Source organism: Procambarus clarkii, chromosome 35 (genome assembly GCF_040958095.1).
Source record: "Procambarus clarkii isolate CNS0578487 chromosome 35, FALCON_Pclarkii_2.0, whole genome shotgun sequence".
Lineage (NCBI taxonomy): Eukaryota > Metazoa > Arthropoda > Malacostraca > Decapoda > Cambaridae > Procambarus > Procambarus clarkii.
In genome coordinates, this window is record NC_091184.1 from 23,830,317 (window position 1) to 23,902,405 (window position 72,089).

Here is a 72,089-nt window from a genome sequence, read left to right on the forward strand (position 1 = left end):
TGTGAGTGTTGCAACACAGCAACAACGTGTTGTGAGTGTTGCAACACAGCAACAACGTGTTGTGAGTGTTGCAACACAGCAACAACGTGTTGTGAGTGTTGCAACACAACAACAACGTGTTGCAACAACGTGTTGTGAGTGTTGTAACAACGTGTTGTGAGTGTTGCAACACAACAACAACGTGTTGTGAGTGTTGCAACAACGTGTTGTGAGTGTTGTAACAACGTGTTGTGAGTGTTGCAACACAGCAACAACGTGTTGTGAGTGTTGCAACACAACAACAACGTGTTGTGAGTGTTGCAACACAACAACAACGTGTTGTGAGTGTTGCAACACAGCAACAACGTGTTGTGAGTGTTGCAACACAACAACAACGTGTTGTGAGTGTTGCAACACAGCAACAACGTGTTGTGAGTGTTGTAACACAACAACAACGTGTTGTGAGTGTTGCAACACAACAACAACGTGTTGTGAGTGTTGTAACAACGTGTTGTGAGTGTTGCAACACAGCAACAACGTGTTGTGAGTGTTGCAACACAACAACAACGTGTTGTGAGTGTTGCAACACAACAACAACGTGTTGTGAGTGTTGCAACACAACAACAACGTGTTGTGAGTGTTGCAACACAACAACAACGTAGTGTGAGTGTTGCAACACAGCAACAACGTGTTGTGAGTGTTGCGACAACGTGTTGTGAGTGTTGCAACACAACAACAACGTAGTGTGAGTGTTGCAACACAGCAACAACGTGTTGTGAGTGTTGCAACACAACAACAACGTGTTGTGAGTGTTGCAACACAACAACAACGTGTTGTGAGTGTTGCAACACAGCAACAACGTGTTGTGAGTGTTGCAACACAACAACAACGTGTTGTGAGTGTTGCAACACAACAACAACGTGTTGTGAGTGTTGCAACACAGCAACAACGTGTTGTGAGTGTTGCAACACAACAACAACGTGTTGTGAGTGTTGCAACACAACAACAACGTGTTGTGAGTGTTGCAACACAGCAACAACGTGTTGTGAGTGTTGCAACACAACAACGTGTTGTGAGTGTTGCAACACAGCAACAACGTGTTGTGAGTGTTGCAACACAACAACAACGTGTTGTGAGTGTTGCAACACAGCAACAACGTGTTGTGAGTGTTGCAACACAGCAACAACGTGTTGTGAGTGTTGCAACACAGCAACAACGTGTTGTGAGTGTTGCAACACAACAACAACGTGTTGTGAGTGTTGCAACACATCAACAACGTGTTGTGAGTGTTGCAACACAGCAACAACGTGTTGTGAGTGTTGCAACACAACAACAACGTGTTGCAACAACGTGTTGTGAGTGTTGTAACAACGTGTTGTGAGTGTTGCAACAACGTGTTGTGAGTGTTGCAACAACGTGTTGTGAGTGTTGTAACAACGTGTTGTGAGTGTTGCAACACAGCAACAACGTGTTGTGAGTGTTGCAACACAACAACAACGTGTTGTGAGTGTTGCAACACAACAACAACGTGTTGTGAGTGTTGCAACACAGCAACAACGTGTTGTGAGTGTTGCAACACAACAACAACGTGTTGTGAGTGTTGCAACACAGCAACAACGTGTTGTGAGTGTTGTAACACAACAACAACGTGTTGTGAGTGTTGCAACACAACAACAACGTGTTGTGAGTGTTGTAACAACGTGTTGTGAGTGTTGCAACACAGCAACAACGTGTTGTGAGTGTTGCAACACAACAACAACGTGTTGTGAGTGTTGCAACACAACAACAACGTGTTGTGAGTGTTGCAACACAACAACAACGTGTTGTGAGTGTTGCAACACAACAACAACGTAGTGTGAGTGTTGCAACACAGCAACAACGTGTTGTGAGTGTTGCGACAACGTGTTGTGAGTGTTGCAACACAACAACAACGTGTTGTGAGTGTTGCAACAACGTGTTGTGAGTGTTGTAACAACGTGTTGTGAGTGTTGCAACACAGCAACAACGTGTTGTGAGTGTTGCAACACAACAACAACGTGTTGTGAGTGTTGCAACACAACAACAACGTGTTGTGAGTGTTGCAACACAGCAACAACGTGTTGTGAGTGTTGCAACACAACAACAACGTGTTGTGAGTGTTGCAACACAGCAACAACGTGTTGTGAGTGTTGTAACACAACAACAACGTGTTGTGAGTGTTGCAACACAACAACAACGTGTTGTGAGTGTTGTAACAACGTGTTGTGAGTGTTGCAACACAGCAACAACGTGTTGTGAGTGTTGCAACACAACAACAACGTGTTGTGAGTGTTGCAACACAACAACAACGTGTTGTGAGTGTTGCAACACAACAACAACGTGTTGTGAGTGTTGCAACACAACAACAACGTAGTGTGAGTGTTGCAACACAGCAACAACGTGTTGTGAGTGTTGCGACAACGTGTTGTGAGTGTTGCAACACAACAACAACGTAGTGTGAGTGTTGCAACACAGCAACAACGTGTTGTGAGTGTTGCAACACAACAACAACGTGTTGTGAGTGTTGCAACACAACAACAACGTGTTGTGAGTGTTGCAACACAGCAACAACGTGTTGTGAGTGTTGCAACACATCAACAACGTGTTGTGAGTGTTGCAACACAACAACAACGTGTTGTGAGTGTTGCAACACAGCAACAACGTGTTGTGAGTGTTGCAACACAACAACAACGTGTTGTGAGTGTTGCAACACAACAACAACGTGTTGTGAGTGTTGCAACACAGCAACAACGTGTTGTGAGTGTTGCAACACAACAACGTGTTGTGAGTGTTGCAACACAGCAACAACGTGTTGTGAGTGTTGCAACACAACAACAACGTGTTGTGAGTGTTGCAACACAGCAACAACGTGTTGTGAGTGTTGCAACACAGCAACAACGTGTTGTGAGTGTTGCAACACAGCAACAACGTGTTGTGAGTGTTGCAACACAACAACAACGTGTTGTGAGTGTTGCAACACATCAACAACGTGTTGTGAGTGTTGCAACACAGCAACAACGTGTTGTGAGTGTTGCAACACAACAACAACGTGTTGCAACAACGTGTTGTGAGTGTTGTAACAACGTGTTGTGAGTGTTGCAACACAACAACAACGTGTTGTGAGTGTTGCAACAACGTGTTGTGAGTGTTGTAACAACGTGTTGTGAGTGTTGCAACACAGCAACAACGTGTTGTGAGTGTTGCAACACAACAACAACGTGTTGTGAGTGTTGCAACACAACAACAACGTGTTGTGAGTGTTGCAACACAGCAACAACGTGTTGTGAGTGTTGCAACACAACAACAACGTGTTGTGAGTGTTGCAACACAGCAACAACGTGTTGTGAGTGTTGTAACACAACAACAACGTGTTGTGAGTGTTGCAACACAACAACAACGTGTTGTGAGTGTTGTAACAACGTGTTGTGAGTGTTGCAACACAGCAACAACGTGTTGTGAGTGTTGCAACACAACAACAACGTGTTGTGAGTGTTGCAACACAACAACAACGTGTTGTGAGTGTTGCAACACAACAACAACGTGTTGTGAGTGTTGCAACACAACAACAACGTAGTGTGAGTGTTGCAACACAGCAACAACGTGTTGTGAGTGTTGCGACAACGTGTTGTGAGTGTTGCAACACAACAACAACGTAGTGTGAGTGTTGCAACACAGCAACAACGTGTTGTGAGTGTTGCAACACAACAACAACGTGTTGTGAGTGTTGCAACACAACAACAACGTGTTGTGAGTGTTGCAACAGAGCAACAACGTGTTGTGAGTGTTGCAACACAACAACAACGTGTTGTGAGTGTTGCAACACAACAACAACGTGTTGTGAGTGTTGCAACACAGCAACAACGTGTTGTGAGTGTTGCAACACAACAACAACGTGTTGTGAGTGTTGCAACACAACAACAACGTGTTGTGAGTGTTGCAACACAGCAACAACGTGTTGTGAGTGTTGCAACACAACAACAACGTGTTGTGAGTGTTGCAACACAACAACAACGTAGTGTGAGTGTTGCAACACAGCAACAACGTGTTGTGAGTGTTGCGACAACGTGTTGTGAGTGTTGCAACAACGTAGTGTGAGTGTTGCAACACAACAACAACGTAGTGTGAGTGTTGCAACACAGCAACAACGTGTTGTGAGTGTTGCAACAACGTGTTGTGAGTGTTGCAACAACGTAGTGTGAGTGTTGCAACACAACAACAACGTAGTGTGAGTGTTGCAACACAACAACAACGTAGTGTGAGTGTTGCAACACAGCAACAACGTGTTGTGAGTGTTGCAACAACGTGTTTTGAGTGTTGCGACAACGTGTTGTGAGTGTTGCAACAACGTGTTGTGAGTGTTGCCACAACGTAGTGTGAGTGTTGTAACAGCAACACAACAACAACGTAGTGTGAGTGTTGCAACACAACAACAACGTAGTGTGAGTGTTGCAACACAGCAACAACGTGTTGTGAGTGTTGCGACAACGTGTTGTGAGTGTTGCAACACAACAACAACGTAGTGTGAGTGTTGCAACACAGCAACAACGTGTTGTGAGTGTTGCAACAACGTGTTGTGAGTGTTGCAACAACGTAGTGTGAGTGTTGCAACACAACAACAACGTGTTGTGAGTGTTGCAACAACGTGTTTTGAGTGTTGCAACAACGTAGTGTGAGTGTTGCAACACAGCAACAACGTGTTGTGAGTGTTGCAACAACGTGTTTTGAGTGTTGCGACAACGTGTTGTGAGTGTTGCAACAACGTGTTGTGAGTGTTGCAACAACGTAGTGTGAGTGTTGTAACAGCAACACAACAACAACGTAGTGTGAGTGTTGCAACACAACAACAACGTGTTGTGAGTGTTGCAACACAACAACAACGTAGTGTGAGTGTTGCAACACAACAACAACGTAGTGTGAGTGTTGCAACACAGCAACAACGTGTTGTGAGTGTTGCAACAACGTGTTTTGAGTGTTGCGACAACGTGTTGTGAGTGTTGCAACAACGTGTTGTGAGTGGTGCAACAACGTAGTGTGAGTGTTGTAACAGCAACACAACAACAACGTAGTGTGAGTGTTGCAACACAACAACAACGTGTTGTGAGTGTTGCAACACAGCAACAACGTAGTGTGAGTATTGCAACACAACAACAACGTAGTGTGAGTGTTGCAACACAACAACAACGTGTTGTGAGTGTTGCAACACAGTAACAACGTAGTGTGAGTGTTGCAACACAGTAACAACGTAGTGTGAGTGTTGCAACACAGCAACAACGTGTTGTGAGTGTTGCAACAACGTGTTGTGAGTGTTGCAACAACGTAGTGTGAGTGTTGCAACACAACAACAACGTAGTGTGAGTGTTGCAACACAACAACAACGTGTTGTGAGTGTTGCGACAACGTGTTGTGAGTGTTGCAACACAGTAACAACGTAGTGTGTGTTGCAACAACGTAGTGTGAGTGTTGCAACACAACAACAACGTAGTGTGAGTGTTGCAACACAGCAACAACGTGTTGTGAGTGTTGCGACAACGTGTTGTGAGTGTTGCAACACAGTAACAACGTAGTGTGAGTGTTGCAACACAGTAACAACGTAGTGTGAGTGTTGCAACACAGTAACAACGAAGTGTGAGTGTTGCAACACAGCAACAACGTGTTGTGAGTGTTGCAACAACGTGTTGTGAGTGTTGCAACAACGTAGTGTGAGTGTTGCAACACAACAACAACGTAGTGTGAGTGTTGCAACACAACAACAACGTAGTGTGAGTGTTGCAACACAACAACAACGTGTTGTGAGTGTTGCGACAACGTGTTGTGAGTGTTGCAACACAGCAACAACGTAGTGTGAGTGTTGCAACACAGCAACAACGTAGTGTGAGTGTTGCAACACAGCAACAACGTAGTGTGAGTGTTGCAACACAACAACAACGTAGTGTGAGTGTTGCAACACAACAACAACGTGTTGTGAGTGTTGCGACAACGTGTTGTGAGTGTTGCAACACAGCAACAACGTAGTGTGAGTGTTGCAACACAACAACAACGTAGTGTGAGTGTTGCAACACAACAACAACGTGTTGTGAGTGTTGCAACACAGTAACAACGTAGTGTGAGTGTTGCAACACAGCAACAACGTGTTGTGAGTGTTGCAACAACGTGTTGTGAGTGTTGCAACAACGTAGTGTGAGTGTTGCAACACAACAACAACGTAGTGTGAGTGTTGCAACACAACAACAACGTGTTGTGAGTGTTGCGACAACGTGTTGTGAGTGTTACAACACAGTAACAACGTAGTGTGTGTTGCAACAACGTAGTGTGAGTGTTGCAACACAACAACAACGTAGTGTGAGTGTTGCAACACAGCAACAACGTGTTGTGAGTGTTGCGACAACGTGTTGTGAGTGTTGCAACACAGTAACAACGTAGTGTGAGTGTTGCAACACAGTAACAACGTAGTGTGAGTGTTGCAACACAGTAACAACGAAGTGTGAGTGTTGCAACACAGCAACAACGTGTTGTGAGTGTTGCAACAACGTGTTGTGAGTGTTGCAACAACGTAGTGTGAGTGTTGCAACACAACAACAACGTAGTGTGAGTGTTGCAACACAACAACAACGTAGTGTGAGTGTTGCAACACAACAACAACGTGTTGTGAGTGTTGCGACAACGTGTTGTGAGTGTTGCAACACAGCAACAACGTAGTGTGAGTGTTGCAACACAGCAACAACGTAGTGTGAGTGTTGCAACACAGCAACAACGTAGTGTGAGTGTTGCAACACAACAACAACGTAGTGTGAGTGTTGCAACACAACAACAACGTGTTGTGAGTGTTGCGACAACGTGTTGTGAGTGTTGCAACACAGCAACAACGTAGTGTGAGTGTTGCAACACAGCAACAACGTAGTGTGAGTGTTGCAACACAACAACAACGTAGTGTGAGTGTTGCAACACAACAACAACGTGTTGTGAGTGTTGCAACACAGTAACAACGTAGTGTGAGTGTTGCAACACAGCAACAACGTGTTGTGAGTGTTGCAACAACGTGTTGTGAGTGTTGCAACAACGTAGTGTGAGTGTTGCAACACAACAACAACGTAGTGTGAGTGTTGCAACACAACAACAACGTGTTGTGAGTGTTGCGACAACGTGTTGTGAGTGTTGCAACACAGTAACAACGTAGTGTGTGTTGCAACAACGTAGTGTGAGTGTTGCAACACAACAACAACGTAGTGTGAGTGTTGCAACACAGCAACAACGTGTTGTGAGTGTTGCGACAACGTGTTGTGAGTGTTGCAACACAGTAACAACGTAGTGTGAGTGTTGCAACACAGTAACAACGTAGTGTGAGTGTTGCAACACAGCAACAACGTGTTGTGAGTGTTGCAACACAACAACAACGTAGTGTGAGTGTTGCAACACAGCAACAACGTGTTGTGAGTGTTGCAACAACGTGTTGTGAGTGTTACAACAACGTGTTGTGAGTGTTGCGGCAACGTGTTGTGAGTGTTGCGACAACGTGTTGTGAGTGTTGCAACAACGTGTTGTGAGTGTTGCGACAACGTGTTGTGAGTGTTGTAACAACGTGTTGTGAGTGTTGCAACACAGCAACAACGTGTTGTGAGTGTTGCGACAACGTGTTGTGAGTGTTGCAACACAACAACAACGTAGTGTGAGTGTTGCAACACAGCAACAACGTGTTGTGAGTGTTGCAACAACGTGTTGTGAGTGTTGCAACAACGTAGTGTGAGTGTTGCAACACAACAACAACGTAGTGTGAGTGTTGCAACACAGCAACAACGTGTTGTGAGTGTTGCAACAACGTGTTTTGAGTGTTGCGACAACGTGTTGTGAGTGTTGCAACAACGTGTCGTGAGTGTTGCAACAACGTAGTGTGAGTGTTGCAACACAACAACAACGTAGTGTGAGTGTTGCAACACAACAACAACGTGTTGTGAGTGTTGCAACACAGTAACAACGTAGTGTGAGTGTTGCAACACAGTAACAACGTAGTGTGAGTGTTGCAACACAGTAACAACGTAGTGTGAGTGTTGCAACACAGTAACAACGTAGTGTGAGTGTTGCAACACAGCAACAACGTGTTGTGAGTGTTGCAACAACGTGTTGTGAGTGTTGCAACAACGTAGTGTGAGTGTTGCAACACAACAACAACGTAGTGTGAGTGTTGCAACACAACAACAACGTGTTGTGAGTGTTGCGACAACGTGTTGTGAGTGTTGCAACACAACAACAACGTGTTGTGAGTGTTGCGACAACGTGTTGTGAGTGTTGCAACACAGTAACAACGTAGTGTGTGTTGCAACAACGTAGTGTGAGTGTTGCAACACAACAACAACGTAGTGTGAGTGTTGCAACACAGCAACAACGTGTTGTGAGTGTTGCGACAACGTGTTGTGAGTGTTGCAACACAGTAACAACGTAGTGTGAGTGTTGCAACACAGTATCAACGTAGTGTGAGTGTTGCAACACAGTAACAACGTAGTGTGAGTGTTGCAACACAGCAACAACGTGTTGTGAGTGTTGCAACAACGTGTTGTGAGTGTTGCAACAACGTAGTGTGAGTGTTGCAACACAACAACAACGTAGTGTGAGTGTTGCAACACAACAACAACGTGTTGTGAGTGTTGCGACAACGTGTTGTGAGTGTTGCAACACAGTAACAACGTAGTGTGTGTTGCAACAACGTAGTGTGAGTGTTGCAACACAACAACAACGTAGTGTGAGTGTTGCAACACAGCAACAACGTGTTGTGAGTGTTGCGACAACGTGTTGTGAGTGTTGCAACACAGTAACAACGTAGTGTGAGTGTTGCAACACAGCAACAACGTGTTGTGAGTGTTGCAACACAGCAACAACGTGTTGTGAGTGTTGCAACACAGCAACAACGTAGTGTGAGTGTTGCAACACAGTAACAACGTAGTGTGAGTGTTGCAACACAGTAACAACGTAGTGTGAGTGTTGCAACACAGCAACAACGTGTTGTGAGTGTTGCAACAACGTGTTGTGAGTGTTGCAACACAACAACAACGTAGTGTGAGTGTTGCATCACAGCAACAACGTGTTGTGAGTGTTGCAACAACGTGTTGTGAGTGTTGCAACAACGTGTTGTGAGTGTTGCGACAACGTGTTGTGAGTGTTGCGACAACGTGTTGTGAGTGTTGCAACAACATGTTGTGAGTGTTGCGACAACGTGTTGTGAGTGTTGTAACAACGTGTTGTGAGTGTTGCAACACAGCAACAACGTGTTGTGAGTGTTGCAACACAACAACAACGTGTTGTGAGTGTTGCAACACAACAACAACGTGTTGTGAGTGTTGCAACACAACAACAACGTAGTGTGAGTGTTGCAACACAACAACAACGTGTTGTGAGTGTTGCAACACAGCAACAACGTGTTGTGAGTGTTGCAACACAGCAACAACGTAGTGTGAGTGTTGCAACACAGCAACAACGTGTTTTGAGTGTTGCAACAACGTGTTGTGAGTGTTGTAACAACGTGTTGTGAGTGTTGCAACACAGCAACAACGTGTTGTGAGTGTTGCAACACAGCAACAACGTGTTGTGAGTGTTGCAACACAGCAACAACGTGTTGTGAGTGTTGCAACACAGCAACAACGTGTTGTGAGTGTTGCAACACAGCAACAACGTGTTGTGAGTGTTGCAACACAGCAACAACGTGTTGTGAGTGTTGCAACACAGCAACAACGTAGTGTGAGTGTTGCAACACAGCAACAACGTAGTGTGAGTGTTGCAACACAGCAACAACGTGTTGTGAGTGTTGCAACACAGCAACAACGTAGTGTGAGTGTTGCAACACAGCAACAACGTGTTGTGAGTGTTGCAACACAACAACAACGTAGTGTGAGTGTTGCAACACAGCAACAACGTGTTGTGAGTGTTGCAACACAACAACACCGTGTTGTGAGTGTTGCAACACAGCAACGTGTTGTGAGTGTTGTGAAATAATGTGTTGTGAGTATTTGAGGGTAGTAATATTGTATTGTGAGTACTGCAACATATTAATACGTGTTGTAGGTATTGTAATGTTGCAACACAAAAATTACGTAATGTGAGTGTTGCACTGGTCACGAATAACTTAATGCAACATATAATTACCGTGTTAAGACTGAGTGTTCCAACATGTTTTTGTTCTGTCTTTCAACTCTCGCAACACATCAGTCCTGTGAAGTAACACTCACAACACCTCATTCCTGTGTTGCAACACTCACAAAACGCTATTCCTATACATTGCAAAACTCACAACACGTGTGTATGCATTCATGTTATGAACAAATGCTCATGGGCGGTAATGAGGGTTCGAACCTACGCAGGAGTTGTTCCCAGATGCGCCTTAGACAACTGTGCCACGACATGGTATAGTAATTGCAGCCTGGAGTGCTGCTGTCCTCACGAGGATTCCGAAGCTTCTCCGAAGCACAATCGGGGTTTCACACAGTCCCCCCCCCTCCATGCACTCTGGCTCTGTCAACCAGGTACTCCACCTCTACGCCCGTACTTCAATACACACAGGAATCACAACAGTGGAGTTGTTCATATGATATATCACGCTATAAGGATGTCTGTGTACATTCGTGTTATGTCTGTGTAGTTCTTGTTCCTCTATATGTAGACTATTATTTTAATTATGTTTGTCATCCAAAATTCTTTTCTCTCTAGAATCTAAAAATAATTAAAATAATATTATGTTGAAAGGAATTTACCATAATTACCTTAACTATTGCTATAATATTACCATAATTACCTGAACTATTACTATAATATTACCATAATTACCTGAACTATTACTATAATATTACCATAATTACCTGAACTATTACTATAATATTACCATAATTACCTGAACTATTACTATAATATTACCATAATTACCTGAACTATTACTATAATATTACCATAATTACCTGAACTATTACTATAATATTACCATAATTACCTGAACTATTACTATAATATTACCATAATTACCTGAACTATTACTATAATATTACCATAATTACCTGAACTATTACTATAATATTACCATAATTTCTTTAATTATTACTATAATTTTACAAAAATTCCCTAATTATTACTATAATATTAACATGATTGTCTTTATTAGTACTATAATTTTGCCATAATTACCTTAACTAGAAGTAGGCATCGGTCAACCCCGTGCGGGTTATGGAGTTGTGCCCTGGGTGTCTAGTTGTTATAGTGTAGTTGGATGCTGCGCCTGCTGTGGCTGTGAAGGTCAACCCCGTGCGGGTTATGGAGTTGTGCCCTGGGTGTCTAGTTGTTATAGTGTAGTTGGATGCTGCGCCTGCTGTGGCTGTGAAGGTCAACCCCGTGCGGGTTATGGAGTTGTGCCCTGGGTGTCTAGTTGTTATAGTGTAGTTGGATGCAGCGCCTGCTGTGGCTGTGAAGGCCAACCCGAGAATGACAGTCCCAACTGCAGCGAGTGCAGGTAAACGCCGAAGCGGGTGCGTCTGACAGTGGTCGAGACCTCCTCTGTTGATGTTGATGTTCATCTGCTTGAGGTCGCGTTTGCAGCCGTCTTTGAAACGCAGCTGAGGTCTTCCGGTGGGTCTCCTTCCTGATGCCAGTTCTCCATACAAGAGGTCCTTTGGTTTGCGGCCATCTTCCATATGTGTGACATGTGCCAGTCATCGCAAGTGTCTGTTTCAGGAGAGTGAACATTGAAGAGACTCTTGTTCCCTCGAGTCCTGTATTCTTGGTGACGTGGTCTTTCCACGTGATGTCAAGGATGCGTCTCAGGTTCCGCATGTGAAAGGTATTGAGCCGTCTCTCCTGGCGAGAGCGCACGGTCCAGGATTCCAAGCCGTAGAGAAGTGTACTCACCACACATGCCATGAAGACTTGTGCCTTGGTGTGCACTGTCAGTTTGGCATTTTCCCAAACACGCTTTGTGAGCCTGGCCAGTGTTGTTGCGGCCTTCCCGATACGCCTGTTGAGCTCAATGTCCAGGGAAAGGGTGTCTGAGATTGTGGAGCCCAGGTACACAAACTTGTGAACTGCCTCCAGCACATAGTCTGCTATGTTTATACAGGGTAGCTCATTGACGTCTTGTCCTATCACCTTGTGTCTTCTTCAGGCTGATTGTCAAGCTGAATGCGGAACAGGCTGCGGCAAAGCGGTTGCTGCAGGCCTTCTGCTGTGTGTATGATCGCTTCGTCGTCGGCGAAGAGGAACTCCCTGAGGATTCGCATCTGTACTTTTGTCTTTGCTCGGAGTCTGGATAGATTATAGAGCTTTCCATCAGATCTTGTACGGAGATAGATGCCCTCTGTGGTTGTTCCAAAGGCATGCTTGACGAGGATCGCGAAGATGCCAAACAGGGTTGGAGCAAGAACTCACCACTGTTTAACACCACTCTTGATGTTGAATGGTTCAGAAGTTGAGCCGTCGTACACGACCGTGCCCTTCATGTCCTTATGGAACGATTGTATCATGCTGAGTAGGGTGGGTGGGCAGCCAATTTTGGCCAAGATCTTGAAGAGTCCGTCCCTACTCACGAGGTCGAAGGCCATTGTAAGGTCAATGAAGGCAATGTACAAGGTTTTTCTCTGCCTCCTGCACTTTTCTTGAAGCTGTCTCAGGATGAACACCATGTCAGTGGTCGACCTCTGCTCGGAAACCACACTATGACTCAGGGTACACTCTTTCAGCAAGAATCTGAAGCCTGACCAAGACGACCCTGGCGAAGAGTTTGCTGACGACGCTGAGGAGGGAGATGCTACGATTGTTGTTGACATCGCTTCTGTCACCTTTATTTTTGTAGAGAGTGATGATGTTTGCATCTCTCATGTCTTGTGGCACCGAGCTCTCCCTCCAGCACTGGCACAGAAGTTCATGAAGCTCAGTTTTAAGTGTTCCACGAGCGCACTTGAGAACTTCAGGCGGAATCCCGTCGTCTCCTGGGGCCTTCCCTGAGGAAAGTGAATCCAATGCTTTCTCAACTTCTTCCACAGTCGGTTCAAGGTCAAGTTCTTCCATGATGGGCAGGCACTTGATTGCATCCAAAGCCTCTACGCTGACCAAGTTCTTTCTGGAGTAGAGTTCGGAGTAATGCTCTACCCAGCGATTCATCTGTTGATCACGGTCTTTAATGATCTCTCCAGTGGCTGACTTAAGAGGAGCCGTCCTGTTTTGTGTAGGGCCTGTTGCCTGTTTGATCCCTTCGTACATGCCTCCTATGTTGCCAACAGTGGCCGCAGTCTGGATGCTGGAACAGAGTCGGAGCCAGTAATCGTTAGCACAGCACCTCACAGTTTGTTGAACTCTACTGCGGGCAGTACGGAGGGCCTGTAGGTTCCTTTCTGAGGGCAGGTTTTTGTAGGATGAGAGAGCTCCTCTCTTTTCCTCTACAAGGGGTAAGAGTTCCTCTGCAATGGCCTCGAACCAATCTGCTGACTTGTTCTGCCTCTTACCGAAGGTGGATATGGCAGTTGTAACACGGGACGGTATTGGCTCTACTCTGTCCTTTACCCTGTCCGTGACTATGCTTACTGAAACTTAAACCGAATTCCAAAGGACCCCAGAGTATGCTCTATAGCCGAGTCCCACGCCACTTGGTCTTAGCTGTTTGACCGGCTAAGCTTCTATAGCCACGTGACGTCTTACTAGGTTTTCTAGCAAACTCAAGGGATCGTCAAGACACCCTTGGTTTGGTTGCAGGTAGAGAGTTTAAGAGAACACCAACTCCTACTCAGGTTAAACGCCTCCTAGACAAAAGTACTCAGGACACACGGAACAAAGTTGCTTATGTTGTCCAAGTGTTTAACGAGCTTAAATGTTACCTTAATTCCCTTGACACTTAACCATGGCTCATCAAACAAAAACAGTTAAGTTTCTTTCTTGGAATATTCGAAGTGTTAATCTTCGGATAAATGACGTAATCTTGTATGCTAAAATGAGAGACGTGGATGTGATTTGTTTACAAGAACCATATACGTCCTCAACTATCAAGAAGGTCCCACCCAGGATACCTGGGTATATAGCATACAACAACAATATTGGAACTGGTTTACTAACGTATATTAAGAGTGGATTAATCTGTAAACTAATTAAAAATCACAGGAGTGATAGTATACATTATCAAAAATTCAAATTACAAACTGCAAATAGCCATTTCCTACTGTATAACATATATGGACGATGTAGTGTACTTAAAGCAGACCTGCTACCGACACCTACAGGTAACACAGCTATGTTATGTATGGGTGACTTTAATGCTCGTCACACTGCTCTTGGTTACGTTCAGTGTAACAATAATGGAAGGGTCTTCTTGAAATACCTTAATGATCATAATATTACTGTGTATGATACTGATAAACAGACCCATTTATTGGGGGGTAGACTGGATTATGTGATTGGCTACAGCCTAGTAGATAGCAACGTTAACGTTAAGCTCATCCCAGAACTAGTAAGTGATCATTTTGCAATATATTGTGAATACAATGTGGCGGATATTAGGTCCAGTCCTCATTCTAGAGTTAAAATTAACATTCCAGACAATCTTAAACAGCACTTTAAGGCTTATGTACATAAGTGGTACACTGGGTATACACCTGTATCTGTGGACCACTTTTACAATGATCTTGTCAGTATCATTACCAGTTATTATGATACCTGGGTTAAATCAAGGAAAAAAAAGAACACTCGTTCTTCCTCATGGACAGAGGATCCTATTATTATTGCGGAGCTAAAGTGCTTCAGCTGCTGGCTGTTATAAACGAGACAAAACAGCTGACAATTTACTTGCATTCCTTAATGCCAACAGAGATTTTCGCGAGCTTAAGGGTCAAGTTAAGGACCCATATTGGGAACAATTCCTACAAAGTATCAATAGAACTACAACATTATCAGAAATGTGGAACACAATTAAAAACATTACCAAACTTTCAGCCCCAGTTCAACTTCATCATACTCCTGCAGAATATGCTGACATGCTCCTAGCTCAATGGTCTAGTGTCTCACAAATTTCTTCCTTACCCCCAGATATACAGCAGCATTTAAGACATACCAACATTAACATAAACTTTTAATATTGAAATAGCACGCTCCTCACCAGATTTAACAGATCAGTTTGCTATAACCCCCTTTGAATTAACATCAGCATTAGGAAAACCTAGGCAAACTGCCCCTGGTGAGGATGGTATAACTTATAACACCTTGAGCTTACTGAATGATGTCCCTAGCCATCCTCTGCTTGACCTCTATCAAATGAGTCTCTCACAAGGTATCTTGCCAAAGAAATGGACACAAAGTCTCATAATACCAGTTCCTAAACCTAACTCTCAAAAATTCAGGCCCATTTCCCTTACATCTTGCATGTGTAAAGTCTTGGAGAGAATTGTTCTCAATCGTGTCATGTTTCAGGTCAAAGAAAAACTGGCCCCAAACCTATATGGGTTCATGCCCAAGTGTAGCACACAAACATGCTTTGCTGAATATTTTGTACACTCCCAGGATGGGACACAGGCAACCTTTATTGACCTAAAGTCAGCTTTCGATGTAGCGAATGGCAAAATAATATTAGAGCAACTTGCTGAATTTGGAATCAAAGGTAATCTTCCGAGTTGGATAAAGAGCTACCTATCCAACAGGCGTGCTAGTATCCTATTTAAAGGAGTTAAAAGTACAAGAACAGATGCATTCGAACTAGGCACACCTCAAGGTGGTGTCCTAAGCCCTATGCTCTTCAATATACTTATGCACAAACTTATCCATGACATACCTGTACAAACTACTGAAACTGTTATATGTTATGCTGATGATATTTGTATTATGGCACACAGTAAACCAAGGCTACAAGTGTTACTTGATGCATTCTCCAAGAAAGTAGTAGAATGTGGCCTCATAATCTCTGTTGATAAAACAAGGGTTCTTATTCCCCATTCTCTTCATGTTAACTATACTATTAATGGAATGCCCGTGGAAACTTGTGAGTCTTATAAATATCTTGGAGTCGAGGTTAATGATACAAATCTCGTCAGCAACCTGGGCAAAAAACTAGTTGAGCGTCTTAAACCTCTCAAAACTCTTGTTGGCAAAGGATTTGGCATTAACATAAAATATGCTCGTAGTTTTCATATTGCCTTTACACGATCTGTTGTTGATTATTATGCCTTGCATCTTCTTAATTTTTCTCCTAAACAATTACAAGGCCTAGATGTAGTACAGAATGATGCCATGCGCATCATCCTGGGTTGTCCTAGAACTGTCAGAATTGTTAACATGAGAAAGGAACTAAACTTACCTTCCATTTACGAAAGAATAGTTCTACTTAGTACTATGTTTTGCGCCAAAACTTTGAAAAATAATGGTCCCCCCAGCTCTATTCAAATTAAATTGAGATCCATTCTAAACAATTCTGACTGTTCCCTCAATCCGCCGCAAAAAGCTCCCTACAGTGTGTGGCTCAGTTGTTGTGCCTATAATCTTCAGAAACTGAATGTGTCTCTTAACCCTGATAAAACTGTTCACTATATTCCCCCTTGGAAAGATGTGGAGGTCTCTCTGCATTATACTCCCATCAGTGTAAAACAAATGTATAACACTGACATTTTGAGATGTATAACATTAGAAGCTATTGACAGTCATCTTCAAATTCTCAAACCGACTGAATCCTATGCCTTTACTGATGGCTCTGTGCAGTTAGGCACTGGTAGAACAGGTTGTGCATGTGCAGTGTATAAAGGGAATGAAATGATCATGACTAGTACACAGAGATTGAACAACTGGGCAAGCACGACACAGACCGAGCTATTGGGTATTTATCTAGCCACTGAATACCTTAAGCTCAATGGTGGTGGAGTTATTTTCTGTGACTCTAAAAGTGCTCTGCAGTCCTTAAATAACCCATCACAATGTATGTCTGAAGTAGCTTGTAATATTAAATGGAATGTAATTTTTGCCAATGATAATAACTCTTGTATAAAATTTGTGTGGATCCCATCCCATGTTGGAGTTGGAAAACATGACTTTGTAGATCGATTGGCCAATGAGGCTCGCAGGAAAGAAAACATTGATTATGACTTTGGACTATGTAATGCAATTATTAATAACATACAAATTAAAGAAATTACTTCAGATTTAGAAGAACTAAGAAATGCCCAGAGCCCTGAAAGCTGCAGTATTCAAAGTTATGACAAGTTTTGTAATAATAGGTATTTGAATGGTCAGCACAGTAACCGAATCAGGCAGTGTGATGTAGTCATTGCGCGAATTCGCCTTGGCTATAGACACATCTGGCAGGTTAGTGAGGCTGAGCCACTACCAGAATACTCAGATTGTAAATTCTGTGATAAACCTTTAATGCATTCACTAGAACACTATATTGTTGAATGTGAAACCGTAAAGGACTTTAGACCTCCTGGCCTCTTGTACCACCAACTGTTTAACTATTTCATTGACTCAGGTGTTCTGGACGACATCCTAACAATTTATCCAAAATTTGCTTGTCCATTTTAAAGAATGAAGAACAATTTTTATTTATATCACTTCTAAGCTGCATCACTTATGAACCATCCCTGCTCTTGTGTGGCAGTGCACAATAGAAAGTTGTTTTCACATATCCATACATTAAAACATTGATTGTAACCATTATATATATGTGCTTCAGCCTACAGTTTAGACCTATTGTCTTATGTATGACCCTCTGTCCTGCGTGACAGTGAATACCAGCATTATCCTCACTTTAATAAGACTTTATCAAAATCCTCAGATTAGGCAAAATTGTAATTATTTTTGTCAATAAAGATGTTAATAATAATAATCGACTGAGAAAATCAAAGAGTGACCGCCCAGAGCCATGCTGGCCGGGAGCGACACTGTATCCACCTCTATGAGTCAGCTGACGCCTCTCTTTCAAATATCTCAAGCTCATATACAGACATATCTCGATCAAGAACTTCTAATTCATATATCAACAAAATAAAGACTATAATACACAACCTTACATATCAATAATTCAGTACATTAAAGATTATATAATGATATAAAAATATGTGAACAAAGAATTCATATTAGCAAGACATGGTAACACTGGCGGGAGAGGGGAGGAGGGGTTAAGGGAGGATTTCAAGACGTCTGTCAGCCAGCCATTATACATAAGTATACATGAATACAATATAAAGTATATATATATAAAACATGTGTATCAAAACCATGTTTATGTGGTATACATCTCACAGTGCCAAATTATAATTTAATGTTAGAGGACAATGTAATGAACAATAATGAAAGGAAATTACACAGTATACATGACAGTAATACATCCGAGACCTAAATTTATACATTCTCCATCATATTTCACATAATATTTCCTATACAGCATTATGTAGCATTCCATAATATAAGTATATACGGATGTTTTTCGAGCTACATGACATTAGGCTACTGCTATTCACTAGACTTCTAATATATATCCACAAATACATGGCAAGGACTTATAGTACAGATATATAATATACATAGATATATATGGAATACATTGGCAATACACATTTAATACTAGTGTGTTGTCGAAAAAAGAATAACTACATAAATTAATATTCATGACACTAGGCTAATCAGCCAAGACATTACTATACAGTTTGAGCACATCATACACCAGCTACAGTATGATCATACTGGTGTATGTGTGGTCATAACACCACCTCACACCCATATGGTAATATCACAACACACTATGGACCAGTATGGTAATATCACAACACACCATGGTCCAGTATGGTAATATCACAACACACCATGGACCAGTATGGTAATATCACAACACACTATGGTCCAGTATGGTAATATCACAACACACCATGGTCCAGTATGGTAATATCACAACACACCATGGACCAGTATGGTAATATCACAACACACCATGGTCCAGTATGGTAATATCACAACACACCATGGACCAGTATGGTAATATCACAACACATCATGGTCCAGTATGGTAATATCACAACACACCATGGACCAGTATGGTAATATCACAACACATCATGGTCCAGTATGGTAATATCACAACACACCATGGACCAGTATGGTAATATCACAACACACCATGGACCAGTATGGTAATATCACAACACACCATGGACCAGTATGGTAATATCACAACACACCATGGTCCAGTATGGTAATACCAAAACACACCCGAGTGATAGTGAAATAGCAGTGATAGTGAAGTGATGGTAGTATAGCAGTGATACTGAGGTGATGGTGATATGACAGTGATGGTGAGGTAGTGGTGCTGTAGCAGTGAAAGTGCTATAACAGTGAATGTAAGGAGGAAATCTATTAGTGTAAGGTGATAATGCGGTGAAAGTGAAATGATGTTGGTGTAGCAGTGATAGTGTTATGTGATAGTGAGCTGTTGGTGATATAACAGTGACAACAGCTGTCATATAGTGACACCAACAATTTGTTACTTAACATGGTCAGTATATGACCCCAAGTGTGGGCACTAAGGTGATGGTGATATATAGAGGTGATAGTGAAGCTATAGTGATACAGCAATGATAGGTTACAGTATTGAGAAGATATAGCATTGATGGTGATACAGCCGTGATTGTCAGGTATATGATACCAAAGTATAAATACCAAAGATAGTGAAGTTATGATGATAGAGTGATAAAGGTGTGTGCTTAAATTACATTGGCATCAAAACACGCAGTCCATGGTGATGCAGGAGTGATGGTGGTGGTACAGTGAACTAGAGTGGCAGCACAACACCACAGTAGTGATGATGGTGGTACAGTGAACTAGAGTGGTAGCACAACACCACAGTAGTGATGGTGGTGGTACAGTGAACTAGAGTGGCAGCACAAAACCACAGTAGTGATGGTGATGGTACAGTGAACTAAAGTGGCAGCACAACACCACAGTAGTGATGGTGGTGGTACAGTGAACTAGAGTGGCAGCACAACACCACAGTAGTGATGGTGGTGGTACAGTGAACTAGAGTGGTAGCACAACACCACAGTAGTGATGGTGGTGGTACAGTGAACTAGAGTGGCAGCACAAAACCACAGTAGTGATGGTGATGGTTCAGTGAACTAGAGTGGCAGCACAACACCACAGTAGTGATGGTGGTGGTACAGTGAACTAGAGTGGCAGCACAACACCACAGTAGTGATAGTGGTGGTACAGTGAACTAGAGTGGCAGCACAACACCACAGTAGTGATGGTACAGTGAACTAGAGTGGTAGCACAACACCACAGTAGTGATGGTGATGGTACAGTGAACTAGAGTGGCAGCACAACACCACAGTAGTGATGGTGGTGGTACAGTGAACTGTAGTGGCAGCACAACACCACAGTAGTGATGGTGATGGTACAGTGAACTAGAGTGGCAGCACAACACCACAGTAGTGATGGTACAGTGAACTAGAGTGGCAGCACAACACCACAGTGATGATGGTGATGGTACAGTGAACTAGAGTGGCAGCACAACACCACAGTAGTGATGGTGGTGGTACAGTGAACTAGAGTGGCAGCACAACACCACAGTAGTGATGGTGGTGGTACAGTGAACTAGAGTGGCAGCACAACACCACAGTAGTGATGGTGATGGTACAGTGAACTAGAGTGGCAGCACAACACCACAGTAGTGATGGTGATGGTACAGTGAACTAGAGTGGCAGCACAACACCACAGTAGTGATGGTGGTGGTACAGTGAACTAGAGTGGCAGCACAACACCACAGTAGTGATGGTGATGGTACAGTGAACTAGAGTGGCAGCACAACACCACAGTAGTGATGGTGGTGGTACAGTGAACTAGAGTGGCAGCACAACACCACAGTAGTGATGGTGGTGGTACAGTGAACTAGAGTGGCAGCACAACACCACAGTAGTGATAGTGATGGTACAGTGAACTAGAGTGGCAGCACAACACCACAGTAGTGATGGTGATGGTACAGTGAACTAGAGTGGCAGCACAACACCACAGTAGTGATGGTGGTGGTACAGTGAACTAGAGTGGCAGCACAACACCACAGTAGTGATGGTGATGGTACAGTGAACTAGAGTGGCAGCACAACACCACAGTAGTGATGGTGGTGGTACAGTGAACTAGAGTGGCAGCACAACACCACAGTAGTGATGGTGGTGGTACAGTGAACTAGAGTGGCAGCACAACACCACAGTAGTGATGGTGGTGGTACAGTGAACTAGAGTGGCAGCACAACACCACAGTAGTGATGGTGGTGGTACAGTGAACTAGAGTGGCAGCACAACACCACAGTCCACCACAGTCACCTCCCTAATGTCACTGTGGTTGACTGCTGCCCTCACCACATCCAGGCCGCTCACCACATCACCGAAGGCATATGGCCACTGGTCATCATCCGGGAGGTCCCTGGTGGTGATGGCGAACTGGGCACACCTGGGATTCCCCGGCCTACCCCTGGCCAACACAGCTCCTGCCTGGCGTGACTCCCGGTACTGCCCCTGGAGGTCAGGCAGCAGTGGGGCTCCTCCCTCACCATCATTACTCTCGTAGTCTCCGCCCTCCACCCACTCCCCCGGCTGACCCTTGTCCCACACCTCCAACAGTTTAGTGTTGCGGTAGGTGTGGCCCCGCTGGCCCGTACACAACAACACAAACTGTCTGGCCAGCGGAGTGTCAGGGGTCAGCCGGATGGTGACCCGCCCTCTTGTTGACCCCGCCCACCCGAGGTCAAGGAACGCCAGGGTGCAGGAGGGCTCCAGCACGCCCACAACCTCACTCTCCTGCAGGAAATGAAATAAATCATGCTGATAACTGTATAACAAAATGTTATCATACTAGTTATCAAAACTCAGTAAGTCAGTAATGTCAGTAAGACTAGTGAGTGTAATAAAGTAACCTGGAGGGTGTGGGCGTGGGCGGGCGTGGGCTGACGCAGGAGTGGGTGGAGGTACAGCTGTCCGTCTTGTAGAGTTATCCTGGCGGAGCGGCGGCCATCTTGGTCTTCCTGGACGGCCAACACCCGGCCAGCCTCCACCAGCCTCTTGACGGGCTCCCTCATCCTGTGGAGGTCCTCAACCTGTGGACAGTGTCAGCCCCATTATCACCTGTGGTCAGTGTCAGCCCCATTATCACCTGTGGTCAGTGTCAGACCCATTATAACCTGTGGTCAGTGTCAGTCCCGTTATTTTAGACCTGTAGCTCCAGCCCCCCCTCTACTGGAAGCGGGTTGGTGCTGGACCTGAAGCTCGAGCCCCCTCTACTGGCAGGGGGTTGGTGTTGGACCTGTAGCTCCAGCCCCACTCTAATGGCAGGGGGTTGGTGTTGGACCTGTAGCTCCAGCCCCCTCTACTGGCAGGGGGTTGGTGTTGGACCTGTAGCTCCAGCCCCCTCTACTGGCAGGGGGTTGGTGTTGGACCTGTAGCTCCAGCCCCACTCTACTGGCAGGGGGTTGGTGTTGGACCTGTAGCTCCAGCCCCCTCTACTGGCAGGGGGTTGGTGTTGGACCTGTAGCTCCAGCCCCACTCTACTGGCAGGGGGTTGGTGTTGGACCTGTAGCTCCAGCCCCCTCTACTGGCAGGGGGTTGGTGTTGGACCTGCAGCTCCAGTTCCACTCTACTGGCAGGGGTTGGTGTTGGACCTGTAGCTCCAGCCCCCCTCTTCTGGCAGGGGGTTGGTGCTGGACCTGTAGCTCCAGCCCCCCCTCTACTGGCAGGGGGTTGGTGCTGGACCTATAGCTCCAGCCCCACACTACTGGCCGAAGGGTTCGTGCTGGACCGGTAGCTCCAGCCCCCCTCTACTGGCAGGGGGATGGTGATGGACCTGTAGCTCCAGCCCACCTCTACTGGCAGGTGGTTGGAGCTGGACCTATAACTCCAGCCCCCCCCCCCTCTACAGGCAGCGGGTTGGTGCTGGACCTGTAGCTCTAGCCTCCCTCTACTGGCAGGGGGTTGGTGCTGGACCTTTAGCTCCAGCCCCCCACTAGTGGCAGGGAGTTGGTGCTGGACCTGTAGCTCCAGCCCCCCTCTACTGGCAGGGGGTTCTTTCAGGACCAGTCGCTCCAGCCTCCCTCTACTGGAAGGGGGTTGGTGCTGGACCTGTAGCTCCAGCCCCCTTCAACTGGCATGGGGTTGGTGCTGGACCTGTAGCTCCAGCCCCCCCTCTACTGGCAGGGGGTTGCTGCTGGAAATGTAGCTCCAGCCCCCCTCTACTGGCAGGAGAGTTGGTGCTGGACCTGTAGCTCCAGCCCCCTCTACAGGCATGGGAGTTGGTGCTGGACCTGTATCTCCAGCCCCCTTCTACTGGCAGGGGGTTGGTGCTGGACCTGTATCTCCAGCCCCCTTCTACTGGCAGGGGGATGGTGCTGGACCTGTATCTCCAGCCCCCCCTCTACTGGCAGGGGGTTGGTGCTGGACCTGTATCTCCAGCCCCCCCTCTACTGGCAGGGGGTTGGTGCTGGACCTGTAGCTCCAGGCCGCCTCTAATGGCAGGGGGTTGGTGCTGGACCAGTAGCTCCAGCCCCCCTCTACTGGCAGGGGGTTGGTGCTGGACCTGTATCTCCAGCCCCCCCTCTACTGGCAGGGGGTTGGTGCTGGACCTGTAGCTCCAGGCCGCCTCTACTGGCAGGGGGTTGATGCTGGACCTGTAGCTCCAGCCCCCCTCTACTGGCTGGTGGTTGGTGCTAGACCTGTAGCTCCTGCCCCCCCCCCTCTACTGGCATTGGGGGTTGGTGCTGGATATGTAGCTCCAGCCCCCCTCTACTGGCAGGGGGTTGGTGCTGGACCTGTAGCTCCAGCCTCCATCTACTGGCAGGGGGTTGGTGCTGGACCAGTAGCTCCAGCCCCCCTCTACTGGCAGGGGGTTGGTGCTGGACCAGTAGCTCCAGCCCCCCTCTACTGGCTGGGGGTTGGTGCTGGACCTGTAGCTCCAGCCCCCCTCTACTGGCAGGGGGTTGGTTCTGGACCTGTAGCTCCAGCACCCCCTCTACTGGCTGGGGGTTGGTGCTAGACCTGTAGCTCCTGCCCCCCCCCCCTCTACTGGCATGGGGGGTTGGTGCTGGATATGTAGCTCCTGCACCCCTCTACTGCCAGGGGGTTGGTGCTAGACCTGTAGCTCCAGCCCCCCCCCTCTACTGGAAAGGGGTTGGTGCTGGACCTTTAGCTCCAGCCCCTCCTCTACTGGCAGGGGGTTGGTGCTGGACCTGTAGCTCCAGCCCCCTTTTACTTGCAGGGAGTTGGTGCTGGACCTGTAGCTCCAGCCCCCCCTCAACTGGCAGGGGGGTTGGTGCTGGACCTGTAGCTCCATCCCCCCCACCTCTATTGGCAAGGGGTTGGTGCTGGGCCTGTAGCTCCAGCCCCCCCCTCTACTGGCATGGGGGGTTGGTGCTGGACCTGTAGCTCCAGCCCCCCTCTACTGGCAGGGGGATGGTGCTGGACCTATAGCTTCAGCCCCCCTCTACTGGCAGGGGGTTGGTGCTGGACCTGTAGCTCTAGCCCCCCTCTACTGGCAGGGGGTTGATGCTGGACCTATAGCTCCAGCCCCCCTCTACTGGCAGGGGGTTGGTGTTAGCCCTATATCTCCAGGCCCCCCCCCCCTCTGCTGACAGGGGGTTGGTGCTGGGCCTGTAGCTCCAGCCCCCCCTCTACTGGCATGGGGGGTTGGTGCTAGACCTGTAGCTTCAGCCCCCCTCTACTGGCAGGTGATTGGTGCTGGACCTGTAGCTGCAGCCCCCCCCTCTACTGGCAGGGGGTTGGTGCTGGACCAGTAGCTCCAGCCCCCCTCTACTGGCAGGGGGTTGGTGTTAGCCCTATATCTCCAGGCCCCCCCCCCCTCTGCTGACAGGGGGTTGGTGCTGGACCTGTAGCTCCAGGCCGCCTCTCCTGGCAGGGGGTTGATGCTGGACTTGTAACTCCAGCCCCCCTCTACTGGCAGGGGGTTGGTTCTGGACCTGTAGCTCTAGCCCCCCCTCTACTGGCATGGGGGGTTGGTGCTAGACCTGTAGCTCCAGCCCCCCTCTACTGGCAGGGGGATGGTGCTGGACCTGTAGCTTCAGCCCCCCTCTACTGGCAGGGGATTGGTGCTGGACCTGTAGCTCTAGCCCCCCTCTACTGGCAGGGGGTTGATACTTGACCTATAGCTCCAGCCCCCCCTCTACTGGCCGAAGGGTTGGTGCTGGGCCTGTAGCTCCAGCCCCCCTCTACTGGCATGGGGGGTTGGGGCTAGACTTGTAGCTCCAGCCCCCCTCTACTGGCAGGGGGTTGGTGCTGGACCTGTAGCTTCAGCCCCCCTCTACTGGCAGGGGGTTGGTGCTGGACCTGTAGCTCTAGCCCCCCTCTACTGGCAGGGGGTTGGTGCTGGACCAGTAGCTCCAGCCCCCCTCTACTGGCAGGGGGTTGGTGTTAGCCCTATATCTCCAGGCCCCCCCCCCCCTCTGCTGACAGGGGGTTGGTGTTAGCCCTATAGCTTCAGCCCCCCTCTGCTGATCGGGGGTTGGTGTTAGCCCTATAGCTTCAGCCCCCCTCTACTGGCAGGGGGATGGTGCTGGACCTGTAGCTCCAGCCCCCCCTCTACTGGCAGGGGTTTGGTGCTGGACCTGTAGCTCCAGCCCCCCCCCCCTCTACTGGAAAGGGGTTGGTGCTGGGCCTGTAGCTCCAGCCCCCTTCTACTGGCAGAGGGGTTGGTGCTAGACGTGTAGCTCCTGCCCCCCTCTACTGTCAGGAGATTAGTGCTGAACCTGTAGCTCCAGGCCCCCTCTACTGGCAGGGGGATGGGGCTGGACCAGTATCTCCAGCCCCCCTCTACTGGCAGAGGGTTGGTGCTAGACCGGTAGCTCCAGCCTTCCTTTACTGGAAGGGGGTTGGTGCTGAACCTGAAGCTCCAACCCTCCCCTCTACTGGCATGGGGTTGGTGCTGGATCTGTATCTCCAGCCCCCCCCCCCCTCTACTGGCAGGTGATTGGTGCTGGACCTGTAGCTGCAGCCCCCCCCCCTCTACTGGCAGGGGGTTGGTGCTGTACCTGTAGCTCCAGCCCAACACCCTCTACTGTCAAGGGGTTGGTCCTGAACCTGAAGCACCAACCCTCCCCTGAACTGGCCGGGGGTTGGTGTTAGCCCTATAGCTCCAGCCCCCCCCCCTCTGCTGACAGGGGGTTGGTGTTAGCCCTATAGCTTCAGCCCCCCCTCTGCTGACCGGGGGTTGGTGCTGGACCTGTAGCTCCAGCCCCCTCTACTGGCAGGGGGTTGGTGCTGGACCTGTAGCTCCAGCCCCCCCCCCTCGCTACTGGAAAGGGGTTGGTGCTGGACCTTTAGCTCCAGCCCCTCCTCTAATGGCAGAGGGGTTGGTGCTGGACCTGTAGCTCCTGCCCCCCTCTACTGTCAGGGGATTAGTGCTGAACCTGTAGCTCCAGGCCCCCTCTACTGGCAGGGGGATGAGTCTGGACCAGTAGCTCCAGCCCCCCTCTACTGGCAGGGGGTTGGTGCTGGACCTGTAGCTCCAGCCCCCTTCTACTTGCAGGGAGTTGGTGCTGGACCTGTAGCTCCAGCTCCCCCTCAACTGGCAGGGGGGTTGGTGCTGGACCTGTAGCTCCATTCCCCCCCCCCTCTATTGGCAAGGGGTTGGTGCTGGGCCTGTAGCTCCAGCCCCCCTCTACTGGCATGGGGGGTTGGTGCTAGACCTGTAGCTCCAGCCCCCCTCTACTGGCAGGGGAATGGTGCTGGACCTGTAGCTTCAGCCCCCCCTCTACTGGCAGGGGGTTGGTGCTGGACCTGTAGCTCTAGCCCCCCTCTACTGGAAGGGGGTTGATGCTGGACCTATAGCTCCAGCCCCACACTACTGGCCGAAGGGTTGGTGCTGGGCCTGTAGCTCCAGCCCCCCTCTACTGGCATGGGGTTGGTGCTAGACCTGTAGCTCCAGCCCCCCTCTACTGGCAGGTGATTGGTGCTGGACCTGTAGCTCCAGCCCCCCTCTACTGGCAGGGGGTTGGTGTTAGCCCTATATCTCCAGCCCCCCCCTCTGCTGACAGGGGGTTGGTGTTAGCCCTATAGCTTCAGCCCCCCCTCTGCTGACCGGGGGTTGGTGCTGGACCTGTACCTCCAGCCCCCCCCTCTATTGGCAAGGGGTTGGTGCTGGGCCTGTAGCTCCAACCCCCTCTACTGGCAGGTGGTTGATGCTGGACCTGTAGCTCCAGCCCTCCTCTACTGGCAGGGGGTTGGTGCTGGACCAGTAGCTCCAGCCCCCCTCTACTGGCAGGGGGTTGGTGTTAGCCCTATATCTCCAGCCCCCCCCCCCCTCTGCTGACAGGGGGTTGGTGTTAGCCCTATAGCTTCAGCCCCCCCTCTGCTGACCGGGGGTTGGTGCTGGACCTGTACCTCCAACCCCCCCCCCCCTCAACTGGCAGAGGGGTTGGTGCTGGACCTGTAGCTCCAGCCCCCCCCCCCTCTATTGGCAAGGGGTTGGTGCTGGGCCTGTAGCTCCAACCCCCTCTACTGGCAGGTGGTTGATGCTGGACCTGTAGCTCTAGCCCTCCTCTACTGGCAGGGGGTTGGTGCTGGACCTGTAACTCCAGCCTCCCTCTACTGGCAGGGGGTTGGTGCTGGACCTGTAGCTCCAGCCCTCCCTCTACTGGCAGGGGGTTGGTGCTGGACCTGTAGCTCCAGCCCCCCTCTACTGGCAGAGGGTTGGTGCTAGACCAGTAGCTCCAGCCTTCCTTTACTGGAAGGGGGTTGGTGCTGGACCTGTAGCTCCAGCCCCCCTCTACTAGCAGGGGGTTGGGGCTGGACCTGTAACTCCAGCCCCCCTCTACTGTCAGGGGGTTGGTGCTAGACCTGTAGCTCCTGCCCCCCCTCTACTGGCAGGGGGTTGGTGCTGGACCTGTAGCTCCAGCCCCCCCTCTACTGTCAAGGTGTTGGTGCTGAACCTGAAGCTCCAACCCTCCCCTCTACTGGCAGGGGGTTGGATCTGTATCTCCAGCCCCCCTTTACTGGCAGGGGGTTCTTTCAGGACCAGTCGCTCCAGCCTCCCTCTACTGGAAGGGCGTTGGTGCTGGACCTGTAGCTTTAGCCCCCCCTCTACTGCCATGGGGTTGGTGCTAGACCTGTAGCTCCAGCCCCCCTCTACTGGCAGGGGGTTGGTGCTGGACCTGTAGCTCCAGCCCCCTTCTACTTGCAGAGAGTTGGTGCTGGACCTGTAGCTCCAGCCCCCTCTCAATTGGCAGGGGGGTTGGTGCTGGACCTGTAGCTCCATCCCCCCCTCTATTGGCAAGGGGTTGGTGCTGGGCCTGTAACTCCAGCCCCCCCTCTACTGGCATGGGGGGTTGATGCTAGACCTGTATCTCCTGCCCCCTCTACTGACAAGGGGCTGGTGCTGAACCTGAAGCTCCAACCCTCCCCTCTAGTGGCAGGGGGTTGGTTCTGGACCTACAGCTCCAGCGCCTCCCTCTACTGGCAGGGGGTTAGGGCTGGACCAGTAGCTCCAGCCCCCCTCAACTGGCAGGGGGTTGGTGCTGGACCTGTAGCTCCAGCCCCCCTCTACTGCCAGGGGGTTGGTGCTGGACCAGTAGCTCCAGCCCCCTCTACTGCCAGGGGGTTGGTGCTGGACCAGTAGCTCCAGCCCCCCTCTACTGCCAGGGGGTTGGTGCTGGACCAGTAGCTCCAGCCCCCTCCCCCCTCTACTGCCAGGGGGTTGGTGCTAGACCTGTAGCTCCAGTCTCTCTCTACTGGCAGGGGGTTGGTGCTGGACCTGTAGCTCCTGCCCTCCTCTATTGTCAAGAGGCTGGTGCTAAACCTGAAGCTCCAACCCTCCCCTCTACTGGCATGGGGTTGGTGCTGGATCTACAGCTCCAGCCCCCTCTACGGGCAGGGGGTTGGTGCTGGACCTACAGCTCCAGCCCCTCCCTCTACTGGCAGGGGGTTACGGATGGACCAGTAGCTCCAGCCCCCCTCTACTGGCAGCGGGTTGGAGCTGGACCTATATCTCCAGCCCCCCCTCTACTGGCAGGGGGCTGGTGCTGGACCTGTAACTCCAGCCCCCCTCTACTGCCAGGGGGTTGGTGCTGGACCTGTAGCTCCAGCATCCCCCTCTACTGGCAGGGGGTTGGTGCTGGACATGTATCTTCAGCCCCCCTCTACTGGCAGGGGGTTGGTGCTGGACATGTATCTCCAGCCCCCCTCTACTGGGAAGTGGTTGGTGCCGAACCAGAAGCTCCAACCCACCCCTCTACTGCCAGGGGGTTGGTGCTAGACCTGTAACTCCAGCCCCCTTCCACTGGCAGGGGGTTGGTGCTTGACCTGTAGCTCCAGCCCCCCCTCTACTGGCAGGGGGTTGGTGCTGGACCTGTAGCTCCAGCCCCACTCTACTGGCAGGGGGTTGATGCTGGACCTGTAGCTCCAGCGCCGCTCTACTGGCAGGGGGTTGATGCTGGACCTGTAGCTCCAGCCCCCTTCTACTGGCAGGGGGTTAGTGCTGGACCTGTAGCTCCAGCCCCCCTCTACTAGCAGGGGGTTGGTGCTGGACCTGTAGCTCCAGCCCCACTCTATTGGCAGGGGGTTGGTGCTGGAGCAGTAGCTCCAGCCTCCAGCCTCCTACGAGGGGGCCTCGTAGCCTGGTGGATAGCGCGCAGGACTCGTAATTCTGTGGCGCGGGTTCGATTCCCGCACGAGGCAGAAACAAATGGGCAAAAGTTTCTTTCACCCTGAATGCCCCTGTTACCTAGCAGTAAATAGGTACCTGGGAGTTAGTCAGCTGTCACGGGCTGCTTCTTGGGGGTGGAGGCCTGGTCGAGGACCGGGCCGCGGGGACACTAAAGCCCCGAAATCATCTCAAGATAACCTCAAGATAACCTCCCTCTATTGGCAGGGGGATGGAGCTGGACCTGTAACTCCAGCCCAACTCTTCTGGCAAGGGCTGGTGTTGGAGATGTTGCTACAGCCCCCCCTCTACTGGCAGGGGGTTGGTGCTAGACCCGTAGCTCCAGCCCCCCCCCTCTACTGGAAAGGGGTTGGTGCTGGACCTCTATCTTAAGCCCCCCTCTACTGGCAGGGGGTTGGTGTTGGACCTGAAGCTCCAGCCATCCTCTACTAGCAGAGGGTTGGTTCTGGACCTGTAGCTCCAGCCCACCTCTACTGGCAAGGGTTTGGTGCTGGACCTGTAGCTCCAGCCCCCCTCTGCTGGCAGGGGGTCTGTGCTGGACCTGTAGCTCCAACCCCCCCCCCCCCTCTCTCCCAACTGGCAGGGGACTGGTGGTGGACCTGTAGCTCCAGCCCCCCTCTACTGGCATGTGTTTGATTCTGGAACTTTAGCTCTAGCCCCACCCCTCTAGTGGCAGGGGGGTTGAAGCTGGACCTGTAGCTCCAGCCCCTCCCCTCTACTGGCAGGGGGTTGGTGCTGGACCTGTAGCTCCAGCCTCACTCTACTGGCAGGGGGAGGGATGGTGCTGGACCTGTAGCCCCAGCCCCCTTCTACTGGCAGGGAGTTGGTGCTGGACCTGTAGCTACAGCCCTCCCTCTACTGGCAGGGGGTTGGTGCTGGACCTGTAGTTCCAGTCCCCCTCTACTGACAGGGGGTTGGTGCTGGACCTGTAGCTCCAGCCCCCCCCCCCCCATCTACTGGCAGGGGGGATGGTGCTGGATCTGTAGCCCCAGCCCCTTTCTACTGGCAGGGGGTTGGTGCTGGACCTGTAGGTCCAGCCTCCCCTCTACTTTCAGGGGGGGATGGTGCTGGATCTGTAGCCCCAGCCCCCTCTAATGGCAGGGGCTTGGTCCTGGACCTGTAGCTCTAGCCCCCCCCCCCCTCTACTGGCAGGGGGTTGATTCTGGACCTGTAGCTCCAGCCAACCACTATACTGGCAGGGGGTTGGTGTGGGAAATGTAGCTCCAGCCCCCCCTCTACTGGCAGGGGGTTGGTGCTAGACCTGTACCTTCAGCCCCCCTCTACTGGCAGGGGGTTGGTTCTGGACCTGTAGCTCCAGCCCACCTCTACTGGCAGGGGGCTGGTGCTGGACCTAAAGCTCCAGCCCCTCTCTACTGGCAGGGGGTTGGTTCTGGATCTGTAGCTTTAGCCCACCTCTACTGCATGTCAAGGATTTGGGAATAATGATGTCCGACGATGTAACATTTAGGGAGCATAACCAAGCAAATATCGCATCAGCCAGAAAAATGATCGCGAGAACTTTCAAATCCAGGGATCCCATCACAATGGTTGTACTCTTCAAGTCACTTGTGTTGTTCCGTCTCGAGTACTGTTCAGTACTCAGTCCCCCCTTTAGAGCAGGAGAGATTGCTGAATTAGAGGGAATACAGAGAACATATACGGCACGCATAGACGAGATAAAACACCTAAATTATTGGGATCGTCTCAAAACTCTGCAAATGTACTCTCTAGAAAGGAGACGAGAGAGTTACCAAATAATATACACACTGAAAATACTGAAGGGTCAGGTCCAAAATGTACACAGTAAAATAACAACATACTGGAGTGAACAATATGGAAGAAAATGCATGATTGGACCAGTGAAGAGCAGGGGTGCCATAGGCACAATCAGAGAACACTGTATAAACATCAGAGGTCAGCGCTTGTTCAACGTCCTCCCAGTGATTATAATAAATATTGCCGGAACAACTGTGGACATCTTCAAGAGAAAACTGGACGGTTTTCTAAGAGAAGTTCCGGATCAGCCGGGCTGTGGTGGGTATGTGGCCCTGCGGGCCGCTCCAAGCAACAGCCTGGTGGACCAAAATCTCACAAGTCGAGCCTGGCCTCGGGCTGGGCTTGGGGAGTAGAACTCCCAGAACCCCATCAACTAGGTATCAACCAGGTACTGGCAGGGGGTTGGTGCTGGACCGCTGGACCTGTAGCTCCAGCCTCACTCTACTGGCAGGGGGTTGGTGCTGGACCTGTAGCTCCAGCCTCCCTGTACTGGCAGGGGGTTGGTACTGGACCTGTAGCTCCAGCCTCCCTGTACTGGCAGGGGGTTGGTGCTGGACCTGTAGCTCCAGCCTCCCTGTACTGGCAGGGGGTTGGTGCTGGACCCGTAGCTCCACTCCCCCTCTACTGGCAGGGGGTTGGTGTTGGACCTGAAATTCCAGCCTTCTCTTCTGGCAGGGAGGTTTATGCTGGCATTGTCTGGGAGTTTGTTGGCAGTTCTAAGGCTTCAGTCTCTTCGAACCCATCAGTGGTCTGTTTTGGTTCACTGTCTTCCTGAATGCTTTCCCGGTTGGTTGGTGGAGTGTCACCCGCTCTCTGTGCCTCTGTGAGGGGAGCCAGGATCCCGGGTTCAATAGAGGATCACAGGTTCAATCACCATGCAGGACAGAAATGGTTCACATGCTTCCTTTCACCTGATAGGTCTGTTCACCTACCAGTAAATATTTATCCAGGAGTTAGGCAACTATTGTGCATTGTATGTTAAGGAAAGTCAGTAGTTGACCTTGGGGAACCTCGATAAACCTAAGAACAGGCTTCCTCTCCTCAAAACGCAACTCAATATCTTGTGATATGACCTATGAGAGGAAATCAGAAACTTACTGTTAATTGCTTCTGGTGGATCTCTCCAGTGATTTCCTGAACTTTATTCATGATGCTGGAGGCTGAGTCTCCCAGGTGTACGGTGTCAGCTGTGGCACCTGTCTCTGTGGTCATCATCTCCAGGGCCTCCCTGATGGTCTCCTGCACCTGTCATTACCAACACAAACATTAATGGTGGAGGCTGAGTCTCCCAGGTGTACGGGGTCAGCTGTGGCACCTGTCTCTGTGGTCATCATCTCCAGGGCCTCCCTGATGGTCTCCTGCACCTGTCATTACCAACACAAACATTAATGGTGGAGGCTGAGTCTCCCAGGTGTATGGGGTCAGCTGTGGCACCTGTCTCTGTGGTCATCATCTCCAGGGCCTCCTTGATGGTCTCCTGCACCTGTCATTACCAACACAAACATTAATAGTGGAGGCTGAGTCTCCCAGGTGTACAGGGTCAGCTGTGGCACTTGTCTCTGTGGACATCATCTCCAGGGCCTCCCTCATGGTCTCCTGCACCTGTCATTGCCAACACAAACATTAATGGCGGAACCTGGCTCTGAGTAAATGAAGCATCAGCCTCTGAGTAAAGTAATTTGACAATATAAGTAATGTTTTTCTACACTGACCACAGTGTAGAGAAACACCAAGATGACAGTTGACTTTATTAATAAAAATGTTTCAGGTGTTAGAACAAAAAGTTTCCTATATATAAAGTCTACTCTCATCTTGATGTGTGTCCATGTCAAAAGTGTTTATATAGAGGCAATACTACACTCAGTTGGGTGAGAACAATGTGACCTTCAGCAGCGTACCTTCACTGAGGTGTGGACAGTCTTGACATCTGGGAAGAGTTCCTGGCACTTCCGGAGCCAATTTTCTACCTCCATGTTGCATTGGTCAACTTCATTGATGGTCATGAATACTTCCTGTGCTGTGTTGACTGTGTTGAGGCTCCCCAACATGGCCTGCAGCTGAGTCTTCCCTTCCTCTCCTTGTGTTGTCATATCCACCACACTGGTATCCTCCAGTTCCAAGAGTTTCATTGCTGACTTATTCTGCTCTACCAGAGCATAGAGTCTGTCCTGGAGCTGGAGGTGATGAGTCTTCCAGTCCCCCAACTGCCCCCGGTACTCCCCCAGCTGGGACAGTACCTCTTCACAGCTAGTAATGAGGCGGCTGATGCTGCTCATCTGCTCCTGCACCATGGAACGTAATGTCTTACTGATGCCTTTGGCAGAACCTTCATAAGGTTTTGCTGGCACTACTTCCTCAGTTGTTAGCTGGATATTTTTGAGTTTCCTAACTAAAGCCTCCACAGCATAGTTAATTGGGAACTGAGTAGAGGCTGTGGCAGCGTGCTCGGCACGGCAGCTGGGGCAGGTCAGCTGACCATTCTTGATAGCATTGTCAATACACTGGGAGCAGAATGTGTGGCCACATGGCAGTGTGCGAGGTCGTAGCCGATTTTCGGCATAATCGTTAAAACACACTGAACATTCCTCTGGCTTGTTATCCTGTGGAAAAGAATATTTAGTTTGCTAGATGTATTTACAACTAAAACTAATATTACAGTACTTTATTTACTAATACAAATTACATATTTTTATACATTCTTTGCATTAGCTATTTCAAAGCAGGGTTAATATTACTGACAGATTAACACATTCACAGCAAGGCCAATATTTTTTATAAACATATCCCGGAGTATGGGATAATATATTTTGGTAACACATTGCAGCAGCAGGGCCGTATATAAGTTTATAAGCCGTACCCAAGAGTACAGACTAACAAAACCCGTCCTTACTTTATTAAGAATAATGGAAGGAAATGTATGTATCGTATGTGATAATGGGGGAAGGATCAAGTATTCTTAGTCTAAGTTGGACAATAAGTACACTGTGGGTTACATCTTAACACATGGGTTTTATTGAACAACTCTGGATTATTTTACACTTACTATGGGAACACACAATTACGTTACAGGACTGTTGAGATTGAGTGATACTCTTCACCAAACATAACCATGATGGATAAATTGACTATTGGTCTCACACAAATCTGGGCTTAGTTGATTTGGTGGTGATAAGACCACCAAATCTTATCTATTTGATTTATAAAGTACAGTATATATATATATAAATATATATATTATTAAATATGACCGAAAAAGTAAGATTAATAATTCTAACACGAATTTTCTCAATCTTTCGTACATTTCTTTTCACTGTTGGAGGTAATTCAAAAATCAATTCTCCAAAATTCATTTTTATTTCTAGTCTGACCTGACACGAGCGCGTTTCGTAAAACTTATTACATTTTCAAAGACTTTAGTTTACAAATACACAACTGAATAGAACTTACGCATCTCCGATTTTGTTTATATCTACATTTGAGTGAGGTGGATGGGGTGAGGTGGCATTAATAGGGTATTAATTTCATCAACACAAGACAGAACAAGAGGTGGCATTAATAGGGTATTAATTTCAACAACACAAGACAGAACACGAAACAATGGGTATTGAAATGGAAGTGATTGTAGAAAGCCTATTGGTCCATATTTCTTGATGCTTCTATATTGGAGCGGAGTCTTGAGGTGGGTAGAATATAGTTGTGCATTAATTGGCTGTTGATTGCTGGTGTTGACTTCTTAATGTGTAGTGCCTCGCAAACGTCAAGCCGCCTGCTATCGCTGTATCTATCGATGATTTCTGTGTTGTTTACTAGGATTTCTCTGGCGATGGTTTGGTTGTGGGAAGAGATTATATGTTCCTTAATGGAGCCCTGTTGTTTATGCATCGTTAAACGCCTAGAAAGAGATGTTGTTGTCTTGCCTATATACTGGGTTTTTTGGAGCTTACAGTCCCCAAGTGGGCATTTGAAGGCATAGACGACGTTGGTCTCTTTTAAAGCGTTCTGCTTTGTGTCTGGAGAGTTTCTCATGAGTAGGCTGGCCGTTTTTCTGGTTTTATAGTAAATCGTCAGTTGTATCCTCTGATTTTTGTCTGTAGGGATAACGTTTCTATTAACAATATCTTTCAGGACCCTTTCCTCTGTTTTATGAGCTGTGGAAAAGAAGTTCCTGTAAAATAGTCTAATAGGGGGTATAGGTGTTGTGTTAGTTGTCTCTTCAGAGGTTGCATGGCGTTTCACTTTCCTTCTTATGATGCCATGGGTTCTCCCCTAGGTGTCCTGTTTGCAAACTTCTACATGGGTACCATCGAGCAAAAAGTCTTAGTCGACATGAAGTTGAAACCGGCCATATACTGCAGGTATGTTGACGACATTTTTACTCAGGTACCTGAGGTCAGACATCTGCAGGAGCTGAAGGAGGCATTTGAGCGAAATTCTGTGTTGCGTTTCACCTACGAGATGGAAAAGGATGGGAAGCTGCCCTTTCTAGATGTAACAGTCATGGAAAGGAGCGGAGGTTTCTACACTGCAGTCTACACTAGAGAAACAAACATAGGAATGTGCCTCAATGCCAATAGTGACTGCCCAGACAGGTACAAGAGGAGTGTTCTTAACGCTTATGTCGACCGTGCTCTCAGCCACAGCTCAGGATGGAAGCAAGTCGATGAAGAACTTTGTAGGGTAAGGCAGGTCCTAGTCAACAACGGCTTCTCCAATGGTTTCGTTGAAGACATCATAAGAAGGAAGGTGAAACGCCATGCAACCTCTGAAGGGACAACTAACACAACACCTGTACCCCCTATTAGACTATTTTACAGGAACTTCTTTTCCACAGCTCATAAAATGCAGGAAAGGGTCCTGAAAGATATTGTTAATAGAAACGTTATCCCTACAGACAAAAATCAGAAGATACAATTGACGATTTACTATAAAACCAAGAAAACTGCCATCCTACTCATGAGAAACTCTCCAGACACAAAGCAGAACGTTTTGAAAGAGACCAATGTCGTCTATGCCTTCAAATGCCCACTTGGGGACTGTAAGCCTCAAAGAACTCAGTATATAGGCAAGACAACAACATCACTTTCCAAGCGATTAACGATACATAAGCAACAGGGCTCCATTAAGGAACATATAATCTCTTCCCACAACCATACTATCACCAGAGAAGTCTTAACAAAAAACACGGAAATCATCGATAGATACACCGATAGCAGGCGGCTTGATATCTGCGAGGCACTACACATTAAGAAGTCTACACCAGCAATCAACAGCCAATTAATGCACAACTATATTCTACCCACTTCAAGACTCCGCACCAATATACTGTAGAAGCATCAAGAAATATGGGCCAATAGGCCCTTTGCATTTACTTCCATTCTTCCCCTTTAACTTTACCCAATATTTCGTGTTCTATCTTGTGTTGAAAGTTTGTTTTCACCTCATCCAAAACTGTTGTAACATATCACCTCACCCAAATGCAGGTATATAAAATGAAAAACATTTGAATTATAGCATAGTAAGAAATCTGTTTAGTGTTTGCAGGTTATAGTTGTGTGTGTGTAAACTAAAGTCTTTGAAAATGTAATAAGTTATTACGAAACGCGTTCAAATGTGGTGTCAGACTAGAAATAAAAATGAATTTTGGAGAACTGATTTTTCAATTACCATCGACAGTGAAAAGAAACATAAGAAATATTGAGAAAATTTGTGTTAGAATTATTAATCTTACTTTTTAGGTCATATTTAATAATATATGTCTACAGGAAAGAATGCTACCAAAATATACTAATATATATATATATATACAGTGTATGTATATATATATATATATATATATATATATATATATATATATATATATATATATATATATATATATATATATATATGTCGTACCTAGTAGCCAGAATGCACTTCTCGGCCTACTATTCAAGTCCCGATTTGCCTAATAAGCCAAGTTTTCCTGAATTAATATATTTTCTCTAATTTTTTTCTTATGAAATGATAGAGCTACCCATTTCATTACGTATGAGGTCAATTTTTTGTTATTGGAGTTAAAATTAACATAGATATATGACCGAACCTAACCAACTCTACCTAACCTAACCTAACCTATCTTTATAGGTTAGGTTAGGTTAGGTAGCCGAAAAAGTTAGGTTAGGTTAGGTTAGGTTGGTTAGGTAGTCGAAAACCAATAAATTCATGAAAACTTGGCTTAATAGGCAAATCGGGCCTTGCATAGTAGGCAGAGAAGTGCGTTCTGGCTACTAGGTACGACATATATATATATATATATATATATATATATATATATATATATATATATATATATATATATATATATATATATATATATATATATATATATATATATATATATATATATTAGTATATTTTGGTAGCAGTCTTTCCTGTAGACATATATTATTAAATATGACCTAAAAAGTAAGATTAATAATTCTAACACGAATTTTCTCCATATTTCTTATGTTTGTTTTCACTGTCGATGGTAATTGAAAAATCAATTCTCCAAAATTCATTTTTATTTCTAGTTTGACGCGACACTTGAATGCGTTTCGTAATAACTTATTACATTTTCAAAGACTTTAGTTTACACACACACAACTATAACTTACAAACACTAAACAGAGTTTAACCCTTAAACTGCGCATGGTGTATATATACGCCCTGAGTAACATGTCCCACGATGTGCATGGAGTATATATACGCCATAGGGTGCCAGGCCCGATTCAAATGGCCCGCGGCTACACGGGGTTCACAGAAGCTTCCTCAGGGCTCTTGTAAACAGACGCCATTTTTTAAAAAAATCGTGGGCAATATTCTCAGGTGTAAGAGGCACAGTACTGTTGGAGCAACCAAGGCTGGCGCACGCAGCATGAGCGAACAGCTTTGCTGTTCAGCTTGTGACCACAGCATCGCCGAAAAATGTCAAAATAAATATATAATTGTTATTATTTAGCGATGACAATATTACAGATGACCCCTGACTGATATAAATAACCAGGGTTGTGATAATAGCAGGAATGTTGTAATAATTAGCGCTGTGGGAGGAGTGATGCTGAGAGACGGAGAGAGACAGCATCGTTTACTGACTGTGTGGCCACCTGTTATTGTTTGCATTCACCATACCAGGTCAGTGGTTCTCTATGGTGAACACAAATGTAGATACTTATATATAATGTGTGTATTAGTGTATTAACAGCAAAAGGATTATGCTGGGAGGAGCCATATGGGTGACGGAGGTGACGTCGTCTGCACGATTTGTCTAGCTGTTTAGAGGGTGGCCACTATGCTCTTTGGGCGCACTACAAGCTTAGGTGTATAGTTACGGTGCATAAAACATGTAGATACTTATATATAACATGTGTATATAGGGTAATAACACTGCAAACAGTATTGTTGGGGGAGAAAGTTTAGTGCGTGTGACCTTGAATGAGTGAGGGAGCCGCCAGCCGCCATCTGTGTATAGCGACGACTCTTAGTGCCTGAACTAACTATTTCAGCTTAGCTGTACAGTTGTGGTGAACAAAATATATACATACTTATATATAACGTCTGTATATAGTGTAATAACACCACAAATGGTATTGTTGGGGGAAGAAAGTTTAGTGCGTGTGTTGAGGGAGTGGCAGCGAGTGGCTGGCTGGTGTGTGGTGGTAACTCTTCGTTGCTTTTCGACTCTCAATACCAACTTAGTGGTTCGTTATGGTGACCAAAACATGCAGATACTTATATATAACCTGTGTATAGAGTGTAAAAGCAGCAAAACTATTTGTTTATGGTTTTATAAACATAATAATTGAATCACTAATATGCACATCATACTTTTGAGTATAGTGATTATTCACCACTTTTATTTTATAAATATATTACAATACACACTACTGAATAATATTACTGCAAAAAAACTAAGAAAAAATCAATCGAAGACATTGAAACAATTAGGTAATAATATCTTTGTGGCAACTCCCACCTGTCAGCGCGGGTGACGCTGACCGGGTCTGACGACCGCTCTGTCAACGCCCACTTTTTGCCAGACTTTCTCGGTCAATTGCGCCCAAAATATGTCACCTACGATTTTTTTTATTTTTCCCGTGCTCAGGGGACACAAATTAACATGTCTAGAAGACGAAAAAAAAATGTTGAATTTTTTTTTTTCTTGCGCACAGGGGTGTAAATGTCCCCAGGACCCCTGAGCAGTGTAAGGGTTAAACAGCTTTGATTTTATACCTGCATTTGGGTGAGGTGATATGTTACAACAGTTTTGGATGAGGTGAAAACAAATTTTCAACACAAGACAAAACACGAAACAATGGGTATAATATTTTGTAAGTTAAAAGGAAGAATGTAAGACCCTGCAATGGGCCTATATTGGTGCGGAGTCTTGAAGTGGGTAGAATATAGTTGTGCATTAATTGGCTGTTGATTGCTGGTATCGACTTCTTAATGTGTAGTGCCTCGCAGATATCAAGCCGCCTGCTATCGCTGTATCTATCGATGATTTATGTGTTTTTTGATAAGACTTCTCTGGTGATGGTCTGGTTGTGGGAAGAGATTATATGTTCCTTAATGGAGCCCTGTTGCTTATGCATCGTTAACGATGCATAAGCCATTCTATAGGCCATTGCTCCCCTTGCCTCTCTGAGGGGGCCAGGTTCTGGCCGTGGTCCCCGGTAGGCCCTTGAACTCCATACACATGACTGATGCCAAAGTCTGACATTAGCATATCAGCCTGGTAAAGCTCCGGGGAGCCTCCGGGTCTCACCCAGAAAATGGCGTTTCATTACATTCAACGCTGGTTTTTTCCAAAATTTTCACTATACTGTAACACTTGTCAATGATACAGGTCTATATTTGATGGGATCTTCCCTGCTGCCACTGTTGTAGATTGCTGCTGCCTCTAATATCAACAGGGAATCTGAAATAGGTAGTAGAGTGAATATCAACCTTGTAGTGCAAACATTTGTTCTGTGTTAGCCTTTTTCCACACATCTGCTAGGACTCCTGTTCACGGGGATGCCTGAAAAAATCTGTTAAGTGGAATGCTGAGCTCAAGTGCACATTCTCTCAAAACCCATGGTGAAACTCCATCTGGACCAAATGCTTTGTTCTTACTTAGCTCCTTTGGCATTTTTTTCACTTTATATTCAGACACCTCTATGAAATGTGATAAATCTTTAAAGAATTTGGATAAAGAAAGAGATCTAGAAGTGGTTCTAGATAAAAAGCTATCACCTGAGGACCACATAAAGAACATTGTGTGAAGAGCCAATGCTACACTTTCTAACTTCAGAATTGCTTTTAAATACATGGATGGCAAAATACTAAAGAAATTATTCACAACTATTGTCAGACCAAAACTGGAATATGCAGTGGTTGTATGGTGCCCATATCTTAAGCAGCACATCAACAAACTGGAAAAGGTGCAGAGACATGCAACTACTGTAATTTACTCGTGGAAAATAGTAGAGGGGCTGGTCCCAAATCTGCACACAGAAATAATATCATTTGAGACCGGAAGGTATGGCAGCATGTGCAGAATACCCCCATTGAAGAGCAGAGGTTCAATAGGTACTCTGAGAGAACTCTGTCAACATCAGAGGCCTGATACTGTTCAACACGCTTCCACTAAATATAAGAGGCATAACTGGCCGAACCCTCACAATGTTCAAGAGAGAACTCAATAAGCACCTCCAAATGATACCTGATTAACCAGGCTGTGATTCATACGTCAGGCTGCGAGTAGCCGCATTCAACAGCCTGGTTGACCAATCCAGCAACGAGGAGGCCTGGTCGACGACCGGGCAGCGGGGACGCTAAGCCCAGAAAACACCTCAAGGTAGCCTTAAGGCAAGGCTAAAAGTTTTGTGAAGAAATGTTTGCACTACAAGGTTGATAATCACTATGTCACCTATTTCAAACTCCCAATTGATATTAGAGGCAGCAGCAATACAGTTGCTTTTACAAGTTTCATTGTGTAGCCTAAGGCTTATCTTCATTGTATCTAGAGGCAGTTTACCTGCTTGATGGGGTTCTGGGAGTTGTTCTACTTCTACTCTACTGGAAGTACTTGAGGAGTACTCTCTACTCCTCAAACTCTGACTTGTGAGAGTTTGGTCCACCAGGCTGTTGCTTGGAGCGGCCCACATACCCACCACAGCCAGGTTGGTCCAGCACTCCTTGGAGAAACCTATCTAGTTTTATCTTGAAGATGTCCACGGTTGTCCCAGCAATATTTCTTATGCTTGCCAGGAGAATGTTGAACAACCGCGGACCACTGACGTTTATACAGTGTTCTCTGTGCCTATGGCACCCCTGCTCTTCACTGGTTTTATTGAGCTTTTTCTTTCGTATCATTCACTCCAGTATGTTATTATTTTACAGTGTAGATTTGGAACCTGGCCCTCTAGTATTTTCCATATGTATATTATTTGATATCTCTCTCGTCGACTTTCTAGTGAGTACATTTGGGGGGCTTTGAGACGATCCCAATAATTTAGGTGCTTTATCGGGTCTATGTATGCCGTATATGTTCTCTGTACTCCCTCTATTTCTGCAATCTCTCCTGCTCTGAAGGGTAAAGTGAGTACTGAGCAGTACTCATGATGCGACAACACAAGTTATTTGAAGAGCACAACCATTGTGATGGGATCCCTGGATTTGAAAGTTCTCGTAATCCATCATTTTTCTGGCTGACGCAATATTTGCTTGGTTATGCTCCCTAAACATTAGGTCGTTAGACATCATTATTCCCAAATTCTTTACATGGTGCTTACCTACTATGGGCAAATTTGATTGTGTTATGTACCCTGTATTATGTTTAACCCCTGTGTGGCTCCAGGCTATTTAGCATTTGTCACCCACAGGCGCATACAAAAAAATAATTATTTTTTCTTTTAAACCTATTAATTTGTGTTCTCTGATCATGGGAAAAATAATAAAAATATCGTAAGTGGCATATATTGCCCGCTATAGGGCGGGAAGTCTGGCAAAAAACAGACGCTGACTCAGCGTGCGTCCCAAGCGGTCTGTTGCTCGCCAGCTGTCAGGCAGGAGTGGCCACAAAGAGATAATTACCTAATTATTTCAATGTCTCTGATTGATTTTTCATAGTATTTTTGCTGTAATATTATTCAATAGTGTGTAGTGTGATATATTTATATAATAAAATGAGTGAATCATCGCTGTACTCAAAAATATAGTGTCCATATTGTTGATTCAATTATTATGTTCATCAAACAGTGAACAAATACTTTGTCGATTATTACACTATATACACAGGTTATATATAAATATCTGCATGTTTTGTTCACCATAACGTACCATTAAGTCGCTAATATGAGTCAAAAAGCAACGAGGAGTGACCGCCACACACCAGCCAGCCACTCACTCGCCCACATTCTCCTCTCACCATACTGTTTTTGCTTTTATTCACTATATACAGACGTTACATATAAGTATCTACATTCGTGTTCACCATAACGAACCACTAAGTTGGCATGCTGAGTGGCAGTGGCAACCAGTGGCAGCCCGCCTCTGGCTGCTACTTCCTCCCTCCCTCACCCACATTCTCCTCCCACCATACTGTTTTTGCTTTTATTCACTATATACAGACGTTACATATAAGTATCTACATTCGTGTTCACCATAACGAACCACTAAGTTGGCATGCTGAGTGGCAGTGGCAACCAGTGGCAGCCCGCCTCTGGCTGCTACTTCCTCCCTCCCTCACCCACATTCTCCTCCCACAATACTGTTTTTGATTTTATTCACTATATACAGATGTTATATGTAAGTATCTACATGTTTTGTTCACCACAACTGTACAACTAAGTTGATATAGTTAGTTCAGGCACTAAGAGACGTCACTACACACAGTCAGGTGGCGGCTGCTTCCTTCACACATTCAAGGTCAGACGCACTAAAGTTTCACCCCAACAATACTGTTTGTGGTGTTATTACCCTATATACAAACGTTTTAAACACTTTTATTATGTGTGATGTTAGTGCAACTGGCCTATAATTTTTTGCCAAGGCTTTACTCCCCCCCCCCCACCTTGTGCAACGGAGCTATATCTGCAGATTTAAGTGCTGCTGGTATGTCCCCTGTATCCAGGCTCTTTCTCCAAATTACGCTGAGTGCTCTCGCTACTGGTACTTTACATTTCTTTATGAATATTGAATTCCATGAGTCAGGCCCAGGAGCTGAGTGCATAGGCATATTGTCAATTTCTCTTTCAAAGTCTTTCGAGTTTGTGGTAATATCCGTTATATTATCTGCAGCTTGAATGTCATTCATAAAGAAGCTGTCTGGGTCATCAACTTTCATGTTGTTTATTGGTGTGCTAAACATAGCCTCATACTGGCGTCTTAGAATTTCACTAATCTCTTTGTTGTCCTCTGTGTACGTACCTTCATTTGTAATTAATGGTCCAATACTGGTAGAGGTTTTTGATTTTGATTTTGCGTATGTGAAAAAATATTTCGGATTTTTCCTTATCTCTTGTATAGCTTTCTGTTCCAATTCCATTTCCTCAGACTCATATGATCGCTTCAACGTTTGTTCTATTTCTTCGATCTCCCTGCTTAGGCTTATTTTTTTTGCTTGTGATAGTTGTGTCTGCCGAAGCATTTCCGTTATTTTTTTCCTTCTCCTGTAGAGTTGTCTGCGTTCTCTTTCTAGAGTGGTCCTCTTTCTGCCCCTCCTCACAGGCACGTGCTTCAAGCAAACCTTGTAAGCTTCAGCTGTCAGTTGAGCTATTCCCTGTGTGGGAGTTTTGTTGTTTATGACTGTCTCCCATTGAATGGTTGCAAGGTCTACATTTATTTTTTCCCAGTCGATCCTCTTATTGTTAAAATTGATTGATTGAATATTCCTTCTCGCTTGTTGGGTCTCTTAGACCTACTACCGTTATTTATGCTAGTTTGCACTTCAATGAGCTTATGGTCTGAGTATGAAGTATCTGAGATTGTGATGTCTCTGATTAGTTCATCATTGTTTGTGAACTAATGATGAACTAGAAAACAAGTCTAGAAAACTAGAAAACAACAAAAACACCCTAGAAAACAAGTCTAGTGTGTTTTCGTTCCTAGTTGGTTCTGTAAATGTTGATTGAGCGAGAATTTGTCACAGAATCTCAAAAGTTCTCTGACCTGTGGTTGGTTATTTCCCGAGTCATTCCCTGCTATGATATTTGTGTTTGCCATTCTCCATCTTAGACTCGGGAAATTGAAATCTCCAAGGAAGATTAACTCTTTTGCTGGCCTGGCAAGCGACCTGGCACACACTGCAACGAAGGCTGAGCATTGGCCGTGAGCGCACAAACCATACTCAAATGTTTATACAGTGTGACCTCACTCGAATGAGGCGTAGGCATTATATGAGGCGAGGCCGATTCGTTTCACTGTGGAATTCGTTCTACCCGTCAGCCCCAGGCTGTCCCTCCCCTTCATGTGAAAATAACAAAGGTCCTACATCCACTATCAACAAAACAAAAAATCACAGAAAATCTATTTACTATGTATTTATCATTTTGAACATGGCACATGATAGAACAATCAATGGTAAACAATTCCATATTAAAATCAAAACTATGTGACTGTTATTGGTGGCTGCAAATATGATGTATTGGCCAGGATTTCCATAGGCCAACTGTATCAGTCTATATAAATATTCATAAACAATTCATTTATTATGAAGTCTTCATTTTCACTATGGCATTTGATAGAACAATCACTTATAAACAATTTGGATTAAAAATTCTACATATATGAGCATTATTGAATCCAAAAAAGCAAAATCACATAATTTTCTCAACAAACTGAAGAGGAGGGGTGGTTGGCGGGCCACCGGTGGTAGGGGAAGGAGGGTCAGGGCCGGCCGCTGGTAGTCAGGTGCGGGAGGAGAGGGGGGAGGGGTTGTAGCATGTTGGTGGTATAGGAGTGAGGGGGGGAGGGTGGCAGCCAGACTGACAGGCCTTGGGCCAGACCAGGCCTCAGGCCAGACCTTGAACCCAGACCTCGACGAAACTCGACCCAATGTTGACTGCATAGAGGCTAGCCGCCTCCTTACCCCTCCCTCCCCCCCCAATACATCCCCTCACCACTAACCCCACACTTTATTATGAATTCTTCATTTTGACTACGGAATGTGGTAGAGCGATACATTACAAGCCACTGAAATGGTAACATTTTCTCTCCTAATTTTGTCAAAAGCAGCAAGTGAGCTTAGTATCGAGGCAGGCAAGTGCTGCAGCAGTCAGCTGGTGTCTCTACTCACCCTCCTTCTCTGACGCCTTTCCACCCCCTAATACATCCTCTCACCACTGACACCACAATTTATTATAAATTGTTCAATTTGACTATGGAATATGATAGAGCTTTGTGTTACAAACAACTGAAATGGTAACATTTTCTCAGCTAATTTGGTGAAAAGCAGACAGTGAGTGAACTATCGAGGTGGAGCATGGAGGCGCCAGCCACGTGTTGCCATTTACATGATAACTCGAGCCAGAGCTCTCCACTGACACAACCTGCCTCCCCTGACACCACTGTTACTCCATCTTCCCTGACAACTTCCACCACTGACACAACCAGCCTCCCCTGACACCACTATTACTCCAGCTTCCCTGACAACTTACACCACTGACAACCTGCCTTCCATGAGAATAACTTACACCACCTGCCCCCCCCTAACAATAAACCCTAACTACTGACACCACTTGCCCCCCTGACAACAACTCTCACTAATGACCCTTGATACCATTTTATCATCCTTCAACCATTTATCCCTAGAAACAATGGGTAAGCATAATAAAACACTGTATAACGGTTTACACTTTGGCGAATCATAGATGATGACAGCCACCTCCGACGCTCAGTCTCAGTGACTGCTTGGATGAACAATCTTCGCTTAATCAAACATTTGTATGTTCCACTGAACATTTAGTACCTAATTCAATTTGTTCGGATCTTCTGGGAATTCGCTAGAACGGGGTTCGTTAGTGAGGATGAACTGTACTCTTTTCAGCTTTCTAACCTCAATTTTCATGCTACGTCATTCATTTTGCTATCAAACTGTTCACAATATAAAGGGGCACATTTAAAACCAGTCCCATAATGTTCGGACAATAAATGGGATTTTTAAAAATGCATTAATTGATGATGGCATTACCTTCATCAGGGACTCAGCGTGTTTTGGTTTTATGATGTCGATACCCTCATCAGGCCGCGAAACCCCTGATATTATTAGTTGGTTTTTGTTAACCCTTGGGCTGCTCTCTTGCGATTTTAGCCTGCAACACGTCTTATAAAAGTGTTCATGTGTGTTTCCTGATCATGGGAAAAATAGAAAATAATTTGTGACATATTTTGACCACAATAGGGTGAGGAAGTCTGGCAAACGTGAGGCGTTGACAGAGTAATCATTGGAGGCAGTCAGCTCCACCCGAGCTGTCAGGCGGGAGTTGCCACAAAAATATTATTACTTAATTATTTCAATGTCTTTGATTTTTTTTTCGAGTAATATTATTCAATAGTGTGTAGTGTGATATATTTATATAATAAAATGTGATCCATCGCTATACTCAAAAAGTATTGTGAGCATATTAGTGATTCAATTACAGTGCATCCTCACTCTAACGAACCCTACTCTAAAGCATTCCCGGATAATCCGAACAAATTGCATTTGGCGCTAAATGTTCAGTAGAACATACAAAAATTCATTTGTGTTGTTCCACTGATGGTGATGACCTAGGGTAGGGTATGACTGTGAGAGCTGTGTACTGTACACACTCTCCACATCGTTCACTTCAATATCCGTATCACTAATATCAGACACCTGTCTTAGGTCTTTTTCCAGATTTGAGTTATCAAAATCACTGGCATGCTCATTGTTACTACTGATATGAGTGGGGCTTCTATGGGGTACTGGTACTATTAAGGGGTAAAGGTAGTTAGAAGACAAGAGTATCAAATATGGGAGAGCTAAAAGGCCCGGCCCCCAAAATAAACTATCCACAGTAGTAATAACTTGCTACAAGACCATATATATTAGTCTAAGGGTTGATCACTGCGCTCCCACCTTGGAAGAAGAGATACTCTGTAATTCATGTACTTATTTATTAACCCCTTAACAACCCCCCATATACTCTCACACCAATAACAATAATAATAATAACTTTACCACACTATCTTACGTTAAAAGCCTTGGTCCACATAGACAGGATACAAGGTTTACACTAATAACAAGCTAAGGTAAAGTACTACTGGATAAGCACTGAAGCTGGATGCAGCTTAGGGTAGTGAGACCATGTGGTACCCTAATACAAAACACAACACTTAGGGTAAACAAAACACTGGCAAATACTAACCCCAGGTCTCACCAATAGTTACTACCAGAGTAGGTACACTCACTAATGCCCCGTCCTTAGCTTAAGGATACAGGAACTTCAGGTAAGGGAAATAAGTAAGAGGAGAAGGAAGGAGAGTAGGGATACAGCCACAGAGTAGGTCTTAACCGCACGACACCAGCCACAGAGAAGAGCGAGCTAGCCACCAGCTGCCTCCCTCATCGTGGTGCCGGGAGGAGCCTAATTGATCGTGCAGCTAAGCACATTAAAGATCTTCCCCTATGCAACGTATTGTTACTTTATGAATGATTAGAAAGTATTAGTAAGCAACGTTGGTGCCTATGTTATTATTTAATAATCAACCCCCAGCTCAGTCTTTAAATGCTCTTTGAGAAACAATAATAGTCTTACGTCTGGCAGGGAAGATACAAACAATTGCTATTCGAGATGCCCAACTGTGCTACCAGGAAGTTTAATAGCTCAATTTTGACCTCTGGTTTCCACTGGAGAACCCAGGGTCGTAACACTCCTCCCCCCCTTCAGAGAAAAAAAAATGTGACTACTAGAATAGTAGTCATATTTTTTGTAAGAGTATACAGAGAATAAAAAGAAAAAACATGACAAAAACAAAAAATCAATCAAAAACAATTTCTCTGCAAAAAAAAAATACAAAGGAGTTCTCTGAAAGAAAAAAACACAAAAAATAAAAGAACAGGGAAGTAAAGAAATTGGACACGGAATATTTAATGTCACAGGAGAACCTAAAAAAAAATAACTAAAGCATGACAGTTGGTAAATGGCTTTCTGTGGCTCAGATGAATGTTATTCAGGCAACCGGGACAGAGCATCGGCTATCACGTTGAGTCTGCCCGGTAGGTGGGTAATGGAAAGATTGAAGTCCTGTAGGTACAACGCCCACCTGAGGATGCGTTTATTCTTACCCTTCATCTGAGTCAGGAAGACTAGTGGGTTATGGTCCGTGTACACTTCCACTATATTACCTGTGAGGTAAACTTCGAACTTTTTACATGTTAACACTAGCGCCAACGCCTCTTTTTCTACCACTGAATAATTGCGTTGCGCCTTGTCGAATTTAATAGCTCAATTTTGACCTCTGGTTTCCACTGGAGAACCCAGGGTCGTAACACTCATCTTCAAGCAATATGCCCTGTATTTCAACATCAGAGAGCGTTTTCTCAAAAACATGGCCAACTAGAGACTGGGAGCTCAATATGGATACATGCAAAATGGTTGCTACCTTGAATATGAGCCTGCCCACAACCGTGGGGAATGCTGGGAATTTTTTTCAAGCTGGCAAACACCTCAGGAATCCATCTTGTACCCAAGTTTTGAACCCTACAATATACCTACGAGTGCCTTAACCACTGTGATGCGCCGAGTTTATTGTGACATTCCCCGTGCACATGAAATCAAGTGTTCCCAAAAAAATGTTTTTTTAACCCTGAACATGTATGTCTATGTAAAAATAAATACAAAATTCCACTTACTTTGGCTGTGGGGACGTGGACAAGGTGCGTTGTGACGTCATCACGGCTGGTCGCCCGTACCAGAAACTCCCAGAAACAAGCGTGCAGGCCATTCAAGCATTGTGAGTTGCCACAAATATATTTTCAATTATTTGTTCTATGTATTTCCAATGCGGTTTTATTAGTTTTTTATTGTATATGATGCATATTTTTGTTATTTACAATATGTATACAACAGAACGTTCATAATGTTCCATGGAACTGTGATACTGTGTGTCAGTAATGTATCCACAATGTTTATTGTTGCAATAGTACTTGCTAAAAATTCACTAAGATTACACTATGTATAGTTTCACACACTATTTACACACTAACACACTGTATTACACACTCAGTACTTCGGAAGTGAGTAATAATCAATGAAGTAGTCCAGGGTACACAGTGCGACTTCGCTCTCGTTGCACCAGGTACAGATAGATTTTCGCTGTTTCTTTGTTCTGTGTGCTTGCAAATAACGCACTCACGTACACCCTTGGTTTTAGTACTTGTAAGTGGTATGTAGCCAAGCTCGTAATGCATAAGGTAGTCTTGAAAATATCGCTTTGTAAGGTCCCTGACTGGAAGATTCAGTCATTTATAGCAAGTGTCAGTCAATCTAGAAGAGATTCAGCCATTCTGGAAGAGATTCAGCTAATCTTGAAAATATCTATGGAAAACACCACCATGGAAACCGCTAACACTGTTTATCTATGCTACTTGTATCAGATGCATCATCACTGAACCCAGAAAATGATTCATCTATGTATCACCTATATAAATTGGAGATGGCATAGGTGGGCATGGGTGGCGTTCACAGCTACAACTGGATACGCTCGCTGTATCATCCTAATAGGTGCGGTATCACTTGCATCCGACCTTTGTGTTAGGTCCTTATTGCGCCTAGCTTCATCAATATCATGACCCTTATGTTCTTCAAGCTATAAGGTCTGAATTTCACCGACAGAGAGTGATCTTTCAACACTGCGTCGGACAGGTGTTTGGGAGCCAGAGGGGCGTGCGCCACCCCATGGTTACTCACTCAATACTAACCCAGCGAGCAGCCATAGGACATTCTGGGATTTTTTTTCAAAGAAAGCTGCCTCTCACTGGAGGGTCCCAAGAGTTCATTTTGTATCCAACCTACCACGAGCGTGTTTTGACCGTGTACGAATAAAAAAAAACTTTTGTCGGTGGGAACAGTTATTGGCGAAAAGCATTTGTCGTTTGGCACAGTGCAGTGGTTAAGGTGTTATACGCACCCCATGATCGAGTGAAATTAGGCGCTAATGCATTTCAGAGGGTTAATACACTCAACAAAACTGGTTAATAATACCATGACTAATACAATCAACATCACTGGGTAATGCCAATATGATGAATACACTCACCATCACTGGGTAATGAAAACACCAAGATTAACCCTTGTGTGGCTCCGGGCTATTTAGCATTTGTTACCCACAGGCGCATACCAAAAAAAAAAAAAATTTTTTCTTCCTAACCTGTTAAGTCATGTTCCCTGACCACGAGAACAAAAAATTCAATTGAACTTACCAACGACGTAATTGAGCCGACAAGATAGGCGATGACGTCACACCATGCATGATCCCTCATGCACGGTGCGTCCCAGAGGCGTCGCGTGCGGTCTTCAAGCAACCAGAGTTGCCACGAATTTATTTTCGCGTCATTATTTACAGCGTCTAGGCCTATTTTATTAGCAATATTAGTCACTAATTATGTTGCACATAATGTTACATCACAGTCATTGTCAATAAATGTTACATACATCGAGTATACACATGTGCACACAAATGTTTTCCATTACGTCATTATATTATGTAATCACAATGTTCATTATTATATGTACACACAAGCACGCACTATGTACAGGTTTTTGCACTATTATTGCACATTTAGAAGTCTTGGAGTGTGTGGTAGTCGTTGAAGCAGTCGACAACACACAATGGAACTGCACACGCTTCACACCATGTTTACCCCACTTTACGTTTCTGTACTCTTCGTTTTGTTGTTTTACATACTACGCATGCACGTTGGCCTATTGCACGCTTTCCACCTGCTGGCAAATTCTTTAGTCTGTATTGCTGAAAGGCATCTATGTGAGCGAGCCTGGGTGTTGCAGCATGCTGCAACACTTGGTTCATGATTGGTCTTCGTATGCCAGGGACTTCTTGACCAAACTTTGCTAATAACTGTGTTGCAAGTGTAAAAGCAAATGTACGGAACACAGGTTTACGTCCAGTTTTCACCAGGTACAAATTATAGCAGTTCAACAGGCTCATGTCAACAAGATGGAAAAACACTTTTTTTGTCCACTTCAATGTTTTCCGCACATACTCGATAGTGCCAATCATCATGTCAGCCTTATCAATCAAACACATGTTGATATTGTAGTCAAGAACACAATCTGGCTTATATACTGGTTCTCTCGTTACACGGTTCACCTTGCCACTGTTCAACATTGTACCCTCATGAACGGTTGTCAGCAGGTTCACTTCTCTCTTGTCTTTCCACCGTACTAAGAGAATTTCATCACATTTCCATACCTGGCACTCACCAACTGCAAGTCCACCGACAAACACTGGCATTTCCCTTCTTCGTGGCTTTACTGTGCCAACCAACCCGGTTCTATTTTCAATCAAGAACTTAGCTAGCAATGGACTTGTATAGTAATTATCTGTGTATAAGATGTGGCCCTTGTTCATCCATGGTGCCATCAGTGACTTCACCACACTACCAGAGAAACCATGTTCGTCGTTACCGGGAATGTCTACATCGCTAGCTGAATACAGAATCATGTGTAACACGTATCCTGTTTCACAGTCACACACTACAAGGAATTTCAAGCCAAATCTGTTTCGTTTTGAGGGAATATACTTTTTGAATGAAACACGTCCTTTGAATAGTATAAGGGATTCGTCAATCACCAGCTTCTGTGCTGGTACGTAAAAATCTCTGAATTTTCCAATCACTTCATTCATATAGTGCCTCACTCGCCAAAGTCTATCCTCCTCAGTCCGGTCCTCATTAGTTGCAAAATGCACACACCTGAGGAGTATCTGAAATCTGTCTCTGGACATATATTTCCCGAAGAAAGGTGTTGGAATAGTCAGATCTTTGCTCCAGTAATCTGTGATAGCGTGTTTGACACAGTATTTCGTCAACATACATATTGCAAGAAACACATACATTTCCCCTATATTGGTGTCTTTCCAACGTTGCAAGCGTGAAAATTCTGATATATCTTTTCTAATGAGATGAGCCGCATGAAGGTTCGTTTGGTGTACAATATATTCCATGAGCGGCTCATCATAGAATGCGGTAAAATAATCACATTCACTCATATCATCACCATTATCAGGGAAAAGATCTGTAATCCCAACGTCTTTATCGTCAAAGGCAGGAATTCGAGGAATAAAACCAGCACCATCACTCCACACTAGTACACCTGGTGTCCTGCGAGACGAGACGCAGGGGACGCAGCAGAGGCACTACGGCGAGGAAGCGATGCACCCCGTGGACCAGGAGCTGAAGCCCGTCTACGCACAGTACGGCCGCTACCTGCACGTGAGGTAGAGGCACGTGCACAAGAGGTAGAGGCACGTGCACGTGTGGTAGAGGCACGTGCACGTGAGGTAGAGGCACGTGAACATGAGGCTCTTGGTGCCACATGTGGTGCTATGCGGTGGCGCTTGGCTGGCCGAGACGCTGCTGACGCGACAAAATCTCGCCCAGTAACACCACTGGTACTGGCACCAGGCTCTGTAACACTATGTTCTGATTCCACTTCACTAAAACCAGAAAAAGAGTCACCTTCCTCTGACTCGTCACCGAAAGTATCCTCAGACTCTAAATAATCACAGGAATTGTGTGGCCGAGGGAATATTGGGGTCGACGCTGGCCGAGGTGGCATGGGTGAGGGTATAGGCCTCGCCATAGGAGGCGGCTGTATCTCATATTCACTGTCCGTGCTATCAACATCAGTCAATTGGGTGTAGTCTTTATCAATATCAGAGTCATCAAAGTCACTTTCCTCACCATCGGAAAATAATTCACTGGTTATTTGCTCTTGGGTGAGTGATTGCGTGGGGCATGCTCGAGAAGCGTTCGGCCGTGCGCTCGACATGGTGGCTGCCGGGTAACTGAGGCCTCCCAAGCGATAGTAGCGTGAGCTGGATTTTTTTTCAAAATGGCGGCTGTTTACTATAGCCCCTGGGCAGTGTATGGGGACCCCCTCTACCCCGCGGGCCTTTCAAATCATGCTCGGTACGCCCGCGCATCATATGATGCGATGCGCAATTTACTGCAAGTCGGGCAAAGCATCATATGATGCGATGCGCAATTGAAGGGTTAAATACATATAATTTACCCTCTTATAACTATTACTACAAAGACTTCAATTTTATAAAATGTAATAATTTTTTGAATGCTTAATTTGTCTAGTTATCAGATTCTTAGTTTACAATATTTGCAACTTACCCATTTATCTGTTGATACTAACACTTCAATTTCCCAAAATGTTATAAACCTTGAACTCTTAATTTGTCAAATTATCTGAATCTTTAATTCATTACTTTGTGAATTAAAAATTAATAATTTAATTTCTCACTTATATATCTGGCCATTAATATTAGCTACTAGTCTTGTTTGTTGTCTAATATTCCAGTATTGTTAATGGATTCTTAAGCTTTAAGTACATCAGTGTTTCCAGCCATATGTGTTTGTTTCTATTGCATACCCTTATCCAACTTGTCTTATCACCATATGATATTACTGTATTACAATCTTAAGAGATTACTGAATTTTTAATTTGATTAATTATGTTTCTTTTTTTATTAATTATTTTGAATCTGAATCCATTTATTTATTCATAATCTTAATCTAATTGTCTAATTCTCACTTTGTTCTCTTTTTTTTTTGCCTGTGTATTGCCCATTTATATTGCATATCCTTGCCCATGTTGTATTATTACCATATAATATTCATGTATTACAATATTAATCTAATTCTTAACTTAGCTAATTATTTGTATTCCATTTGATTAATTATTTGAATCTCAATTCGTTTACTCTAGAAATCTTAATTTTGATTAATTATCTAATTTCCCACTCTTCTGTTCTTTATTATTTTTACTTTCATATCTGGTAAACTTTATTACTTATATACAGTATCTGCTAAATGTTATTACTTACATATCTGCTGAATAATATTTACAATCATTTCTCTACTCTTGCATTTTTTCTTTTCAAATACAGTGCATCATCACTCTAACAGACCCCGCTCTAACGAATTCCCGGATGGTCCAAGTGAATTGCATTTGGCACTAAATGTTCAGTGGAACATACAAAAATTCATTTGTGTTGTTCCACTGATGGTGATGACCTAGTCCGGCATGGCAGGGCTGTGAGAGCTGTGTACTGTACACACTCTCCACATCGTTCACTTTACTATCCATATCACTAGTAGCAGATACCTGTGTTAGGTCTTTTTCCAGATTTGGGTTATCAAAATCATTGGCATGCTCATCTTCAAGCAATATGCCTTGTATTCTAATATCAGATGATGTTTTCTTAAAAACATGGCTGACTAGGGCTGGGAGCTTGATATGGATGAATATGACACAGTTGCTACCTTGAATATGAGCCTGGCCATGACTCTGGGGAATGCTGGGAATTTTCTTCAAACTGGCAAACACGTCAGGAATCCATCTTGTACCCAAGTCAACACCGCGTTGGACAGGTGTTTAGAAGCCAGAGGCGCGTGTGCCACCTATTGTTGCTCACTCAGTACTAATCCAGCCAGCAGCCCTACGACATTCTGGGAATTTTTTGCAAGATGGCTGCCTCTCACTGGAGGTCCTAAGAGTCCATTTTGTACTCAACCTACCGCAAGCGCGCTTCGACTGTGTACGAAGAAATAAAAAATACTTTTGTCAGTTGGCACAGTAATTGGCGAATGGCATTTGTCGTTTGGCGCAGTGCAGTCGTTAAGGTGTTATGCGCACCCCTGATTGAGCAAAATTATACGCTAATTGCATTTCAGAGGGTTAATACACTCAACATAACTGGGTAATAACACCATGATTAAACCTTAAACTGCGCAACACGTCATATGATGTGTTGAGTAACTTGCTATAAATTGTGCTTCATGTCATATGACGTGATGGAATACCACACAAGATTTGAATGGCCAGCGGGGTAGGGGGCCTCCATACGCTGCCCAGGGGCTATAGTAAACCAGCTGCCATTTTGTAAAAAATATCCAGCTCACGCTACCAATGCGTGGGAGGCACCAATTACCCAGCGGTCACCATGGCGAACGCACAGCCAAACGCCTCCCGCGCACGCACCACGCAATCACTTACTCAAGAGCAAATAACTAGTGAATTATTTTCTGATGGTGAGGAAAGTGATTTTTGATGACCCTGACATTGATAAGGACTACAGACAATTAACCGATGATAGTAGCACAGACAGTGAATATGAGATACAGTCTCCTCCCGTGGCGAGGCCTACATGCTCACCCGTGCCTCCTCGCTCAGTGTCTACTCCAATTCACCAACGACCACACAGTTCTTGTGCTTATTTAGAGTACGAGGATATTTTGGGCGACGAGTCAGAGGAAGGTGACTCATTTTCTGGTTTTCGTGAAGTGGATTCAGAGCATAGTGTTACCGAGCCTGTTGCTAGTACCAGTGGTGATACCGGGTGAGAATTTGTCGTGTCAGCAGCGTCTCGCCCATCCAAGCGCCGCTGCATGGCACCACATGAGGAACCAAGACCCTCATGTTCACGGGATTTCACCTCACGTTTACATAGCGCCCGTACTTTGCGTAGACGGACTTTAGCTCCTGGTCCACGGTGTGCAATGCTTCCTCGCTGTCGTGCTGCTGTTGCGTCTCGCAGGACACCAGGTGTACTTGTGTGGAGTGATGGTGACGATTTTATTCCTCTAATTCCTGCCTTTGACAATAAAGAAGTTAAGATTACAGACCTTTTCCCTGATAATGGTGAGGACATGTGTGAAATGGATTACTTTACAACATTTTATGATGAGCCGCTCATGGAATATATTGTACACCAAATGAACCTTCATGCGACTCATCTCATTGGAAAAGAGATAACAGAATATTCACGATTGCAGCGTTGGAAAAACACTATTATAGGTGAAATATATGTATTTTCGGCAATATGTATGTTGATGAAACATTGTGTCAAACACGCTATCACAGATTATTGGAGCAAAAACCTGACTATTCCAACACCTTTCTTCGGGAACTATATGTCCCGAGACAGGTTTCAGATACTCCTCAGGTGTCTTCATTTTGCAAGTAATGAGGACCGGACAGAGGATGATAGACTTTGGAGAGTCAGGCACTATATGAATGAAGTGATTGGAAAGTTCAGAGATTTCTACGTACCAGCACAGACGCTGGTGATTGACGATTCCCTTGTGCTTTTCAGAGGACGTGTTGCATTCAAGCAGTATATTCCCTCCAAACGCAACAGATTTGGATTGAAATTCTTTGTGATTTGTGACTGTGAAACAGGATAGGTGTTACACACGATTCTGTATTCTGCTAGTGATGTAAACATTCCCGGTAACGACCAACATGGTTTCTCAGGTAGTGTGGTAAAGTCACTGATGGTACCATGGATGAGCAAGGGCCACATTTTATACACGGATAACTGCTATACAGGTCCCTTGCAATCTAGGTTCTTGATTTAAAATAGAACTGGATTGTTTGGCACAGTAAAGCCAAGAAGAAGGGAAATGCCAGTGTTTGACAATAAACTTGAAGTTGGTGACTGCCAACTAAGAAAAAGTGATCAAATACGCTCAGTTAGGTGGAAAGACAAGAGAGAAGTGAACTTGCTGACAACCATTCATGATAGTACAATGGTGAACAGTGGCAAGGTGAACCGAGTAACGCAAGAACCAATAAGCCAAATTGTGTTCTTGACTATAATATCAACATGCATTTGGTTGATAAATCTGACATGATGGTGGGCAGTGTCGAGTGAGTGCGGAAAACATTGAAGTGGACGAAAAAACCAGCGTTGAATGTAATGAAACGCCATTTTCTGGGCGAGTCCCGGAGGCTCCCCGGAGCTATCCATGGCTGATATGGATACCCTAACTATTTTGCATCAGTCGATGTGGGTGGAGTTCTAGGCCTACCGGGGACCACGAGCCAGAACCTGGCCCCCTCAGAGAGGCACGGGGAGCAATGGCCCATAGAAATGCACATGTGATTTGGAGCATTCTATACCTGCCATCGACCGGGACAGGCACCCAGAAAGGTAAGCGCCACAAAACAAACCCCTATTCTGGTTAAACAACAAAAATCGACAAATGAGTGGACAGAACTCCCCCAGGAAAACGAACTAACAAGCATGACGTCACGCGAGCCGCACCGCATGTCTGCGCAGCTCCCCCCTCCCCGGGAGGGGGAAGGGGGAGCCCCAGACCCCCGCGCCGGTGATCCCCGCCCCAGTTCTGAGGCTGGATATCAAAACCGTGAAAAACCCGCCGACCGGAGGGCGGGAGGGTGCTGGGGAGCCTCCGGGACTCGCCCAGAAAATGGCGTTTTATTACATTTAACGCTGGTTTTCTGGGGGGAGCCCTACGGCTCCCCGGAGCTACCTCACCAAAGACTACCTAAAAAATAAGGGGACATACCCGGGAGGCGGTCGGAGAATCACTCCACAACACGAAGTCGAGACAACAACCCAAGGTATAGCATTCGCCAGAAAAAAGGGAGAACGGCCGCAGACGAAGAAAACCTATGATCACGACAATAGGAGCCAAAAACCACTGCGCCTGAGAAGAGCAAGAAGCTCTGCCACACGGCCCCCAGAGGCGAATGCCAACACAAAAAGAAAACCGAGGCAAAGCAAACCTGACCCCAAGGAGCCACAACCACCAAGGAGAAGAAAAACAGGAGAGCACCCTGTCCAAAGACCAGGACGACACAGACAGTGCATAAGCAGGCCGGAGGTGTAACAACGCACGATACAACCTGCGAAACGGCGCAGAAGGAATATCGATACCGAAAGCTAGCAGCAGAAACCAAGGTGCCAGACCCAGGAACGGCCCCAAGTGCCTCTACATCCTCCGCAAGCCAATCCTATGACAGCCCCAGGAGGGAAAAGAAAACGCAGGACCAAAACGAAAACGCCACAAGTGTGCAAGACCACCTCCACAAGTGCAGCTGACAGGGAAGGAACTCGCATAAGGAGCCGCCCCGCACCAACATCCTGCAGAAGGGCAGGAGCGAAAAGACTCATTAGGAGGAGCAAAATCTCTCCCAGGAAAACTAGGAGCGCCGAGACAGTGTGAAGAGAAGAGATATTCACAAAAGAACAAAAAGGCCAACACCCAGAAGCTGCTGGGAAGAGGACCCACAAGCCCTAGAAAGGACCGGAGGGAAGCTCAACCGAATGACGACAGACGCACCAGAAAACGGGAAGGAGCAAAACAGTCCCGAACCATCGAGAATAAAAAGAAGCAAACACAAAGGACGAAGGCCCCAAAACCCCGTCGTACCCGAGACCAAAAGTCATGCAGAAACCCCAAGAAGAGGGGGACATGACGGAAGAAGGCCCGTCCCGGAAAAAGGGGCGAAGATCGTAGAAAAGCACCCACCGACAGGACGGAAACAACGGGTACAACGGACAAGGAAACCAAGCCCAGGGAGGGGCCGACGCCCACAAAGCACGAGCGGAGAGGGGGAACGGAAAACCCCACACCACACTACTGCATGTCCCCCCCAGAGGGTTAGAAACACCCCGGCAGGGACCAACGGGGCCTGAGGCCTCTAACGTGAGCCCCACCCCAGCCCCGGGAACCCACCCTGCAGGCCCCGGGGCCGAGCTGTCCCCTCAAAGCCCCAGCGTCAAGAAAACCCCAGGGCAGCCTTGAAAAACACGAAGGAAGGGAGCCCACTAGGCTCTGGAACTTGAACCGAAACCGGAGGATAGGCGAGGGGCGAGATGAAGACCCCAAGCTCATCCCCAGCCAGCACAATGAGGCGAGGACAAGACAATGAAACCAAGGAACATGGAAAAACCAGGCCCTGCACGGCAAGACCGGCAAGGAAGGAGAGCCCCAGAGGGAGCACGGAAGGGCCGAACATAACGCCACAACCAACCCTGACACGCAGCTGCAGTACCAAAACCGCAGCAAAACGTCACCACACTCCCAGAGGAAGCGACAGAGAAGATAAATAAATCGTACACGAGTGGCACACAAGGGGACATAGGCGGAAACCGAGCACCCAACTGAGCCACAGGGACGGTAGAAGAAACGTGTGCAGTGTAACCTGTAATTACTTAACCTATACCTATTATAGGTATAGGTTAAGTAATAATTGTAATTACGAAGCAATAAGATGCTTATCTTAAGATACTAACAAGGTTAGGTAAGGTCGGTGTTTTCTATGAAGCTTTTTAAGGGTATCTATTATGTTTAGTATATCACCTATGCACGTAGTTAATAAGTCAATATTGACTTTACGAATTTGCGAGAACGGGTTGGGGGCGGGGATCGCCGGCGCGGGGGTCTGGAGCTCCCCCTTTCCCCTCCTGTGGAGGGGGGAGCTGCGCAGACATGCGGCGCAGCTCGCGTGACGTCATGCTTGTTAGTTCGTTTTCCTGGGGGAGTTCTGTCCACTCGTTTGTCGATTTTTGTTGTTTAACCAGAATAGGGGTTTGTTTTGTGGCGCTTACCTTTCTGGGTGCCTGTCCCGGTCGATGGCAGATATAGAATGCTCCAAATCACATGTGCATTTCTATGGGCCATTGATCCCCGTGCCTCTCTGAGGGGGCCAGGTTCTGGCTCGTGGTCCCCGGTAGGCCTAGAACTCCACCCACATCGACTGATGCAAAATAGTTAGGGTATCCATATCAGCCATGGATAGCTCCGGGGAGCCGTAGGGGCTCCCCCCAGGAAAGTGTTTTTCGATGTGTTGACATAAGCATCCTGAACAGCTATATGTATCTGGTGAAAACTGGACGTAAACCAAGTTTCCGTTCATTTGCTTTTACACTTGGGACACAGTTATTAGCAAAGTTTGGCAAAGATGTTTCTGGCACACAAAGACCCATCATGAACCCAGTGTTGCAGCATGCTGCTACACCCAGGCTCACTCACATTGAGGGCTTTCAAGCACACAGACTAAAACATTTGCCACCAGCTGGAAAGCGTGAAATAGACCAACGTGATTGCTTACTTTGTAGAACAATAAAAAGAGATCAGAAACGTAAACTTGTGCAAACATGGTGTGAAGCGTGTGCAGTTCCATTGTGTGCTGTCAACTGCTTCAACAACTATCACTCTCTCCAAGAATTCTAAATGTGCAATAATAGTGCAAAAACCTGTAAATAGTGTGTGCATGTGTGTAAATATAATAATGAACAATGTGAATACATATTATATTTGCATAATGGGAAAATATTTTTGTGTGCATGTGTATACTCAATGTATGCAACATTTATTACCATTGAACATGAAGTAACATTATATGCAACACAATTAGTGAATAATATTTGTGATAAAATACGCCTAGACACTGTAAATAATGCAGCAAAAATAAATTTGTGGCAATTCTGACTGCTTGAGGACTGCGTGCAATGCCTCTGGGACGCACCTTGCATGAGCAAGCTTGCAGGGTGTGACGTCATCGCTCATATTGTCGGCTCATTTATGTCATTTGTATGTACGATTAATTTTTTTCTCTCTCGTGGTCAGGAAACACAAATTAACAGGTTAGGAAGAATTTTTTTTTTCTTTTTTGTTACACCCCTGTGGGTGACAAGGGACAAATAGCCCTTAGCAACACAGGGTTAATACACTCACCATCACTGGGTAATGCCAATATGATTAATACACTCACCATCACAGGGTAATGACAATATAATTAATACACTCGCCATCACTGGTAAATGACAACACCAACATTAATACACCTATAGTTAATGAAAATATCTTGATTAATACACTCACAATCACTGGTTATTGACATCAACATGATAAACACACACTGGTAGTACAGTAAGAATAAAATTGTCCTTACCATCATTAATGGGCAAAAGTTGTGTTTGCTATCGTCCTTGGTAGCCGAGCAGAGACTGGACGCAGTATTACCTATTAAGGCAAAATAAAACAAATTTAAGGTTTCTATGACTAAATTTTCCCCACCAAAACATAGTACATGTTTAGAAAAATTAAATATTTTTTTTTAGGTATTATGCTTTGAGCAAAAGTAAGGAGGGTGGGCAGGAGTAAGGAGGGTGGGCAGGAGTAAGGAGGGTGGGCAGGAGTAAGGAGGGTGGGCAGGAGTAAGGAGGGTGGGCTGGAATAAGGAGGGTGGGCTGGAATAAGGAGGGTGGGCTGGAATTGGGAAGGAGGTATGGGTAGGTTCTTGACTGCCTCCCCTCCCTCCCTCTCTAACAGCCTACGTAATACAAACCATGTGCATTGACCAATAAGCTGTTACAGCCTGGGCTGTAAAAGCTGGGGCTGGGCAAAAAACCAGTGTTGAATGTAGTGAAGCGCCATTTTCTGGGTGAGACTCGGAGGCTCCCCGGAGCTTTACCGGCTGATATGCTAATGTCAGACTTTGGCATCAGTCATGTGTATGAAGTTCTAGGGCCTACCGGGGACCACGGCCAGAACCTGGCCCCCTCAGAGAGGCAAGGGGAGCAATGGCCTATAGAAACCCCCGTGTGGTAGGAAGCATTCTATGTCTGCCATCGACCGGGTCAAGCATCCAGAAAGGTAAGCATTCCAAAACAAACCCCTATTCTGGTGAAAATTGCTACCTAAAGCCGAACTAGTGGATAGAACTCTTCAACAGAAAACCAGGAAACTAGTATGACGTCATACGTCACCGCGCCGCTGTCTGCGCAGCTCCCCCCTCCCCGGGAGTGGTAAGGGGGAGCCCCAGACCTCCCACGCCGGCTATCCACCCATCAGTTTTGAGGCTGGATGTCAAAACACGCGAAAAACCGCCGACCGGAGGGAGGGAGGGTTGCCGGGGAGCCTCTGGGTCTCACCCAGAAAATGGCGTTTCACTACATTCAACGCTGGTTTTCTGGGGGGAGCCCCGTCGGCTCCCCGGAGCTAACTACCCACAGAGGAAGGTCAAAGGGACAGAATCGGGAGGCGGACACCACGCACCCCCCCCCACGGAAGCGAGACAACCGGCAGCAAACGCCAACCCAAGGAGCCACAGCCCCGAAAAGTCCCGAGAACAACGAGCAGCAAGGCCCCCGCACGAACACCAAAAATCCATGCCCGAAAGACCGCAAGGCCACGTCGCCCAGACGGCAGCGAGAGCAGCGAAGCCACGAACGCCACAGGCATGAGGGAAGAACACAGGCAGCATAGCCGCAAGAACACAGCTGACCACCCGGGACACCATCATCCATGAACCGGGAAGAACAGAACCGGATCAACGCAAAACACGCTCTGGACCCAAACGCCGTGGCACGCAAACAACAGCGGAGGGCCGCCACTGAACACCAAACACGACACACCCCCGGCCCGACCAACGAAGCACCAACAAACCCTTGACCCCTCCAGAACGCAGCAGCCCCACCCCGCGCCAGAAAAGATGGAGACTGCTGCCACCGAACAACCAAAACGCTAAAACCAAAGGAGCAAGAAAACTCAGCGACTCGACCCCCAGAGGCAAAGGCCAAAATGAAAGAGCCGACGAAAAAACACACCGGAACCGAAGGGGCACTACCAACCGAGGAGAAGACAGAGCACGCTGACCAGAGACCAGGATGGTGCAAGCAGCGCACGAACAGGCTGGAGGTGAAACGACGCACCAGACAGCTTACTAACGGTGCAGAAGCAACACCAAGACCGAAAGCAAGCTGAAGCGGCTCTGCCCGCGCCGCATGAAAAGTGGCGACAGTATGTGGCAAGACGACGGCCCCCAACCCCCACCAGAAAACCAAGCCGAGAGTAAACCAAGCTAACAAGAGTAATCACCTAAGAAGGGACAGGAAAAGGAACGACCGCCAAAATACCACATACAGCCGCCAAGAGAAGCACGCAGGTGGGACACCTACCACGAAGCCACCCGACCACCAACCGGAGGCGCGACCGCGAGGCAGAACATAAGCAACCCCGACAAGGCCCCTCCGAGCCCAGGAAAAGGTGGAGCTGCGGGAAGATCTCGGGCGCGACCACCGAAACCCAGGTGGCACAAGGAGATGGAACGTCTGCCGAACAGAAAAACTCCCCAAAGCATGCAAGCCCGCCAGGAGTTCAGAAACGACGGGTCCGACGCGAGACATCGCAAGACCCCCAAAAAAAAAACAACCGGCAGGGCAAGCTAGGAAACCAAAGAAGGCGGAAGGGTCGCCGCCAGAACAGTACCCGAACCAAAGGGTACGAACAACTGCAATAGACTGAGACAAAGAAGCACATCACAGGACACAGGCTGACCAACGCCTAAGAACACACGCAGAACATCCCTGCTGCAGAGGAAGCAGGAAGAAAGAGCAGAAGCACAAAAACCCCAGGAGAACCACCAGGGGTGGACAATCAGGCAGGGACAGAAAAAAAACCCACGCAATCCCCAGGCACAAAACGGCAGCAAAGTGCCACTCCACAACCGGACACAGGAACAAGGACACGCCACCGTGAAACACGGTACCAATGCACACTTGCAGCAGCAGCAACAGGCACCACTGCAACATGTAAATAGCAACTCCCTTCTGCAAAGGCAGAGAACGGAGCAGGCAGACCCCAGACAGAGCCAAATGAGACACAACAAAACCCTGCAGGCCCAGAAACCTGCACCAGGCGACCGACGGCGGAGAAACCCCGCTCGATACCTGCTGGATGAGGTACTGGGAGCTCTTTTACACCTGAAGCCCGGCCCAAGGCCAGGCTAGACCGGCCAGAGGGTGGCCCACCAGGCAGCTGCTAGGAGCAGTCCACCGGCCCACATACCCCCACAACCAGGACGGGCCGGAACTGCCATACGAAAACAGGCTAGTGCGCCCTGGAAGTCCACGGACGAACCAGCAAGAAGGCTTATGCTTGCAAGTAGGTCGTGTAACAAGCACAGACCTCTGATGGTAATACAGTGTTCCCCAAATGTGCCAATAGCACCACTACACTCCACTGGTACTATCCCGCAAGTTCTACCAGATAGGCGGGACCCAAGAGCCAGAGCTCAAAACCTGCAAGCACAGCCAGGAGCCTTACCAGGTGAGTACAGAACCAACCCTACAACCCCCACACCTCACAACATTAAAAAAGGAGGGTCCCCTGAATGACTCCAGCATGGGTTGGACATGCACATGAGGGGGACAGGAAGGGTTGAAAAAGGGACAGTCACTGGTGTGCGAACGGTCTCAGTCGTACAAAAATATACCTAAATAAAGACAGGTATATAAACAACTCTGCATCCAGTGCCCGGCCAAAAGACGCCAGACCGCAGAAACTCACCTGGCGAACGGTGGCATGAACTTGACACGACTCAACCGTGCCCAGAAGAACCAGGGAGCACCGCCAGGTGAAGACGCCAGAGCCGGACCCCGCCGGACCCGCAGGAGAGCAGGGAGAGGCGAAGGAGGCGGTCCACACCCATGACACAGGGAAAACCGCGGTGTCCTCCCCACAACTGGGAACCAGGACACCCCTGGCGCGAAGGGGCACATACCGCAGCCAGGGAGAAGAACGAGAGGCAAAGCACTGTAGCAAAAAGGGCGCAAAACACCAGCACTGAAACACCGCCCAGACCAAATCAAACTCCACGGCGCATGCGCATAACACGCTGGCTGAACTGCACACCCTCTCTGCGGGAAAACGCCAGCCAGGACTACTGCACGAGAAAAGTAGCCAAAAGAGGAAGCAGGAACAATAAAACCGGCCAAAGAAGCAAAGAGCGCAAAAAGGAACCCAACCGGGCGACAAGCAGCCCAACCGGGCGACAAGCAGCCCAACCGGGCGACAAGCAGCCCAACCGGGCGACACGCAGCCCAACCGGGCGACACGCAGCCCAACCGGGCGACAAGTAGCCCAACAGGGCGACAAGTAGCCCAACAGGGCGACAAGTAGCCCAACAGGGCGACAAGTAGCCCAACAGGGCGACAAGTAGCCCAACAGGGCGACATGTAGCCCAACAGGGCGACAAGGAAGAGGAGCCGACAGACGTTCCAATAATGCGGGAAGTAGCGAAAAACCTTCCCGTACCCTCGAGAACACAGAAGCCAACACTAGTCCCGAAGGCACACGCAGGCGCACCCGAGATCAGAAGTCACGCAGAACCCCATCGAACGGGGAAACATGACAAAAACACCGTCCCAAAAAGGGGTGGGAGGAAACATCCACCCACAGAACGGAACCAACCGACTCAAAGGCCAAGGAACCGAGCCCGGGGAGGGGCCGACGCCCAACAGCATGCACGGCGAGTGGGGAGGAAAGACCCCACTCCGCGTAACCACAAGCCCCGCCTAGAGGGGGATAAAAAATCCCACGGGGTCCAACCGGGCCAAGGCCCCCCAAGTCAGCCCCTCCCCAGCCCCGGGAACCGACACGACAGGCCCCGGGGCCGAGCCGTTCCCCCAAAGCCCCGGCCGTACCAGAAAACCGGGGCAGCCGTGAAAACACTAAGGAAGGGAACCCACTGGCAGATTCATACAACACGGCTGGAGGAACAGGCTCAAATGCCCCCGTCACTACCCCGGAAGGGGAATTCCCCGAGACTGCCCGAGTCTCAACACCACCAAAAACCCCGCCCCGAACCTACATATGGTAAGGAACCGGACGCAGGCAGGAAGGGTGATCCAGGGGAAAGACAAGGGGGCGTGGATGGAACCGAAGCAACCAACACCCCCAAGTCCCAAAACGAACTACAACGGGGCAGCCCCGGGGCTCCCGGGGAGGAAACCACGAGAACGTTGCCACCACCAAGGCTTAAGTGCAACGCCCCTGCTGCCCGCACCCGCTTCGTTAGCACAACCGGGTAACCAAGCCACAACGAGCAACCAAACTCGCAGGACTCCCAGTCGAAGGTGTCACCGACCCCACAGGCAGCAGACGGAGGCAAAACAGAGAGTCACCCAGAGACAAAGGGCGAGAGCAACCCTCAAACTCGCTGGAAGCGAGGGGGGGACTCTGGGGTCACATCCATCGGACCCGCACGCCCCCAGGGGTTTCCCAGGGTCCCGAGCGTTTACTATAAGAGGACTCGCGCTCAGGTAATCCCAGGCAGGGTACTGCTAACCGGCACCCAAAGCTACCAAACAACTTTCTAAGAGCTGAACCCCCGGGACGTGTAAACTCACGGGGACCTAGCAGGGGGTACCACCAGAAAATACTTAGAACACAAGGGACACAAGGGGCAAGAACAAAGGCTGACCCCCCCCCCCCCACCAGGTAGATAAACAAAAAGAAAAAGAAAACCCCGCAAGAGGACAGCGTACCCAAGCGGAACAGAGCCGGCCGCTATGATTGGTAAAGACAAGCTGCACAGCACCCTGCGCCCCTACCAGTGCAAACTGCCCCCTACCCTAAGGCGAACAAGGGAGACAGAACACTCGAGCACACAAAGAGTGGCCGAAAACCAAGTAGTAAACGGCCAAGCAGGGGCAGGACCCAAGGAACTTGTGGAAGGTGGCCCCAAGGGCAGTACTTACAGGGCACCTAGGGAAGGGAACCCTAGGCACATGCAGCCCGAGTACTGGAGAATCACTCCCGGCTCACGCACCACCTAGAAAACAGACACCACACTCTAGGTACAGTGCTGAAACAACCACTGGAGCCGGAGCACATAACCGTTGCCTATAGCATCAGCCGAAGAACTGATGGGTGGATAGTCGGCGTGGGAGGTCTGGGGCTCCCCCTTCCCCCTCCCGGGGAGGGGGGAGCTGCGCAGACAGCGGCGCGGTGACTTATGACGTCATACTAGTTTCCATGTTTTCTGTTGAAGAGTTCTATCCACTAGTTCGGCTTTAGGTAGCAATTTTCACCAGAATAGGGGTTTGTTTTGGAATGCTTACCTTTCTGGATGCTTGACCCGGTCGATGGCAGACATAGAATGCTTCCAACCACACGGGGGTTTCTATAGGCCATTGCTCCCCTTGCCTCTCTGAGGGGGCCAGGTTCTGGCCGTGGTCCCCGGTAGGCCCTAGAACTCCATACACATGACTGATGCCAAAGTCTGACATTAGCATATCAGCCGGTAAAGCTTCGGGGAGCCGGCGGGGCTCCCCCCAGAAAAAGCCAAGAATTTATTTCCTGCACACAGGGGGGGGGGGTTGCCATATTTTGAGCCCGAGCAGCACAGTGACCAATAAGGATACAAAGGTTAGTAGAACAATAGAAAACTTCAAGAAATATTCAATTAAGGACGCAATTTACAACTAGGCCAAAGAATGGAGCAAGTTGAAGGTCACCACATTAAAGAATGCATGGAATAAAATTCTGAGTCCGGTACCTAGTTAGAATGAAGACAAAGATTACTATGATTTTGAGGGCTTTGATAATGTGATTTTTGAGACATTCAGAGATGCAGGTGAGGAAGATGTGCAACTTTCTGATGTGAATGCATGGTTAGATAATGATGCTGATGATCCAGGTTATGGTGAATTAGCTGATGATGAGATTATCTAGTCAGTTACTGGTAATAATGATGAGGATGTTGAAGAGGAAGATGATAGTGTGTTACCTATTCCATATGCTGCATCATTGCAAAAGGTTAATGATCTGCTTGATTTGGTTGCTGTAACTGATAATGAAGAGCTGACAGATTATTACCGGCACCTAAAGGACATGAAAGATATTATAATATCTTTGTGGTTGGCACAACAAAGAGACAAACTATGATTCAAAAGTTTTTGGTATGATTTCACAGAAGGCCTACAGGAACAGCACCCAGCACTAGCAAGGACACACCTGAGGATGCCCAGGCAACTGGACCAGCACCCAGCACTAGCAAGGACTCACCTTCCGAGGATGTCCAGGCAACTAGACCAGCACCCAGCACTAGCAAGGACTCACCTTCCAAGGATGCCCAGGCAACTGAACCAGCACCCAGCACTAGCAAGGACTCACCTTCCGAGGATGCCCAGGCAACTGGACCAGCACCCAGCACTAGCAAGGACTCACCTTCCGAGGATGTCCAGGCAACTAGACCAGCACCCAGCACTAGCAAGGACTCACCTTCCAAGGATGCCCAGGCAACTGGACCAGCACCCAGCACTAGCAAGGACTCACCTTCCGAGGATGCCCAGGCAACTGGACCAGCACCCAGCACTAGCAAGGACTCACCTTCCGAGGATGCCCAGGCAACTGGACCAGCACCCAGCACTAGCAAGGACTCACCTTCCGAGGATGCCCAGGCAACTGGACCAGCACCCAGCACTAGCAAGGACTCACCTTCTGAGGATGCCCAGGCAACTGGACCAGCACCCAGCACTAGCAAGGACTCACCTTCTGAGGATGCCCAGGCAACTGGACCAGCACCCAGCACTAGCAAGGACTCACCTTCTGAGGATGCCCAGGCAACTGGACCAGCACCCAGCACTAGCCATAACTTACCTGAGAGTACCAATTGGGTCTCGTGTGGGACTCTCGGACCGCCTCCTTGTCTCTCCCTCCGGAGTCTCTCCTGCGGCTGCGGTCCTGCCTTCGTCTGTTTCTGGAGGGTCCTCGGGTCACCCGGCGGTTGCTCGAGGGGCTGTGCGGGAGCCTGAACTTCGCGATGGTGGTCTACCCGCCGGGTCGGGTTTGGCTTCGACGGCTGTTCTGGTTCCTTCGGGGTTCCCCCTTCCGCCTCTCTCGCGATCGCAGAGTTCGACCCCCGGGGGACTTGCGTCGGTTGCTGCGTCACCGGCTTCCTCTTCGGGTTTTTCGGGGTTCAGTGCCTTGGCGCCTACCCGAGCCCTCGCTCGATGTGTACACGGATGCGTCGTCTCTCGGCTGGGGTTTTGTGACCAGTGCTCACCAGGCCGGCCAGGGGCGTTGGGATCCGTCCTTCCGTCGAGCTCACAGTACGGTGCGGGAGTTCGCGGCAGTGTGGTTTGCTCTGGGGAGGATTCGGGTGGCCCGCGGATCGACGATTCGGCTCCATTCGGACTGCTCTCCGGTGGTTCATTGCCTGAACCGCGGGGGTTCGATGCGGTCCTTGTCTCTTTGGGGTTGGTCGCTTCGGGTGACTCGTCTGCTGAGTTCTCGGGGTTTGGCTCTCCTGGCGGTTCACGTACGGGGCGTGTCCAACGTCTTGGCCGACGCCCTGTCTCGCTTCGTTCCCCTCTCCACGGAGTGGACGGTCGACGACGAGTCCTTCCGTTGGCTTTGCCAGACGTTCGGGCGCCCCGAGGTGGACCTCTTCGCGTCGGCGTGGTCGCGGCGTCTTCCCGTTTATGCGGCGCCCTTCCCCGATTGCGAGGCCGTCGGGGTCGATGCCTTTCGGCTCGACTGGTCGAGGTGGGGGTTCCTGTACCTCTTTCCCCCAGTTCGGCTGTTGCTCCAGGTCCTGACTCGCTTAGAGACTTACCAGGGGAGAGTTGTCCTTCTGGCCCCTTGGTGGCCGGCCCAGCCTTGGTTTCAGGCGCTGGTTGCTCGGTGTCCGAACCCGAGGGTTTTCCCGCGGCTCCGCCTCTTTCAGCAGATCGGGCCGGTACGTCACGTAGCTGGTTCGATCTTCTCCTCGAGTCTTCGCGTATGGTTTTTTTGACTCGAGTCTATCATCATCTCTATGGTGATCAGGTGGCCTCCTTGTTGGTGTCCCACCTGAGGGCTTCTTCTCGGCGGCAGTATGAAGTTTCCTGGCGGTCCTTCCGTTTCTTTTTGCGTCTTCGTCGTGTTAGCTCCTTGTCTGTTCGGGTGGTCTTGTCCTTCCTCTCGTGGTTGTTTCAGGACCGTCATCTTATGCCTAACACTGTCGCTTCGTATCGTGCTGCGCTGGCAGAGACGCTTCAGCTTGCTTTCGGTATCGATGTTACGTCTGCGCCGTTTCGCAAGCTGTCTCGTGCATTGTTTCACCTCCGGCCTGCTCATGCGTCGCATGAGCCGTCCTGGTCTTTGGACAGAGTGCTCGCTTTCCTTTCATCTCCTCGTTTCGTTGTGGCCCCTTCGGTCCAGGATTGTTTTTCCAAGGCACTTTTCTTGTTGGCTTTGGCCTCTGGGGGTCGGGTAGGGGAGCTTCATGCTCTCCTCCGGCGCAGGGGTTTCTGCTCTTTTGGTCGTGGTGATAGTTTTGTTCGTTTGCAGCCGTCTCCTTCTTTTCTGGCGAAGAATGAGACTGCTGCGTTCCGGAGGGGTCCATGGGTGGTTGATGCTTGGTTGGTCAGGCCGGGGGTGCATCATGTTTTGTGTCCGGTTGCGGCGCTTCGCCGTTATTTGCGCGCCACAGCTTCTGTGTCCGGGGACGCGCTGTGGGTTGATCCGGTTTCCCTTCTTCCCTGTTCGCGGGTTCGGGTCTCTCAGGTCGTCCGCAGGGTTATTAGGTCTAGCCAGCCTGCGGTCTATCCCCGTGCCCATGACGTTCGTAAGTTCGCGGCTCTTGCTGCCGTCTTTGGGAATATGTCTTGGTCTGATATTCGGGCGCGGGGATTTTGGCGGTCGAACAGGGTCCTGGCTGCTCGTTACCTTGTGAATGTCCCTGGCCCTCGTCGGGCCTGTGTTGCTTTGGGTCGGCGGTTGCAGCCAGTTGTCTCGGCTTCGAGTTGAGGGGTGAGCGACGACCGCCTCCCGGGTAAGTCCCTCTTTTTCTGTCTGTGGGTAGTTAGCTCCGGGGAGCCGACGGGGCTCCCCCCAGAAAACCAGCGTTGAATGTAATGAAACGCCATTTTCTGGGTGAGTCCCGGAGGCTCCCCGGCATCCCTCCCTCCCTCCGGTCGGCGGTTTTTCGCGTTTTTGACATCCAGCCTCAAGAACTGAGGTGTGGGTAGCCGGCGCGGGGGGTCTGGGGCTCCCCCTTCCCCCTCCCGGGGAGGGGGGAGCTGCGCAGACAGCGGCGCGGCAGTGTGTGACGTCACACTAATTTGCTTGTTTTCGGTTGGGGAGTTCTATCCACTAGTTCGGTATTAGGTAGCAATTTTAACCAGAATAGGGGTTTGTTTTGGGGCGCTTACCTTTCTGGGTGCCTGTTCCGGTCGATGGCAGACATAGAATGCTTCCAACTACACGGGGGCTTCTATAGGCCATTGCTCCCCTTGCCTCTCTGAGGGGGCCCGGTTCTGGCCGTGGTCCCCGGTAGGCCTAAGAACTCCATACACATGACTGATGCCAAAGTCTGACATTAGCATATCAGCCTGGGATAGCTCCGGGGAGCCTCCGGGACTCACCCAGAAAATGGCGTTTCATTACATTCAACGCTGGTTTTTTTTTTGTTTTAAACTAAAGTTAAAACCTTTTGAAGGGAAAGGCAGAGCTAGAGTACACAAAGGTAGTTATATGAGATTATAATCTGAATTCAGGCTATACAGCAGCTATCCCACAGTCACTGAGGAAAGAATTAAGGTGAGCTTCTGTGGTTATTGAATAGGTTTTTCCAGTGTCAGTCCTCCTAGCTATAATTTTACCATCTCGCACAAAACAGTGTTTAATTGTAGTTAATAGTGTTACAGTGTTAATTGTTTAATATTGAAATTGTATTGAAAAATAGGTATCTGGATGTGAAATTAACTCCATGGGACAATTGTGAAATTAACTCCATGGGACAATTATCTTTAAGATTATTTTACTTTACAATTATCATTAGTCAAATTTTTTATATATTCATCTTGACAGTCTCTACTGA

General features: G+C 47.4%; 1 protein-coding gene across 2 annotated transcripts; it reads right to left on the reverse strand.

Moving 5' to 3' along the window:
- Positions 1 to 21,113: 21,113 nt before the first annotated feature.
- Positions 21,114 to 34,604, reverse strand: LOC138371387 (uncharacterized). Of its 2 annotated transcripts, XM_069336167.1 has the most exons (4): positions 33,303 to 34,604; positions 32,503 to 32,649; positions 21,884 to 22,063; positions 21,115 to 21,767 (listed from the first exon to the last, which is right to left on the reverse strand). In XM_069336167.1, the coding sequence occupies exons 1-4, from the start codon at positions 33,693 to 33,695 to the stop codon at positions 21,255 to 21,257; spliced, it is 1,233 nt and encodes a 410-aa protein (XP_069192268.1). In that variant the 5' UTR covers positions 33,696 to 34,604; the 3' UTR covers positions 21,115 to 21,254. The 2 variants fall into 2 exon arrangements, with proteins under 2 accessions (XP_069192269.1, XP_069192268.1); XM_069336168.1 differs by lacking the exon at positions 32,503 to 32,649 and having other exon boundaries at positions 21,114 to 21,767.
- Between the last annotated feature and the right edge of the window lie 37,485 nt (positions 34,605 to 72,089).

What these genes read in the sequence shown, in the direction of transcription:
- LOC138371387 (XM_069336167.1), bottom strand. Translation starts at nt 33,695, where the DNA reads ATGGTGCAGGAGCAGATGAGCAGCATCAGCCGCCTCATTACTAGCTGT. An exon ending in CTGTCCACACCTCAGTGAAG is followed by an intron (nt 32,650 to 33,302) that starts GTACGCTGCTGA and finishes TGGTAATGACAG; the next exon opens with GTGCAGGAGACCATCAGGGA. An exon ending in TCCACCAGAAGCAATTAACA is followed by an intron (nt 22,064 to 32,502) that starts GTAAGTTTCTGA and finishes CACTGTCCACAG; the next exon opens with GTTGAGGACCTCCACAGGAT.